Genomic DNA, 72,089 nt, shown 5'->3' on the forward strand with positions numbered 1-72,089 from the left:
CACTTAACGATTGCTACCCCTGCCCAGTGGGAGGGGGGTGATGTTCTGTCAACACCCCGCCAGCAGGTATGCTGCCCTGGTTCCTTGAGAGAAAGGTGAGGTTACACAGCCCGCTTAATGGGCGAGCAGCCCCTCCTCCAGTGGGCGAGGGGTGACGTTGTGTTAACAACCCGCTGGCAGGTATGCTGCCCCTGTTCCTTGAGGGAGGGGTGAAGTTACCAACCCACTTAATGGATGTGCGGCCCCTCCTCCAGCAGGGTAAGGTTATGTCAGCGATGTTGCTACCAACCTGCTTAACAGGCAGTGTTACCAACTGCTTTAATGGGTTTGCTGTCCCTGCTCCAGTGGGAGAGGTGGCATGTGCTGTCAACAACCTGCTAACAGGTATGCAGCCCCGATTCCGTTGTAGAGAGGGACGATGCCACCAACTCACTTAACAGGTGAGCGGTCCTGGCTCTGGTGAGGGAGGGGCGATGGTCTGATGACAACCTGCTTAGAAAGGGCAGGGGTTGTGGCAACTCTTTCCCCTTCTTCAGGATGCATCGAGAAGCCGGTTTGTGAACTGGTTGGTTGGTTGGTTGGCAACCTTCAGTCTCGAAAGACTATGGTATAAGCCTACAGCACCCAGTATTCCCAAGCAGTCTCCCATCCAAGTACTAACCAGGCCTGACCCTGCTTAGCTTCTGAGATCAGACGAGATCGGGCATGTGCAGGGTAACTGTCTGCGGCCATTCCATGGTAGTTTGGGCCTGCAAGTGGGCGGCTGCGACGCAATTTGGAATGCAGCTCGGGCTCAGCCCCACCATGCAAGTTGGCTGCCTGGCCAAGCAGGGGATGTGGTGGGGCTAGCTGTTGCCCACAATGGCAGAGTAATTGAAGGAGAACTTGTCGCCTGACGTACTGGTGATCCACCTGCGTGAAAATGATCTGTGTGGGATGTCCAGGCTGCCGCTCAGGCCCAGAGCAGGCAAGGAGCTCGCCACCCTTCAGAGTTGGCTGCCCGGTATCATGGTGGTCTGGTTGGACTTTCTACAGCAGCGGTTGTGGCGTGGTACCAGCCGCTGTGCTAAGGTGGAGAGGATGAGGAGGAAGGTTGCCAAAGAGATTGGCCAGTTTGTGGCACGGACCAGTGGATGGGTCATTGTGCATCCAGCCATTGCCTTCTCGATGCCTGCTCTCTACAGAGGAGATGGGGGCACTTGTCTGAGCAGGGAGCAGACATCTTTCTGAGAGACCTGCAGGGTGGCCTTAAGGTGCTTCTCCCCCTGTTTGGGAGGGGGGGTCAAGTGCTAGGCTGATCCCCCCCTTGTGGCAGGTGGTGCAGTAGAGGCGTGCTTGGGACTGTGGAGTGCACCATCAGACAACATAGGCAGGGCAGAATCCAATAGCAGTCCTCAGGGGCTCAGCGGCACGAGGACATTGACTGGGGCCCTGGCTGGGACCACGGGGGTCCTCCTCAGAGGCTCGAGACGGCACAGCCCGCGGTCCGGCTGCCTTCCCCTTATGGGACAGACCTGGATGAGCTGCGTCGCCCAAGAACGGGGCGCAGCTTGGAGTCGGGTGCGCATCCTGCCTGGGGGACAGAGTTGGTTGTGGGGCTGCCCAGTGGTCCTGCCTCCACACCACACAGGGGTTTTTGCTGCCCCTGCAACTGCAGGTCTCGGCCTCCTTTTCAGTATTAAAATGCTAATAAAGTGGCCCTTTCTCCCACGTGTGTTGTCTCGAGTGTTCATTGGACGGTGCCCAGACAATAGCCTAGTATTTGTTCCGATACTACTAGTTTTCTGCATGCAGGGATTTTGTTTTTTAACTCCACTTTCTTCACATGTATGTAAAAAATATTGTATCATGTATGAATCATTTAAGCTGCTTAAACATTTTTAAGAACCAAAGTGTAAAATCATTACCTCAACGTGTCACTTAAACTAAGATTTTCACAGATCCAGAATAGAAATCATTCCATTTAAAGTCATTGTAGATTATTGCTTTGACAAATATTGACTGAAAATTTAATAATTCTAGCCAAAGACTGAATTATTGAGATGGGCTGAAGCCGAAAAGCCCACTTACAGCCCAATCTGGAGCTGCCCGGCACCCAGAGGAGTAGCAGTGCCAAAATGGCTACCACTGCATCCTATGAGCTTTGGGAACCAGCCAGAGTTTGTCCCCTTTTCCCAGGGAGAGGCCCAAGCCCTGCATTAGGGCTACTTAAGTATGCACAGAGTTGAGAGGCCTGTGTTGAGCCAGGAGGCCTGACGTGGGGTTCTGGATCATGGCCATAGTGGCAATGAGATTGAGCTGTGAGTCAGGATCCCGGCAATTTGAATCTCTGCCATGGACTTACTAGGTGGCCTTAGGCAAGCCACTTCCTCTCAGTCTTTGCAATATGGGGATAATAATATTTACTTACTTGACAGGGACCATGATATGTAGGGTTAGAGTTTAATTTATGAACATCCTTTCCTCCTGACATAGGAAAGAGGCTGTTGGCAAATAGCTTCAGGGGGGAGCATTTCATTGGGATGACACCGTGGGGTGAAGCGCAGTATTAAATCAGATACTTGTTCAATAGGAAAAAATAACCTGGGACTAAAATAAATACACCAGATCATCTTCTGTAAATATCTGTTCATTTGCAAAATTTGAGGAATGTTTTTCCAGATAAACATCTGGAGCGCTTTCTCTGTGTGTCTAAAGTTTTGTTTGTATTTATTTCTAAATATTCCTTACTACTCGACCCAGAAAATCAATATGTGATGTACTGCAAAAAGCCAAGGTTGACTTGAGATCTCAGGGAGGACAGGTTGTTTATCAGAATTCTATTAACATCCTGTGGAAGAGAGGGAATGAATTGAGCTGCTGATTCCTGTGGGTGGCAGTTGTAACATTTTCCTATGCCAAGGCAAACCACGTTATTTTTCTGTGGGCCATATCTGAAATAAGACAATAACACCGCCTAATAGTCTGCTTCTGAAAGGCACTGGAAATGAGAGAAACAAACCTCCAATCCAAATCTGGCAATAACTGAAGAGCAAAAGTAAGAAATGGGAAAATTAGGGCTGTGCAACTTACAGCTCACCCAGTAGTTGATCAGCTCTGTGTTTTGGTTTGATAGGTGTTCAGCAATCCCCTGCTTTTGCAGTCCTAGGCAGACAGTGAAAACATGTCCATCACCAGAAGCTGAAAGTGGTGCTCTGTTACAGTTTCAAGATGACACTGAAACCAAACGTGATTGCTAACATGTTCTTTTCCTTGCTCTTTCCCTTTAGCAGATGTTAAAGGGCCAAATTACTGCAGCTGATCTCTAGGATTTCTATGACTGGCCATTTTTTAAATTTTTCAAAAGGTAGGTATGGTGTCCCTGCTTTTCATCAGAGCATGAAAGGTGGAGGAATTAAAGTGCTTTCTCAATATCCAGATCCGAAACTGCTGGGATCAGAAGAGGTGAAACCGAACCTGGGAGTATTGAGTGAGGGTAATGACAAAAAGGTTAGACCAGGGGCATCAAACATAAGGCCCGGGGGCCGGATGCGGCCCGCTGAAGCTTTTTATCCGGCCCTCAGGCTCTCAGCTGCTGAGCAGTGCTGAGAAGTTACTGCTAAAAAGACAGCCCACATGACAATTGGGCTCTCCCATAATTTGAAATATAATCAAGATTTGTGTATTTTCTCTTCTGTCATTTGCAGCTAATGAGTTCCTAAGTGAAAAAGTGCTTATTTTTGGTTATGATCTGATTAATGACATTTCCTGCCTAATGACATCACTTCTGGCCCTCAGCAGGCACCATGAATGCTGTTTGGCCCTTGGTATGAAACGTGTTTGACACCCCTGGGTTAGACTCCCGTTCCTGAAACTTGGCCCTAATCCAAACTGTGGATTCTGTGGATGCTTTTTGAAAAAGGAAAAAGACATTGGGAGCCCCAGTTATGGAACTAGTTTAACTAGTGTCCAGTTTGGCCCACATAAAATATCCAAGAGACCAGAATAAAATCAGTCATTGCAGACCAGTTAGGAGTTCAACATCTTGAAAAACTAAAATTGCCGATATATTAACTGAAGGAATATTTTGTGGACATTGGTCTTAAGGAGCCATAATAACAACTACTAAATTTTGAAAATAAACTCAAATTCCCTTATTAACAATGATTTACCACCCAGATGAACATAGCTTTCTCATCCTGTCTTTCATGAGGACATAGCACAGCATAGAAGAACAGGATGAAAAATTATGGAAGAACGTATGGAGGTTTGACAATAAGGAGAGCATTTCCTTGTGGTTGAGGAGAAAATACTAATAAAAGAGATGTTGGTATGATTTCCCATCTACCAGACTTCCTCTGGATATCCTGAACTTTAGATTTGTCTCAGAAGCCATTAAATAAACATCATTCTAGAGAGTACAGTGCTTCAGGGCCCAATTCTATGTAGTGCATGCTGGCTCACCACTGTCGCAAACATGTAAGGCACATTTGCAGCCCTCAGCACCGGTGGAGCGCCATTGCTAGCTCAGCATAGGCTGGCCACCTGCCCAACCCAGAGGCACTTAATTCTATAGCGACCCTTGGGTTGCCATAGAATCAAGTAGCCCCATTCCTGGGCTACTCGCCTTACCCAGGGAAAGGGGACAAAAGTCCCCTTCTCCCAAGAAGCTGGTGGCACTGAAAGTCCCCCTGCTACAGGATGCAGCACATGCCCTGTTGGCATGGCTGCACCACTGCCAGAAAATTGGATGGGATGGCCCTCGGTCAATTATTTTGTTGCAATAAGGCTCTGTAATAATTCTCACAGTCTTGTTTCAACTGTGTGTGTGTGTCCCTCACAGTGCCACTCAGGCTTGTTTGGCCTGGTCCTACAGACTTTTTTTTTTTTCCCTTTAGCAAAGTTCCAGGTTAGTCACCACTTCTGGAATTCAGAACCAAATGGTACATTACCCTAACCACGTGGCAACGTAGTTAAAAGCTTCCTTTTACTCATGTGTAACAGCCACATGGTGTCACAGTGCAAATAGCTACCACAGATGCAGATGATATTTAACCCTTTACCTCTGTGCTATTTCCTGTTGAAAATCGGGACCCCAAAGTGGGTGGTTAACTAAGTGCTATTTGGAGGGGTTCAAGTGGACACTGGAGTCCTAACTCTTCCATGCAGAGAGAAGTAATTACACAGTACAAGTACACAGAAGTACACAAGTACACAGTACAAGTACACAGGGTACAAGTACACAGAAGAGGATTTTTGTCAGGCAATCTTTTGTGAAGAGTAAGATTATTTCAAAAACAAAACAAAACCTCAATTACTTTTTCATCGTTTTTAATATATCTGTTATCTCAGAGCTTTCCACAACTATAATGTCTGGTAATTCTTCCTGAAAGATTTTAATTAAAACCGAGCTTCAAGTAAATTACGGATTCATTACTTCAAGTGTAATTACCTAGTCAAGAATTGGGGGGAAAATTTGTAATTCTATTGTCGATTATCAGTGTTCCAGAACAGTAAGAATTTCATTAGTAAAAGAGGAAATGTAGTTAAGGGTTCCTGCAGAGTATCACTTCACAGCATTTGTAAAGCCAGATTTCCTTCACTGGAAACACCCTCTCAGGCAGGAAGGATCTTAGCTAATGAAGGCATCTGGGAGATAGGACTTTAAAAAACTTGGCACATTTTTCCTTTTACCATACACAAATACTATGTTTGGGAGCAGGATGATTTAGTGAGTGAAATACTATGTCCATGCAATGCTTGGATATTTATCAAGGAAGCATTAGTTGTTCAGTTACATGCATATTTATCATGTGGTTTTCAAAATCTTTCATGGCTCCTCTGCAGTTTAAACAAAGAAGGAGGACTTTAAACACTGGACAAGATTTAGGTCTGGTTAATTTAAGTAGCTTCCTAAGGGCACAATCCTAATCAACTTTCCGGCACCAATGTAAGAACAAGGCAGCTCTGAGGTTAGGGAACAAAGATTCCCTTACCTTGAGAAGCCAACGAGACTGCCCCCCAACTGCAAGATGCAGCGCATGCCCCATTGGCACAGCTGTGTCAGTGCTGGAAAGTTGGTTAGGATTTGGGCCTTCCTTCAGCCATGACATAAGTACTGCTTCATTTTGGAGGTATATGCTGCATGAGGATCTGTAAACTAAAGTACAAAAAAACACACAAAAAACACCCCACCTCTGTACAATGGAATTATTCTGCGTAATTACAGACAGCTTGAAACATACTGTACCTGAGTGAATCATATCTAATGTAAGAAGACCTCACAAATGTTGGCTTCCTGTCCCAACAACATACAGTTGGTGACCTGACATATATTTATTTAGAACATTTATAACTCACTTTTGAATAGGATTCTTGAAGCAAGGAGCAAAGGAAAATAGTACAAGTAAGCAACCAATAAAAATGCAGTTGGAAAGGCAAATCAGGTCAAAGAGTGCTGCTTCCAGGCAGATTTGAGCTTCAGAGCCACTCATTTCAGAAATGAAGCATGCATTTTGTAAGGAATTAGTCCCTTCCCTCTGTTTGCATATCTGCAAAAGCATAGGAAAAGTGTGCATTTCACTTCATTTAACCATAACAGTCTGCAACTGTTAGAGATGTAGTTGGGGTGAAAATATGGGGTTGTTAATAATTTTCCTTGAAAAAAGACTCAAAGCCGCATCAGACATATTACTCTTTGTACATTAAAGCCACACATTAGATGTTGTCCCTTCATTTGTTGGCATTTATTTATAAAGAAACTGGAAACTCTGAACAGTTGCCTTACCAATAAAATATCTAGAATGAATCTGAAAGAAGAAGAAAAAAATCCATGTTTCCTAATGGTGGTGGCTGAATGGTTTCTTTAGCAAACTGAATAAAGACAATTTTAATTTGCTCATTTATTAAATAGAACTCACATATTTTAGATTTGTATCATATGCAAATAACAAAACCATGGAGATCCGGGTGCAACTTTGAATTTGGCTATCAGTCATGGCGGTCCAAGCAGGGATAGAAAGAGTTGTACCTATTCACTTACATTTAAAGGTTATCTGAGTAGTCTCCCCATGGTGCTATCCAGGGCAACTGGACTATAGATAGGCCTTGGTGCACATGAATTATAGGCTTCTTGTAATTAGGTTTGGAGTTGTGTTGTGGTTGTAGCATTTCACTTCTTGTAAATATCTTGCATAGAGATGAGTGAGCTGCGGAAAGTTCATTCCGGGTCAGCTTGAAATTTATCCAAGTTCTTCCCCATAAACAGTAGAATTAGCATAATTAACCAATCCAATCCAAGATTGCTTGGAAAAATTCTCCTTAACCCCTCTGCCAACCCTACCTTTTGTAGCAGTGGCAGCAACAAAGAAGTATCCATGTGAAAACATGGGGGGGGGGGTTCCTTCTCCATTTTCCCGCCCCTCCCATTGAATAGCACAGCAAGAAGAGCAAAGTGGCCACTGCACTGATGAAACTAAATGAAGAATTTGCTTGTGTTTCATTTTTTCCCTTTCCATGTTGTTGCTTATCTTCTGACCTAGAAAAGATAAGAAGGTGCAGGGAGAAAAGAATTTCATCTAGCTCTTGGTACTCAGAAGAGTTCTTAGAGATTGTGAAGTTTATCTCTCTTGTTTTGGTGTGTGTGGGGGGACACACATGCTTTACTGAGATCCAAGAGCGGCAAAATTCTCCATCTCTAGTAACAGTTTTCTTAAAGCAGATAGTGAACTAGAAAAATATAACTTTTTCCCTTTCTTTGGACCTTTTTTTGTCTATATTGTTGCTACCTCCTTGTTTGACTTCCTCCTCAACAGCCACATCTTTTCTCTTCAGTATATACAGAATGCTTCTGCTAAGTTCACCTTCCTGTAAATGGTGGTGTTTATATCACTGTTCTCCTTACATCTCTTGTTGCAAGGTGACCCTAGATGTTTCAGGGTATTCCCAGATGTTGCAAGAGATCCCAAATGTTGCAAGAGATCCCAAGATTCCAAAGCAAACTCAGAAGGCAGTGGTGATCAAATCCAAGCATTTATTGTAAATCCAAAGGTTCCAAAGATTGAAAGTCAGAAGTGAGAGTGAAGTCACACCCAGAGCGTCCTCCTGGGCTTGCTTTTATTACAATCTGGGGTTCTCTCCTTGAAACACATCATTGGTGGGTTACAAATCACCCATTGTTCCAGATTACGCAATTCCATACATAACATCATACAGATTTGAGCAGGCAGTAGGTGGTACTGCAACCCCTTTGTTCAAAAGCTGACCTCATCTCATCATGACGTTCTTACTTACCATGTAATGTACTTACTTACCATGGGGTTACTTACTTACCATGTAACTTACTTACATGGTAACTTACTTACCATGTAACTTACTTACCATGGGGTTTTGCGGGCTCTGCTAAAAACACAAAAACCGCTACCTCAGGCTTTTCTCTGAGAACCTGACCTTTGCAATGTGAACCGGAAATGACTATAATTTGTTGTTATGTCTTCATAGACCCTTACAATACAGTTAGACCACTACAACTCACTTAGGCTAATGTTAGTTACACTTGTTGAGGCACCAAACTGGTTTTAAAATGAAGCATAAGAACAATAAGAGAACTAAGCTTAAAGCAATGATCTTCTATAATATATCTGGGGGATCTGATGTCTAATACTGTTCCAGCGTGTGTGTGTGCAGCCTGTTGCTCCAAAAGTCTTCAAACTGAATTTTCAAAACACAACCCGTTTTTTTCCTCTTCTTCGAAAACAAAGGGTTATTCATTGTGCCTGCATAGTCTTATCTGTTGTGCCGAGAACATCTGTGGCACACGGCCAAGTCCAGCCAAATGCTTGACTTCTGAAGAAAACGAAACCATTTTAAAAACCGTTACTCTAGTTGAACATTAAGAGAGAGATGAACCATGTTTACGTTTCAGGTAAGCATATAGCATAACTACCAGGCTTACTGTGTATCACTCTGAACTGGCTTCTTGTCATTCTCTAAATCTGTTTTAATCTTTTTGTGTTTATATTTCAAGCTCTGCATTTCTGACTGTTAGATAAAGAAGAGATGTATGTTGCTTCGCTTAATTACTTAGAAAGTTCACAGTGTCTTTCTTCTTACTTTCTTTGGAACAAACAGTGTTGGGAACTCGAGTCAAGTCGTGAAAATGCATGGTTTGGGGTGATTCGGTGACTTATGAGTTGTGCGTGTGGAAGACTCTGAAAAACACTCAAGTCAGCACCCCCTGACTTGTGACTCGCATTTCAATCTGACGACTCGAGTCACGTGCCAACTGACATGGGTTGCAATGCCTCCCTCTTGCAAAGGAAAACCTCTTGGGTTCATTTGGGAAGCTGCTTTTGACGCATGCAAGCTCCAGCAGAAGCTGCAGTGTACGCTATGTAATCCAGAGATGGGCTGGGGGGTGGAGCGAAAGCATTAACTTTTTTTGTTTGCACTCCAAAAAATTGGCTGGGTCTTGTGATGCTGCACCTGCTGTGCTCTCTTTGAAATGTAACAATTTTACCTGGGTTTTGCACAAAACCAGACAGCGAGGCACCTCCACTGGTCCTTCTCTGCATCCATTGGTTGAAGAATGCTCCTTTGTCTGCTTGGGTGCATTTAGTTAGGAACTAAACTTAGGAAGAGAAGGGGTGGGATGGGCACATTCCACACTGTTCCCTGACAGGTGGGATGGAGAGGGGCACAGCTGGGGGGGGGTGACTTCCATCACCCACACGTTTGCCCAAGCCTCTCTGGGCAGAGTTTCCCTGTCATCCTGCTGGTGAATTTCCAGGTACATTTTTTTTTTGCAGAAGGGCTGAGTGCATTCCGCACTACTGCCTGGCAGATGAAGTGGGTGGGGGACAGTGGGGAAATGTTTAAAGGGAATGCCGAGACATGCTTACAGCCCAATGCAACCCAACTTCCCCCTGCCAAGCTGCAGTGGGCTTTTCCTCACTTGCTTGTTCACTTGGCTGGCACTGCCCCTGCCCTGCACCCTCCCATCTGGCCAAGCCGGGATGTACCCTCACCCTGCCATGCCTGTGGAGTGAGGGGGGATTTCCTTTGCTGTGGCCAGGGCAGGATTGCACAGGGGAAGGGAAGGGTGGGGAGTTGAAAGGGACCCTCAAAGCACATACCACCAGGCAGCAGCCCCATTTTTTTCCGCATGGCCATAGCGGGCCTGGGGGGAGGGGTGACTAGGCTCAAGTTCTATCGAGTTGTGAGGGGGTGATTTGGTGACTCAGAAAGTGCCCCTGTTATACTCGTTGTATAAGGCGATGTTGTGGAAGGCGCCTTGTGGAAGGCGGTGGAAGTTGTGGAAGGCGGTGTTGTGGAAGTTGTGGAAGGCAGTGGAAGGTGACTTGAGTCAAGCCCCAGTGGGTCTTCCCAACACTGGGAACAAATGTCTTCAGCTGAATTTTATCTTGCTGTCCATTGGGCATTTACTTAGGTTGTGACATCACTATGTCCCATATTTTCCCATTCTCTCTTGGTAGAACAAATGATGTGTAGATTCCGGGCAACCATAAAATACTATAATGTTGTGACACAAGGTAGGTTCTACTAGATGTTACAGGAGGATGTTGGATATAAACCCATAATAGCCTTTTCAGCAGCAGCTTCACAATCACTGGCCATTTTTCTGGCTTGCATTTGGTAGAATGAAAGCTCCAAATATAAATGAACTTCCTTACTGTACCACTTTTCTCCCATTTGTTAAGAGGCAAAACATATTACCAGAGCAGTCAAGTGGTACAGATTTGTGTTGACTATGCCAGGCTCCAAGTAAGGCAATGGCATGTTCAAAGTGTGCCTCCACACACATTAAAATAATATTTCCTGTACCATACAATCAAAGCTAGCAAGTCAAGAAGTTCTATGAGATGTTACAATATGATGTCAGAGGTAAACCCATGATAGCCATTGTCAGCAATAACTGAAATTTGGGAAGGATTCTGAGGCAAGGTTAGAACCCTTGTCTTTGGCAAAATAGTTCTGCATGTTCAGTAGGAAGTGTTTCTATGGTGGAGCACTCAGACACACCATTCTTTGTCTGAAATGGTACAGTCCAGCAAAAACTATACCATGAAACTACTCTGCTTTGCTCCTATGCTCCTGCTCAAAACCCACTTCTTCAGCAAAACCTTTCCTGATTCAATCTGTCTTCGTCTTCCCTAACGCAGCTCCATGGCCCTAAATCTTGAACGTTTATGGTTTGGAAGTTAACATGATGGATCTGCCAAGTTACATGAAAGCCTGGAACAACCATTTTACCAGATAGTTCTCCAAACCAATTAATGTCAACATCAAAGGTGCTGCTGTTAACATTTTGTAGTATGTGGTACTTGACCTCAGAGGGATGAAAGATTACAGTGGCACAAACAGGATGTTGTTAGGAAAAAAATCCAATGCTTTTATTTACAGTAGAGTTCTCAAAAAGTTAGGCCTTCCTGTTTGGCAGCACAAAAAAAATGTGACAATATAATTGACACAGTTGTCCTGGAACCTCTGTCTATTGAACCTTCTGAAAAAGGCAGTTATCTACTTACTTAAGGACTGATCTTGATGCCACTCATGACTACAGTAGCAACCTTAGCTTTAAATTCCAAATGTTCTTTTTTTGCCAATTTAAACCCATCAATATGGAAACAAAAAAAAAAAATCTGGGACTTATTTACAGTGGAAAAGGTAGCACATCAAATTCCCAGCACTATAGGCAACCCTGCTATTTCTTTTGTTTTGTTTTGTGGTTTGCAATAAAGGCTCCACTTATAGAATTTGCAAATGTTTATGATCCCCATACAAAACCTTCCAAAAATATGTTGCTGTTTATACTTATTAGCTACAGTTCAACTTAGAGTGAAATACACTTAAGGCCATTGAAAAGAATGGGGTTCGGTGGGATTTCCTCCCAAGCAAGTGTTCATTGAACTGTCCCTTGAGATGGCAAATGAAATTAATTCTTTGGGTATGAGATAGTTTGGCCAATGCTCAGCAAAACACTAAAATAATCTTAGCTCACATCTAATCAGGCATGAATACAAAACCAAGAACATCTGTGAAGGAACTCTGTCAAGGCCTTGCTGCCAATAGTCCAGTCCCCATCTGCTAAGTGATGGCAGAGATGAGGCCATGTGGCTAGTGGGAATATTTCCATTAGAAGCAGGTCTACATGGATTATTACTTTGGGCATATAGTACCCATCTTGAAGTATTAGCTCAAGCACATAACTCCATTTGCCAGTACAAACTAGATTTGGATGTTGATCAGTGAGAAATATAGGACATACATATAGGACATATATATTTCAAGTTCATAAGAACATAAGAACAGCCCCACTGGATCAGGCCATAGGCCCATCTAGTCCAGCTTCCTGTATCTCACAGCGGCCCACCAAATGTCCCAGGGAGCACACCAGATAACAAGAGACCTCATCCTGGTGCCCTCCCTTGCATCTGGCATTCTGACATAACCCATTTCTAAAATCAGGAGGTTGCGCATACACATCATGGCTTGTACCCCATAATGGATTTTTCCTCCAGAAACTTTTCCAATCCCCTTTTAAAGGCGTCTAGGTTAGACGCCATCACCACATCCTGTGGCAAGGAGTTCCACAGACCGACCACACGCTGAGTAAAGAAATATTTTCTTTTGTCTGTCCTAACCCGCCCAACACTCAATTTTAGTGGATGTCCCCTGGTTCTGGTATTATGTGAGAGTGTAAAGAGCATCTTCCTATCCACTCTGTCCATCCCCTGCATAATTTTGTATGTCTCAATCATGTCCCCCCTCAGGCGTCTCTTTTCTAGGCTGAAGAGGCCCAAACGCCGTAGCCTTTCCTCATAAGGAAGGTGCCCCAGCCCCGTAATCAACTTAGTCGCTCTCTTTTGCACCTTTTCCATTTCCACTATGTCTTTTTTGAGATGCGGCGACCAGAGCTGGACACAATACTCCAGATGTGGCCTTACCATCGATTTGTACAATGGCATTATAATACTAGCTGTTTTGTTCTCAATACCCTTCCTAATGATTCCAAGCATAGAATTGGCCTTCTTCACTGCCGCCGCACATTGGGTCGACACTTTCATCGACCTGTCCACCACCACCCCAAGATCTCTCTCCTGATCTGTCACAGACAGCTCAGAACCCATCAGCCTATATCTAAAGTTTTGGTTTTTTGCCCCAATGTGCATGACTTTACACTTACTGACACTGAAGCGCATCTGCCATTTTGCTGCCCATTCTGCCAGTCTGGAGAGATCCTTCTGGAGCTCCTCACAATCACTTCTGGTCTTCACCACTCAGAAAAGTTTGGCATCTTGCCTTATTTTATTATGCTACAGCACTATAGGCAGACAAAGTTGAGGCTTGTTCTACCATCCTCTTTATATATATCTGAAGCACCACAATCCATGAATTTTGAGGCACATTAAAACATCAGCACAAGAAAAAAACACCTGTTGTAATATACTTCACATTTATGTAGAATTTTGTGTAGCACAATGAGAATCAAACCAAGTTTTGATTTGCAGTTCTGCATTACACATAGTGATTTGCAATCACTGTGGTACACACCAACTGATATTCAAATAAGTTTCCAAGTTTGTTTTGCTCTAGCCATTAATATCAGTCTTCATGAACATCTTACAGTGCTTCCAAAAGATGCTTAGGTTTTGATGAAGTTATCTCAAGGGGCTTCCAGAGACATTATCACGATTCACAGATGGCGAGGAAAGTAATTGGTGATCTTAGAGGCTGCAATGGGATGCATAAAGGCCTTAGATTTGTAATGAGCTTTTTAGTAAGCATACAAAACTTAAAATATTAATATTAAGAATAATCATAGTATTTATATACCACTTTTCAACAAAAGTTCAAAAAGTGGTTTATACAGTAAAATAAATCATTAAATAGCTCCCTGCCCCCAAAGGACTCCCAATCAAAGGACTTGTAGAGACACCAGCAAGAGCTACTGGAAAAGATGCCATGCTGGAGTGAAAAGGAACAGTTCCTCTCCCCTTGATAAGAGGACATCACTTGAAAATAAGATTGAACTTCCTCTTCGCATCGCCACTCTAGGAGGTACAACAGATTCCCAAGGTAGGGATTAAAAGGATTTTGAATAATATCTTGTCCTGTCTTTGGAGATTGCCAGAACATTTCTTTACGTTCAATAGTAGTGTGGCTTCAAGGAGCAAGGTTCCCCACAAAGTATTATGTTTATGGTGTGGTGACCACAAGGCAATTTGAATCTCCAGTTCAACATCTCTGCACACTCTGAACAACTTCACACATTTGCAGTTAAAGCACTTAGATTATTATGCATCCAGATCATTAAGCTACTGTACCTGAGTAATTTCTAGATCAAAAGTGCATTCTGTGAGCATGCTGAGCTGCATGGCTACCATATTTAGAGCAGCTAAGTAATGTTCTCATCAAAGTTTTATGCCTCAGCAGATTCCTTGGGTGTAGCATCAGCAGGATGGTGCAGGCCTACCCACCAGTGCTGCTTACTCGTTGGGCATTGTGACATGCCTTACAGCTTGTTTGTGACATCTGCTGGTGCAGTAGCCGTTGCATTGGTGGACCGGCCAGTTAGGATTGTGCTTTCACTTTAGAGAATAGATGTGACATAGTGAACATAATTTACAAGCAGGTTGAAAGGCTTTGGTAGGGTTCTAATGTGATAGCTGGCTGGTTGGCTAACTAGCTGGATACAGGGATAGGCATTGCTCCCAAGCTGCACATCCGATCCTTATGGGAGAGTGCGACCCCATTAAGAACAGGTTGACACACCAACACTACCCCAGCAGATTCCCTAAATCAGGAGAATCTCTGTCTTGTCTGGATTTAATTTTAGCTTGTTTACCCTCATCTAGTCTTTCACTGATTCCAGTCACTGGTTCAAAACTTCTATGCTTCCTAACCGGGCATGATAAAGGGATGTATTTATTTATTTATACAGGTATTTATATACCGCCTTTCTTTGGTCGTCAGATTTTTCCTCAGACTTTTAATCAAAGGCTGTTTACATAGGCAGGCTGTTCTAAACCCTTGTAAGGATTTTTACAATTGAATAGTTCTAGTCTTTCATAGAACTCCTCGTTCCAGCTGGATTCTTTCCCGGTCTGGCCTCTCTCTGGCCCTTCGCCTCCCACACTCCACTTGCGGCAACTCCTCTCTGCCACCGAGGGTCAGCTCATCAGTATATCAGCATGTGGTCAGTTCTCAGGTACTTCCGGTTGTTTCAAACTGGCAGCCTCAGATCTTCAGGCATACAAGGCGGCAGCTCTACCAACTGAGCCAGACCTCCTGCCCTATAGCCCCTGTGTCATCGACAAACTGATGATATCCCACATTAAACCCCTGGATGACCTTCCATAGTTGTTTCATGGAGATGTTAAAAAGTATGGGGAATAAGATAGAACCCTGTAGGACACCATAAGCCAAAGTCCACAGTATTGAGGATTATCAGCACCAACTTCTGGGGCCCTCCAAAAAGGACTGGAGTCTCAGTCAAAAAGGACTGGTCAATTTGCCCAGAAGGTTAATATGGTTGATGGTGTTGAAAGCTGCTGAAACAAATAACAGAACCAGAAAGGGATGCACTTTCCCTGTTCAGTTTTCAGCACAGATAATTCACTAGCAAGTGCAATTCCCTCTCAAAACCCATCCAAAAGTCAACTTATTAATGTGATATTTTTCAAAGATTAATTGAAGTTTTGACAGCAAGGACAGTAAGGTATTGTAAAAAAAAAAAATAATGTTTATATGAAATAAACCTTGAAATGATGAAATGGGTCATAGATACAGACTTAAATGTACAGTAGGTAAAGCTATGCCAGATTTTCATCCTGTCAGAACCCAAACGTTGAGCTGAAGTTCTGAATCATTTTATTGAATATTTTCAATGCTGAATATTTTATTAGCTGACAGCCCAATCCAACTTTCCAGCACCAGTGCAACCCCGGGGTGAGGGAACAAATGTTCCCATACCTTAAAGAGGCCTCTGTGATTTCCTCCCCACCAAAGGATTCAGCTCACATCCCACTGACACCACTGCACCGGCCCTGGAAAATTGGATAGGATTGGGCCCTCAGTCATTTTATTGATTCAAGCATAATTACAATCTCTTTAATCCCTGAAATTTCTTTTAATTCATGAAAATGTTGACTATTCTGTAATCTGTAAGAATGGCAGTTAAAATTGATTTCTTGTGCATACTATGAAAAATACTGTGCAAATAAAAAAGGCAAGAGCTCCCTCTAGACAACATCGCAGGGAATTTTCAGGAACATTTTAGCAAAGGAATGCTGTCAGAGAAGGACCTACTTTATCTGTATTTGCTCATAAAGTATAACTGTAATGAAGAACAAGAAATGAGCTGTGCTATGCCACACCCAGGAACATGTTATGTAGGAACATGGATTTAAGTTGGCATGGAAATTTCACAATACCAGAAATTCAAAGTGAATTGTAGGGCTCTTGAGAATTTACACTGGAAGCCAAATGAGTTTTGCTAAGATGAGTGACACTTCTCAGAAGGCTTCTGAACATATCACAGACAATCTTATGACTAGGAGAACAATCCTGTCTTTTCCCCCACCATAGCAGTAAGGGACATTTGTGTACAAAAACAGCTTTCTTGCGCACAGAAAAACTTACAGCCCAATCCTATTATGGCCTTGTGCCTCCAGAATCCTCATTCTAGCAGCACAAGGCCTTTTACAGCTGCCACAAAAGGTGACAAGTCATTCAGTGTGGCCTCGCTGTTACTGCAAGCAGTGAGCAGCTAGCTCCACATGCCAGCAGACCAGGGACACCCACAAGTGCCAGTGGGTTCATGCAAGGGGTTGGAAGGAGGAGGGGAGAGGAGGCAGGGTAGGGAAGAGAGTGGATTGGGGCTTGAAAGGGGGCAGCTTTGAGGGCAGCAACATACACCAATGTCCTAACCCTCTTCAAGGCCTTGATCCCATGACATCGGTTCACACACACTTGCGCCAGTATAGAGCTGCTGAAGAACCAAGTAGACCCAGTGGGCCAAAATGGGCTTATCCTGGCGCAAGGGAACAGATGGCGCAAGGAGGCCCCCTAAACTCCCTCACATGATTCAGATGGTGCCATGGCGCAGCTGCATAGTGTGTGGGGAGTTACGTAGGATTGGGCCGTCCACGTATTTCGTCCTGTGTTCCCAGAAGAGCACTATGCAGTGCCTGTGTATAGAATACTTGGTAACTGACTCCCAGCCCCCCAAACAGTCCCCATTGTTGTCATCTGTACCGATCATCCATCTGGCAGGGTAGAAAGCAGGGATTATCTTCTGTATAGCACTGGCATTAAGCCCACTGTTGTTTGCAATGATATTTGGACCATAATCTGTAGAATGCTTTATTTCAAAACATTATTTTTAATTACCTAGACAACTTTCTTTCTTTGCCAAGACAATTGAACACCTGAATGAATCTATGTTTGTATAAGCAAATGAGTAACTATAGTAGCAAAGTGTTAGAATGGAGGCATGTTACATAAATGAATGAATGAACAAACAAACGAATATACACAAACCTTTGCCTCTCATTATGTGTCCAAATGTAACTTTCCAAGGTTTCAATGGTGCCTTTACAGAAATTAAATGAGGCCACACACTTTGATCCTGTTTCACTTCCATGTGTTTATTATCTGTGGTATATTTTTCCTTGCAACTTTTCTAACATTAAATTGCAACCCGTGTGGTATTTTCATTTCCCTTTGAAAGGCTGGAAAAGTTTTAACTCCTCTTTATTTTTCTATACGTTTAAAATACCTCTTCCTTCCTTAGGATTTCTAAAAGAAACAGAGAACATCAGCAGCAGTAGTATACCTTTGACTGTCAGCTGCAACTGACATTTGATTGTCAGTTGCGGGGGAGCAATGGCAAGAGAGAAGTCTGCCTCCTTGCTTTGGAATTGGAAAAGGTTCAGGGAGTAATCAAAATGATTACTGGACTGGGGCACCTCCCTTATGAAGAAAGCCCACAGCATTTGGGCTCTTCAGTCTAGAAAAGAGGCGCCTGAGGGGGGGCATGATTGAGACATACAAAATTATGCAGGGGATCTATAGAATGGATAGAGAGAGATACACTCTTTTTCCTCTCATATAACACCAGAACCAGGAGACATCCACTCAAATTGAGTGTTGGGAGAGTTAGGACAGACAAAGGAAAATACTTCTTTACTTAGTCTTGCACAAAATGTGGTGGTGGCATCTGGTCAAGATGCCTTTAAAAGGGAATTGGATAGATTTATGAAGTAAAAGTTCATCACAGGTTACAAGCCATGATGGGTATGTGCAACCTCCTGGTTTTAGATTTAGGCTACCTCAGAAAGCCAGATACAAGGGAGTAGCACCAGGATGCTGGTTTCTTGTTGTCTTGTGTGTTCCCTGGGGCATTTGGTGGTGTGATCCAGGAAGCTGAACTAGATAGGCTTTTGGCCTGATCCAGCGGGGTTCTTCTTATGCCTTTCTCTCCTGCTTGTTGGCTTCCCAGAGGCAGTTGGTGGGCCATAGTGCAAAACAGGGTGCCAGATAGGCCTTTTCTTAAGTTCATAACATTGAAGGAAACCTGTGGAAGTGTCACACCTGTGATACTACATGCGTAATCCTCCATTCCAAAAGGGGACAATGGATGAGTAGAATACCAGAATGTTGGATCACTTCAGAAGTATTTATATATCTCATTAAACCAAACTCTTAGATGTATGACTCATATTAATTTAACCAACTTCCAGATCATAAACACAGTATTTGGAAGTAAATTCTACTGGAATTCTTTTCTATACAGGTCTATAACACTGGATACAATGACGAAAAAAAAAATGAAAGTGTGGAGAGGATTAATGGTGATGGTGATAGTATTCGTGGCGGTGATGGAAACAATGCAAGTTTTCATAAAGTCCGTCCAGTGATACTGTTACTACTGTGGTAGCTTTGTTAGAGCAAATCATGTGTCTCACTTACAGGAATCACTGCAATTAGGTTGCTCTAGGCAAATAATTCATTATTCTAGACTTTAATTGAAAGCATTGCATCACTTGTTCATACAAGTAGTGAAAGGAAGTTGAGGTTTTGGCTTGAGAGTGACTGAAACCAGAGATGAGTCATGAACTACTTCATTAACAAATCTTCGTCAATACAAAGAGTAACATTTCCACTTCATGTGCATGATGCAGCCAATTTTTTTTTAATGCGCTCTTATTCTAGTGGGACAGATTTAAGCACATGCTTACTTCTCACATTTAAATTGATGGGACTTATGCTGAACTTTACTTGGATAGTGTCCTGTATATTTTGGAAGTGCTGTTGTTTAGATGGGCTAAGAGCAAACTCAGGTGTCTGACTGCCTATCATTTTGGAGGCAAATCATAACCACCCAAAAATAAAGTAGAGATCTGGAGGACTTCCTAGAGCAGCAAAAGTATATTGTAAATTATAATACACTGTAAATTAAAAGAAAAACTCTTTTAACAAATTAAAACAGCCCTATGAGCTTTCAGAACCATCAGTTCCAGAAAGACGTGGCATGTTGCAGGCACATAGATAAGAAAATACTAGAATAACTCATTGTCAGAGTGCTGCACTTTCAGCCCCTGCATTGCTGGTCGCTCTGCTTACCTCTGCCAGTGGCCAGGGGCTCAGATGCTGTGCTGGTGAGATGGCGCAGGGATTGTCGCAAATATGCCTTATGACATACTTGCAACACTCTGTCGCAGAAGCCTCTGCAGGAAGACTTTGTTAGGCTTGTGCTATGTGTTTCATTGCTGATTGAGGATTTCAGCCAATGTCATGAAGCTAAGTTCATCACTGTTGTCAGTATAGAAGAGCACATGTAGAGCTCTACTGGATCAAGCCAATCTAATCTAGCATCTTGCTTCTTACAATGGCCTACCAGAGATGAAGGCATATTCCTCTTCCATCATTGCTACAACATTTCTAGTGTTGGGGGAGAGAGAAGGGGAAAGTGTCTCTATCCACTGTCTCCACACCAAGCAATACGTATGCCACACTGGCTTGCTACACCAATCCTCTGTTATCCACATCCAGTATCCAACCATTCCCTAGCCAATTTCAAGCAACAATCATGGCACCTGTATTGGGCTCAGAATTTCATCTTTACTTTTAGTTACTCAGAAAGTTTCTTTCTTTCTTTCTTTCTTTCTTTCTTTCTTTCTTTCTTTCTTTCTTTCTTTCTTTCTTTCTTTCTTTCTTTCTTTCTTTCTTTCTTTCTTTCTTTCTTTTAATAAAAAACATTAAAACATTAATACAAATCCCAAATGTCTGAGAGCATTGCAAAAATCAAATGGTTCATAGTTTAATGAAATATTTGTTGTTGCTATTTGGTCAGCGCCAGCTGTGGTTGTAAATATCTACCAACAAGTTATTTAAATATGGTCAGGAAGGCTATATTTCTCACTAATCTGGTCTGATTTGACAATTTATGGTGGAAACCTACCCTGTTTACACAAAAACCATATGCACAGGTGCAAAATTACTTTTTGGCAGCACAGTCAGCTTGGAGAGAGAGAGACAGAAAACAGAACATTTCTGCAATAATCTGGCCATATCCCTGAGTGTATGAACACATGTAATTCAAGAGTGATACAAGGTGCCACTTGCAACATTGTTTCTCAGAGCCCAGGCTGTTACTGGCAGTGCTTTTAAAACACATGTACCATGTGCATACAGGGGGGAAAAGATTTGTGTGCAAGGATGCAGTGTTTTGGCCAATGGCACATCCTGTCATTTGCTGAGGAAAGGGAAATGGAGATGGAGTGAAGGTGGTGTGCAGCAGTGCACTAGAAGCGCTCAAAGAACCAGAGCAGGGGTTTGAACTGAAACTGTCTGAACTGACTCATTCACTTTTAACCCTAAACAGGAATTAACATAAATAGTCAAAACAACTGAGCCTTAAGGAAATCTGTTAGAAGTAGGGAAGAAAAAGAGGGGGGAGGAGAGCAGGACTCCTTAGAAGGAGAAGGGACAGAGCAAAGTAGAAACATGTGGGGGGGAGGGAAGGGTGAAAAGGGATGTAGCTAGATTCCTTCCCAGAGGAATCCAGGAGAAGAAAGGGGAGATTGGGGTCTAGGGCAGCCATTTTCAACCACTGTGCCATGGCGCACAGGTGTGCCACAAGTGGTCCCCAGGTGCGCAGCGGGAATTTGGAAGAGGGTCCTTTATTAGTAGGATCATTGGAGGATGTGAACTCCCCATTGACAGCACAGTGTGCCTTGTCAATTGTCAACAAACCGATGGTGTGCCTTGAACATTTTACGGCTTTGCCAGTGTGCTGTGAGATGGAAAAGGGTGAAATATCAGTGGTCTAGGGTGCTTGGACTGAAATTTTGAGGACTGGAAGACTCCATTCATATTTAAGAAGTAATCAGCTCTCCATTCAAATTTCAAGAATTGAACTCCATGAATCACGTTAGGATAAATTACATGACTTTTGAATTGAAAGTCTGACCTTCCAAGGAATCTGTGGCCTTATATCATCATTCCTTGAAATAACCACATGACTGGTGCTGCTCTTTGCTCTCCAGACAGGAACCCAGCTTCAAATATGTGTTTAGATATGTGACTCTTGCAAACCTTGAATTAAAACAAACATTCCAAACTAAAATACTAACCACATACAACGGCCGGAAATCCTAATTTTATCCCAAACCAGATAAAACGGCACTCCTGGAGTACAAGATAATATACTACCATATACTACATTCCATCTATGACAGTTCTGAAAATGATTAAAGACAAAGTTCAATGCTTTGTTTCCAGAAAAGGCTTCAGCTGTTGCAAAATGGCTGCCGACGGAGTGCACAGTGCTCAGTTGGTGGCTGTTTTGGAAGTGCTGCTGCACAACGTAGCAGCACTTGCTTTCTGTCACTGGTTCCTGCCATGCCTGCCAGACCATGTAAGGTAACAGCAGGGGTAGGGGGCAGGGAGGTGGTGAAACTGGGTGGGGAGGAGGAGGAACAGGAGTAGGGAAGCTGCAGGATTGAGTAGATCTGGCGGTGATGGTGTGTGCCAGATCCTATCCCCTCTTGTAGCAGCCTTCCCGCCCCTTTCTTGGACTAGCTACAGAGCTGGTGCAGGTCTGAGGAGACCCATTGCGGAGCACAAAGCTTATGGCCACTGCTATGATCTTCAGCAGTAGCACTAGAGAGAGAGGAGTTAAGCCATGCCATACTCAAATCTCCAAGGAAAGTGCATGAGAACAGGGGCAGCAGCTGGGTGGAACAATAAGGCAGGTGTTGGGTCAGAGAACATGGCAAGCATGACATCCCTCCAACCTGATGCATTCCCCAGCCTGCTACACAAAGCATTGTTTCACCCAGGCATGTGGGTGGACCACCTGTGACTGAGCTGTCAGATTGTCCACTGCCATCCTTTCTCCCACCAGTACACCACGCCTGACACAATAGCGGTAAGACCTTCAAAATGAAATGTTCAAGCAGCTCTGAGATTTCTAGTCCTTTGGACCTTATTTTGAAGCAAACAGCCCAATCCTAACTAAATCCCTGCGCAGTGATGCAGCAGCACCTATTCAGGCTGCACTGCATCCTACGGGGCGTTTTTGGCTGCTGAAGGTCTCCTCAAGGTAAGGAGACATTTGTCCCCTTGCTCTTGGGCAAGCTGCAGCAGCCATAAAGAGTTAATTTGGCCTGCACCAGTGATATCACTGGCTCAAGTCTGTGTTGATCCATATTGGGGGAAGGGAGTTAGGATTTGGCTTATCCTGGTGCTACCAATCCCACCCACTCCTGGGCCTGATCTGCCCACTTTGCCCCATTGCCACCTTCCCCCACCCATCCAATCCCCTCCACCCTTTCCCTGTCCCTGAGCTGGACTGACCTGGTCCAGTGGCCATCACTGCAACCTCCGGCTTCAGTGGGAAGGTTCTGGCCTTCCTGCCAGCATGCCTGGCCTTTGCGCGATCGCAAACACTTTACAATTTAGTGTGGAGTGGGTCACAGTAGTGTGGGTTAGTGTGGATTGGGCCATAAGTTAAACAAAGTTATATTTTCATTTACTTAAAAAACAACACTGAATTGAATTTAAAGCTAATTTCAACTATATTATAGTAACTTATGACATCAAAAGCAGATATTCTGGGGAGTGCCTTACAGGAAACACATATAAAAACAAGAAATACAATGCTGGGAATACTGTGTTTTTCTTGAACTATGTGAACAGTCCAAAAGTAAAATCAAAGTATCTGGAATTGCTATTATGCTGCGTATTGTGGATATAATATATATTTGCCCTTCAAAATAAAAAGATCTTCTTACTCCTAAAGAAAATGTTATTTCATGGTTCTGAAGTGTCAGCTGGGCCTCCCTCAAGAAATATGTGTAGTGACTAGAAGACGTAGTCAATTGCTCCAGGCCTTGTATCTTTCTTTAACATGCATGTGCAGCTAATTAAGGAGTATATCTTCCTGTTGGTGTCTACTATCCATTTTTAATGACCTTTAGGACTGCAGCCTTCGCTTGCTCTCCTTTCTGGGTTCCATGACAATAAGTTTGCCATATTATGCGTCACGTGTAGCACCACTTTAGTGGTCACATTTGTGGCAGCTTATACCAATTAAGGGTTTTATTCTCCATTAAAAAACCCTATTTTTGCTCCACGTCGATTTAGCAGCATTGTACTCACACCAGAGGACCAGCAAATGAAATGTGAAACTGTGTGAACATTACACTTCACAGACATGTGCACTTGACACCTCACCTTTGTTAAGGGCTGGAAAAATCTCACCTTCATTCTCCTTCCCATGCTGATTCATATTCTGCTGAATAGCCATGCCTATTATTAAGCATGGGTCATTATATTGCAGTTATCCTTTTTCCAGGATGAGTAAGAGAGCCAGTACAGGATGCTTGTGCTTGGTAGTCAGTTAATTCATTCCTGGGATATATAATTAAACTGGTAGACTGTGTGGGATATGGCACGATAGGCATTGGACAGAAACTCCTATGCTAACGAGAACAATAGTTGGAAGACATTCTGTTCATGCCAGGAAACCCTCAGGGTGTTCTTGTCAGATGGACATGGCACATTGGAGAGTTTCTGCAGAACACAGGAGAGTCACTAACAAGAGCTGGTGTTTTATAGGGGTTTAGAACACGATCCTAGGCTTATCTACCCAGAAGTATGTTCCACTGAGTACAGTGGGACTGACTCCCAGGTAAGCGTGTATAGGATTGCAGCCTTAAGGCGCAATCCTAACCAACTTTCCAGCACTGACCTAGATGCAATGCAACCCCAAGGTGAGGTAACAAACATGCCCTTATCTTTAGGAGACCTCCTTGACTTCCTCCCCACTGCAGGGTGCAGTACATGCCACATTGGCACAGCTATGTCAGTGCTGGAAAGTTGGTTAGGATTGCGCCCTTAGAGACACAGAGCCCAATTCTTCCCTGCTGCCCTCCTCCGGCAGCTGCACCAGAAATGGGCACGTTGTATCCAGCAGGGGGTTGAGCAGATCAGGAGGCCTCTGAGGCAAAAAGGTAATTTAAATCCCCTTACGCTCTGTAAGCCTCTTGCTCCGCAATGGGTGTCCTTGGACCTGCACTAGAGTTTTTGAGGAGAGTCTGAGGAGACAAAGGGGCAAGATTGGCTGAAGGAAAGAGGGATAGGATCCGGTGCACGCCATCGCCGCTGTGTACCTCCCCTCTCACAGCCTCCCTGCCCCCATTACTTCTTGAAGTAGAAGTTTTCTTCTTCAGCCCTTTATTGGTCCTTCACTTTTGAAACTGTTCAGCTCTGTAAGATGACTGCCTCTTACCTAAGTAACCTCACAGCTCCTGCATCAACCCAAGCCTCAGCAAAAAACCATCCCAGCCAAAATGGATGGATAACCTTGGATACTAGCCCAACTCACCAGTGGCCTTGCTATTGTATTTTCTGTGTCTTGGGTGCAGTCATATTGACAACACACATCAGGCCCAATCCTGGCTCCTGTTTATGGCAGCAGGTCTTGCGAATGGCTGTCATAAAGTCATTTACTATGGCACAAAGGGGCAGCAACATCAGGTGCTCTGGAGCCACTGGTGCAAATGGCCAAAGGTTCTGCATACCAGCCACTGCAGAGTCCAGCCTGTGCCAATCCAGGTAAGTTGGCAGAGGGAGTGGGTCATGCAGTCATACTGACAACACACATAAGGCCCAAAACTGTCTCCCATTATGGCAGCAGGTCTTGCAGCTGGAACGCTTGATTCTTTCAAGTTTCTCTCCCTTCCTTTCCCAGCTTCCTCCCCCTCATCACCTGCTCCCCAAAACACACAAACTCTGATTTTCTATTATCCTGTCCCTTCTGGGTAAGATTCCCCTGGACACCAATGTCTTCCCATAAGTATCCTATTCCCTTCTCCTTTTCCTTCTCCTTCTCCTTCTTCATTTTGAATACATATGCATCTTTTCTCTTTCCAGGAATTTCCCTTTTCTTGCATTGCCTAGCAACTGCTACTATTTAAGGCATAGCTCTGTGTGTGAGCATATTGTGTTGCATATTTTCTGATTCCCTCCTCCCTTATTGTATATTTTGTTTCCGCACTGTCCAATGAACACTCGAGACAACAGATATGGGAGAAAGGGCAACTTTATTTCATGTTACCAAGAGAAGCAGAGGCTGAGACCTGCAGCATCTGAGGCAGCGAAAGCCCCTGTGGTGCGGGGAGGGACCTCTGGGCGGTACCAGAAACCTCTGCCCCCAGGCAGGCATGCACCCGACTCCGAGTCGCGCCCCGCTGCTGGGACGGCGCGTCTCATCCATGCCTATCCCTTAAGGGGAAGGCAGCCGGACCGCAGACTGCGCCACCTCGAGCTGCTGAGCCTCTGAGGTGTGCCCCGCGGTCCCGGCCAGGGCACCGTCCACGTCCTCGTGCCGCCAAGCCCCTGAGGACTGAAATAGGGTTCTGCCCTGCCTATGCCGCCTGAAGGTGCATGCCAAAGTCCCATTCACGCTTCCTAACCCGCACCACCAGCCCTCTTAAAGTGACCAATGGCAGCTTGCAAACAGGGGGGGTGTAAGCCCCAGGCCCATAACAGTCTGGGGTAGGCGAAAAAACTGCCTGCCCCTCGGCCAGTCTTGGCAGGCAGCAAAAAATTCCTACCCGGCCCCAAACAGTGACCAGTTAAACTCAAACTGCCTCTAGGGCGGGCGGGCAGGTATTCCCATGGTGCCCACGTGCACAAGGAGGAAGAGGGCTGGGTCTCGTCCCCTTTTAAAAGGTCTGCCGTGGCTGCTAGACCCAGCCCCCTTCACCTCCCCCTTGGGGAGGGGCTGGACTCTCAGAGTGTCCTGGCCAGGGCCAAACAAACTCCGACCACCTCTTTAATTGGGTGATCGGGATACTTCCCCCAATAAATGGCATTGCATGACTTTGGGCGCAATCCTATCCTGCACTGGAACAGGCAAGCCAAGAGGCTTGCACTGTATCCAGCACACGATAGGAGCCTAAAGTGGCTCAGCCAGAAGTAAGGGGAAACTTTTCCCCTTACCTCTGGGAAAGGCACCCTGGCCCCAATGGGTCTCCTCAGACTTGCGTCACCTCCTCAGGTGGCACAAGGTCCGAGGAGAGTGGAGTGGCTTGAAGCTGCTCCAAACACCCTGGGAACGGGGGTTGGGATCCAGCATAACTGCCAGGTCCCAGCCCCACCTCCAACTCCCCACCTGCCCACCCCCAAGGCTGTCCACTGCTCACCCTGCTCCTGCCCCAGAACACCTCCCTCCCACCTCCTCCCCGCTTCCTCCCCACCCAGCCCAGAGTCTTGCATTCGCTGAGCTTGGCTGATGCATGACTCGGTGCCTCTGTTGGCATAGAGGTTTGTGCCAGTCTCCACAGGCCGGTACGCCTCCACACACCGGCCTTGCTGACTCACGAGGAGGTGCAAACGTGTCTTATGGCATGTTTGCGACCCTCTTAGGCCAGCACAAGGGACTTGCACCAGCCCAAGTACTTCTCTGGATTGTGCCCTTTGTCTTGCTCAGCTCAGTTATTAAATGCAGTTCATTTGAGGCGTATAATGAGCCACTAGACCTAGGTCCCTGCACATGTCCAAACCCCCATGTGCGCATGTTATGCATGTCTTGGAGCATGCCTAGTGACTGAAGCTTGTCCCTTCATCTTGCATCAGCTAATTCTTTTTAGCAGTACTCAAGATGGTTTAATGAAAGCATCCCTGGTTGTGACCACCACCTGAAGATGCAAATATAGAGATTGTTGATATAATTACTTCAGTCTACAATAGTTTGTAGTTGACCTTAGCTGGTGGACCCATATCCACATGGAATGGAGAAGTAGATTGGAATTCAATTAATATTCTGATGCTGTTGAACTCTCCAGATGATTATGCTGAAATCCAATCTGCATATTTATCACATGATGGTGCAATTTTATTTCTCTTTTATTCTAGTACAGGGGTGCCCGAACCCCGGCCTGGGGGTCACTTGTGGCCCTTGAGGACTCCCAAACCGGCCTGCAGGGAGCCCCCAGTCTCCAATGAGTCTCTGGCCCTTCAAAGACTTGCTGGAGCCCATGCTGGCCCAACGCAACTGCTCTCAGCCTTTTCAAAGAATTATAAAAGGTTTGTGAGGCAAGACTTACCCTTACAGAAGCCATGCTGATTCTCCCTCAGCAAGGCTTGTTCGTCTATGTGTTTTGAGATTCTATCTTTGATGAGGCATTCCACCATCTTACCCAGTATAGATGTTAGGCTGTCTGGCCTATAGTTTCCCGGGTTCCCCCTCTTTCCTTTTTAAAGATTGGTATGACATTTGCTATCCTCCAATCCTCTGGCACCGTGGCCATTTTCAGGGACAAGTTGCATATTTTAGTCAAGAGATCAGCAACTTCATTCTTCAATTCTTCATTCTTCCAGCAGTGAAGGAAACACCGGCCTTGCTTTGTGCAAGGTGTTTTATAGGCTTTGAGCTATTGCAAGACCTTCATTCATTAATCTAAGTTCCATCTCTAATATATTCATTTATGCAAATTTATTCAAATTTTATTCCTGGCCCCCGCTACAGTGTCAGAGAGATGATGTGGCCCTCCTGCCAAAAAGTTTGTACTAGCCCTGTTCTAGTATAACTGCATAGGACTCTGTCTTGGATCAGGTCAATGATGCAGAGGTAGACAGTATTTACTGCTGCACTGATTTTGTGTTGGAAAATTACATCTTTGAAGCATCAAATTCGCCATTAAAGTGGTAACTGTTATATGTAGTTCACATTTTACTTCGAATAGAATGGATTGGAAGAGACCAAAAAAGCTGTAACCTGCCAATCATGGGACCATTCCAAAAAAAGTTCATGAACTCTTACCACAGCTTCTAGCTGGGTCACCAACACCTCATGATCAATTGTGTCAAACTGTATTCATACTGTACATTGTCTGTCTGCAGGTGGGACCTCATATGGTCTTCCAAATGCTGAAATGTCTTGGGACATTAGAGATTAGATGTCAAGGAGAAGGTTTCCAGCTTAGCTGTTTCCATGGCATCCTAGTTTTCTAATGGCCCAGTCCTATCCGAACCTTATGCTGGTGGATCTCATGACCTGCCCCTGTAAGACCCGAGGTACTGGCGTGACAGGCAGTCTGCTGTCTGCAGGCTGTTGTTGCCACACCAAATCTCAGATGCCATATATGGGTGACACCAGCCAGCAGAATCTCCCCTGCCATTGATTAGTCAGTGGGGGCAGTGTGGGGGGGGGGGTGGAAGGGATATTAGGGTGGATCAGGCTAGGTAATGGGTCAGGCTGGCAGAAGGAGTGGGAGGATGTTGGCAGCTACCGTGCAAGCTGCATCCTATACCCTGCAAAGACCTGCTACCTGAGTCCTCCCAGACTTACACCAGCTAAACACCTGGCATAGGTCTGAGGAGACTCATTGGAGGCCAGGCAGCCAATAGGGAGGCAAGTAAAAATGTACTTTACTTACCTCTTCTAGGCTGTCTGGTCTGTCAGTGCCAGCAGCGCTGTTCCTCTGGGCCTGCAGGAGATAGGATTGGGCTGTTTGTGTAGGAATATTTTTGGATGACATTCTGTTATTTGACATTCTGTTATGTCACTTTCCTTCTTAAGTGGTACAGTCCAGACACAAGTTTACAACTTATTTACATTATTTTGTGAAAACTATTCTATGTCTTCTACAGCTCTTCTGGAGAAGATCATCCAGCAAGGCCACATATACACATCCTGCTAAAACAAGATTTCAGGAAACCAACAATGATATTCTATGCTATCATTCCTCTTTACTGTACACATTTTGCAATGGAGCTTGCTAGGCTCTTGGGCTGCCCATACGTCTACTAGATAGCTAACCAAAAATCCAACCAGCCTATTCTATCCAGCTAATTGTATCACCTACATATATGTTATCTTGAAAAATTATCTGTCAAGTATTTAGTTACAAAATATATTTCATGAAATATCAGTTATGTAGTTTCCTTTCCCCAATGAACTGATTTAAAGACAGGATAGAAAAAACAAGTTTGCATATGTACTGTCTCTGTCTCTGTGTGTCTCTCTCTCACACACACACATAAAACAATGAATAGTTTCAGTACCTTGTCTAACTCCTAAAAGCGCAGTTTGTTTTTCTTGTACTAAGAGAAAAGCCAGTGTTTTCACTGTTTTAAGCATAGTATGAAAGCGACAGAGCAGATGTAAAAATAGATGTTTCAACAGACATGGCATACATGGTTTCCTGTTTAATACGATGAATTACGATGTAGTAGGGAAAATGGATAATAAATCTCTCAAAGCTTGTTTTCCTTGATATGTATATTTGAATGTTTGGCAAAAACATCTGTCATAATGATTAAAGTATCTTATTCTGCATTTTGTTTTCTTTCATGGGTCTGTTATAACACTGTTGCAAAACTAGCCACTGGTGTCAACGTGGCTTTTACTATGTGGATTAAGTGTACTCTGCTTCATTTACTGGTGTGGTATTTGATTTGCTTCTATTGCTCATTTCCAACCATCATGCATAGTAGATGCAAATGTTGCTTCTAATGTCAACATCTTTCAGAAATAACATTTGAATGGTTTTTAATTCCTACAGCCACAAAAGGCCACTCTGTAATGTGCAAACGGGAACAGAAGCCGGCCTCAGTACTCATTAAAATGCCCAAAGTCATGACTTCCCAAAAACACTTCCTTGGGCATATTATTAACCAGAAAGGGAGACTCCACCAGCACCAGCTCTCCCCGCCCCCCCCCCCCCGCTTCCTCCTTTATATATTTAACATCAAACTTGATGGGGAATTCTATGACATTGGTGTTAGTGGAATTGGTGTTGGTTTCAGATGTAAGGAACTATTGAGCAGGACAAATAGCTCTCTCTCTCTCTCTCTCTCTCTCTCTCTCTCTCTCTCAGATTCATTTCCTTATAAAGCTGGGCAAGTATAGAAGCTTCAGGAGAATGGCAAATTCAATTCAGAGCCATTTCTCCTATTCATACTTTCCAAACAGTGATCTGTTGAGCATATTTAAGAAAGTGTCAAAGCATGTAATGAAACAATGAGAACATAAAAAAGCTTTGCAGGATCAGTCCAAAAGCCCATCTAGTTCAGCATCCTGCTTTCCTCCGTGGCCCACCAGCTGCCTCTGGGAGCCTCATGAGCAGGAGAGAAGCCCAATCCTAATCAGCACTGATGCAGCAGGGCCACTTGACCCACTGTATCCAGTGCTGGCAAGCAGCAGGCTGGAGGTCTCTCAAGATAAGGTAGCATTGATCCTCCTGCCCTGGGGAAAGCCCCAGCCTGTGCGACAGATATATTGGGACCTGTGCCTGCTAATTCACTGGCACAAGTCCAAGCAGCCTCAGGTTGGCAGAAAAGGTTTGAAAGAGGAATGGGATACGGTGTGTGCCAGTGCCATCAATCCCACCCCCTCCCAGGCCTGATCCACTCACCTCTCGCCTGCCCCACCCTCTTACACCCTTCCCCTCCTCTCCCCCGTTTCATCCTCTCCCCACCCCTCCACCGCCCAGTGGGAGCTTACCTGCTCCATCACATGTTCCACAAATGGCACACTCTCGCAGAGTGCTTATCCAATAGCTGGCGCCAGTGCAGCAGTCACAGCACTAGTAAAGAATAAGATGGTGCTCTAAATATTTTACTCATTGCCTGTCCCTTATGAACATGTGCAGTCATTCATGATCTTATATGATTCCCTTGCTTGACAGCGTAGACAGCAAGAATCAACATTCTGCCTAAACACAAGGGCTTCACATGATGTTGCTTTGCATCCTGACTAATAACACAACCAAGTCTAATCTTTCTTTTGCTAATGACTAAACTGTCTAAGGCTGGTGACACTATGAGCTGCTGCAGGCAGTGGGTTTGATCTGGTGAGTGTGATCAGGCACCAGTACATATATGAGGCTACAGTCTCAGGGAAGACTTCATGGCATAACCAATTCATAGATTAGGGCAGACTTTGGTCTGTGTGTGCATTTTGCATAGCTATCTTCCAATGGTGTCTGTGATACCTCTGTCAGAAGACACACTTCTACAATAGTAGGTCCTCATTGTGCTGTATGTGGAGATACTCCCATAAATCTTGAGGGTAGGATTGGGCCCCTAGTGTATTAAGCCTAGTGGCTACCTAGAGCAAAACATATCAGTTACCTGACAGGAGAGCAACACAGGTAAAATGAAATCCATTTCAAACTCTGCACATGCTGGATTTCAGAAGACAACTACTTGCATGGGATTCTCCAGAGATGCCAGAACCAAAGACAGACCACCCATAGAGCACAGTAGCAGGTAATGAGTTTGTTACAAGAGTGGACATGAATATCTGTGGCTAATCAAATGCCTCCATTCTTACTGAACTCAGTTCCCTTTTAGAGTCCAACCATGACACCACTAGCCAAGCAGGGCACTGCATAGCAGTTTTCCTTGAACCTGTCCTCCAGAAACAAAATGACCTTAGTCTTCCTGCTGTACTCTTTCCAGTAGTGCTGCTATGGCCAGAAGGGCTGTTTGATAGTAGTTGGCATGGAGCAGCAGGCACACAAAGGGCACACTATTCCTGGCTGGGCTTTGTTGTAACTGTTGAAATCAGTGCAATGGCACCCGGCCACGGAATAAAAGACCCAACCAGGAGTTGCTGAAAGTTCAAACTGCTCAAACCTAGAAAGACTTCTAAAAAACTTCAAGCCAGGAGAGTCAGGTAGTATCTGGAACCCATATAAGTGTTGTCGGCAACCTTCAGTCTCGAAAGACTATGGTATCGCGCTCTGAATGGTGGTTCTGGCACAGCATCTAGTGTGGCTTAAAAGGGCAATTCGGGAGTGACAATCCCTCCCACATTGGGAGCAGTGTCCCTGGTCCGTGGTCTGTCTCCCTGGCTATGGGCCTTCCTTCTTTGCCTCTTAGCCTCAGACTGTTGGCCAAGTGTCTCTTCAGACTGGGAAAGGCCATGCTGCACAGCCTGCCTCCAAGCAGAACGCTCAGAGGTGAGGGTTTCCCATCTGTTGAGGTTCATTCCTAAGGCTTTCAGATCCCTCTTGCAGATATCCTTGTAGCGCAGTCGTGGTCTACCTGTAGGGCGCTTTCCCTGCACAAGTTCTCCATAGAGGAGATCCTTTGGGATCCGACCATTGCCCATTCTCATGACATGACCAAGCCAATGCAGGCGTCTCTGTTTCAGCAGTGTATACATGCTGGGGATTCCAGCTTGTTCCAGGACTGTGTTGTTTGGAACTTTGTCCTGCCAGGTGATACCGAGGATGCGTCGGAGGCAGTGCATGTGGAAAGCATCAGCTTCTTCTCCTGTTGTGAGTGAAGAGTCCATGACTCGCTGCAGTACAGAAGTGTACTCAAGACACAAGCTCTGTAGACCTGGATCTTGGTATGTTCCGTCAGCTTCTTGTTGGACCAGACTCTCTTCGTGAGTCTGGGAAACGTGGTAGCTGCTTTACCGATGCGTTTGCTTAGCTCGGTATCAAGAGAAAGAGTGTCGGAGATCATTGAGCCAAGGTACACAAAGTCATGGACAACCTCCAGTTCGTGTGCAGAGATTGTAATGCAGGGAGGTGAGTCCACATCCTGAACCATGACCTGTGTTTTCTTCAGGTTGATTGTCAGTCCAAAGCAGGGGTGTCCAAAGTTTTTGGCAGGAGGGCCATATCATCTCTCTGACACTGTATCGGGGGCCAGGGGAAAAAAAGAATTAATTTACATTTAAAATTTGAATACATTAACATTACATACATGAATATATTAAAGATGAACTTATATGAATGAATGAAGGTCTTGCAATAGCTCAAGGCCTATAAAAGGCCTTGTACAAAGCAAGGCTGGCCTTTCCTTTGCTGCTGCTACTGCATCATAGATGTGAAACAGCAAGCAGTGGAGGAAGCCCTCATCCCACAGCTCACGCAAGAGGTCAAACAGTCGCCCTCACATTGGAGTAGTTGCGTCGGGCCAATGCGGGCTCCAACAAATCTCTGGAGGACCAGAGGCTCATTGGAGACTGGGGTCTCCCTGAGGGCCACATTGAGAGGCCTCGAGGGCCACAAGTGGCCCCAGGGCCGGGGTTTGGGCACCCCTGGTCAAAAGTCTTGGCAGGCCTTGCTAAAACAGTTTGTGAGCTGCTGGAGATCTTTGGTAGAATGGGTAGTGACAGCTGCATTGTCACCAAAGAGGAAGTCACACACACATTTCAGCTGGACTTTGGACTTTGCTCTCAGTCTGGAGATGTTGAAGAGCTTTCCATCTCATCTGGTCTGGAGATAGATGCCTTCTGTTGCAGTTCCAAAGGCCTGCTTCAGCAGGACAGCGAAGAAAATCCCAAACAAGGTTGGCACAAGAACACAGCCCTGCTTCACTCTGCTTCAGATGTCAAAGGAGTCTGATGTTGAGCCATCAAAGACTACAGTGCCCTTCATGTCCTCGCGGAAAGACCTGATGATGCTGAGGAGCCTGGGTGGACATCCAATCTTGGGGAGAATCTTCAAGAGGCCGTCCCTGCTGACCAGGTCGAAAGCTTTCGTGAGATCTATGAAGGCTATAAAGAGTGGCTGTCATTGTTCTCTGCATTTCTCCTGCAGCTGTCTAAGAGAGAATACCATATTGGTGGTGGACCTGTTGGCTCAGAATCTGCACTGCGATTCTGGATAGACGCTCTCTGCAAGTACCTGGAGCCTCTTCAGTGCAACTTGGGCAAACAGCTTTCCTTCAACGCTAAGGAGAGAGATGCCGTGGTAGTTATTGCAGTCACCCCTGTCACCTTTGTTCTTGTACAGCATGATGATGTTTGCATCCCTCGTGTCCTGAGGTACTCCACCTTCTCTCCAGCAGAGGCAGAGGATTTCATGCAGCTCAGTGGCGCTGATCTCTTTGCAGCACTTTAGGACTTCAACAAGGATGCTGTCTTTCCCAGGTGCCTTGCCAAAGGCCAGAGAGTCCAGGGCCACATGAAGTTCTGCTAGGGTTGGTTCACTGTTAAGCTCCTCCAACAGAGGCAGGCACTCAATGTTGTTCAGTGCTTCCTTGGTTACTGCATTTTCTTGGGAATACAGCTCAGAGAAGTGCTGCACCCAGCGTTCCATCTGCTGCGCCCGGTCCTGGATCACCTCGCCTGTGGCAGACTTCAGAGGGGCAGTTTTCTTCTGTGTTGGACCTAGGGTCAGCTTGATACCATCATACATCCCCTTGATGTTGCCCGTGTCAGTTGCTATCTGTATCTGGGAACAGAGTTGGAGCCAGTAGTTGTTAGCATATCTCCTGGCAGTCTGCTGGACTTTGCTGCGAGCAGTTCGGAGGACCTGCAGGTTGCGCTCACTGGGACAGGCTTTGTATGCTGCTAGAGCTTTCCTCTTTTCCTTAATGACTGGTGTCAGCTCCTCAGAGCGGGCTTCAAACCAGTCTGCCGTCTTGTTGGTCTTCTTGCCGAATATGGACAAGGCGGTGTTGTAAATGGCATTCTTGAAATGTTCCCATCTGTTGGATGCATCTGCATCAGCTGAGCCTGGAAGAGATTCCTCAAGCACTCATGCAAATTCCTCCACTTTTCCCTCGTCCCGGGTCTTGCTGGTGTCAATGCAAGGTCTTCTTTCCTTTTTCGTGTGATACAGTCGCTTTGTTTGCAGTTTCACTCTGCTGCACACCAGGGAGTGGTCAGTGTCGCAGGCAGCACCCTGATAACTGCGTGTGATCTTGATGCTGGGAAGGCTGGAGCGTCTGGTGAGAATCAGGTGGAGCTGGTGCCAGTGCTTTGATCTTGGGTGTCTCCAAGAGACTCTATGTTGGGGTTTCATGTTGAAGAATGTGTTGCTGATGCAGAGACTGTGATGACAGCAAAGCTCTAGCAGGCATTGGCCATTTTTGTTCATCCTCCCAGTGCCAAACCCATATATAACTGAAATATTTAGGGGCGGAGGAATCTGGAGCAGTATCTACACAGTATCCTGTGGAGCTAGATAGTTCAGAGATGTCATGGTGGATCAAGACTTATGATGATATCAGAACCCATGAAAATATGTAGACTCAGTGTAAAGCCCCTTTTTCCTGTGTTTGGTTGTGCTTGGCTCCGAACATCTCCTTATAAGTATTTTATCTGGAACACAACAGTAGTGACGAAGATGTCCAGGATTCCCAGAAAGGGTATTCCTTGTATTACTATTATGGAAAAGGAATACATAGAACTCGTATTTGTAACTGAGAATCCAGAATTAAGAAACTGATGGGAATTTCCATGTGTGAAATGCACAGTGGAAAGGGAGTGTCATGTCTTGAGGATAGAAGATAGTTTCCTCTAACGCTAATTATATAGTTATTTTTACTTGCAGGATGAATCATTTGAAAATGATTTTTTTAAAATTCTTTTTTCACTTTTCCTTTCTGTTCCCATTATTTTGTGATCTATTTACATATTTTATATTCTAGTTTTCGAAATGGATACATAAGTGGCATAACTGATGCTGATCCATTGGGGGTTTTCTAATTGTTTTTACTGTTTTAATTATTGTTTACTGTTTTATTGTTGTTTTAAATAGTTGTAGGCCACCTTGATTGCCCTTACTGGGAGAAAGGTGGAGCAAAAAGGTGGAGTAAAAGAAAGAAATTTTACTGAGGTGAATCAACTCTGAAAGCTAGACTTACTGTGCACTCCTAAGCACGTCTACTCAGAAGTGGAGCCCAATCCAGAGTCCTGTGCGCTGGCTCACTGCCAGCACACGCTGTCACAAATGTGTCATAACACATGTTTGCAAGCCCTTACCACAGGCCCAGCATGGGAGCTAGCCCAGTGAGAGCCTGCACTGGGCCTGCTCTGGCACTGGGCCTATATTTCGCCACCCGGCAGTTGCCTGAACCGTTGGGCGTCAGAGAGGTGAGCAGGGGTGTGGCGAGGCAGGGAGGAGGTGTTCTGGGGCGGGGGGAGTGGGGAGAGGACAGGGAGGAGGTGTGGCAGGGGAAGGAGCAGGGAGGGAGAGGGCAGGACCGGTTGAGCTTTGCTACACCGGATCCTGAGCCCCCTGCTGGATCGCGCAGTCCGACATGGGACTCTGATTCTGTGGCAGCTCCAGAGCAGCTGCAGAATGGAGTAGCTCCATTACAGAGCTACTTCCCTTAGCTGGGGGAAGGGGATGAAAGTCCCCTTACCCTGAGGAGCCAGCGGCGGCTACCTGATTGCGTGCTGGATTCTGTGGCAGCCCCTGTGCTGGGCAGCTCAGGATTGGGCTGCCCATCTCCTTGTGCTCAGTGGGGTTTTCTCCCAGGAAAGCATTGTATAGAATTTTCATCTTTAAGTATACACACTTACCTGAGAATAAGTCCCATTGAACCCAATGGGGTTTAATTCTAAGAATATATAGGATCACACTGTTAGAAGTTTTATCCTGTTGCAATGGAACAGTTACTTTTCTTTTTCCATCCAAACTTCTAAAGATCCTTTAAATTTTGGTATTTTCATGCGTGTATTTCAAAGGCCTTCAACACATTTGGGGTCAATGCATGCTCTCATCTTTGGTATGTTTTCAGATTTAACTCGGGAAACTCAATCGTTTTTGAAGAAATCATCTCTCTTATAATTATGATCACAACATTAACGTCTGCAGTACGGATATGGTTTATAGACAATTTGCATGATATCATCAGTTGTTCACAGACCTACAGTCATGCGAAGGATGAACCAGGTACTTACATAGATTGAGCTTCAGCAATCTGGCAGTTATTTCAGCAATCAGCACATATTCAAGCTATCACAGTAATGGCAAATACCAGGACCTCAGAGGAATTTTATCAGGGAGTACCAAGTTTCTTTTGGACCCCTTCGTAAAGAGGGAGGGGGTGAAACAGAGTGGGGGTTGGCAATGAGGGTGGGCAAAATGGGGTCAAAACTGGCAGGGGGAAAGTAGCAACAGCTGGAATAGTCTTTGGAGCCCAGGTCTACCAGTCTTCCCAATGCAGAGCACACATTTGCCTGTCTGCCTGGCGTTGGCAGCTGGATATGGAAAACCCAACACACTCCTAAGGCTGCAATCCTATGCACACTTTCCTGGGAGTAAGCCCCATTGAACACAATGGAATTTACTTCTGAGTAGACACACATAGGCTTGTACTATCAGTCTCTCTAAAATCTTTCAGATATAGAAAATCATTACAGGAGATTAATCTCATCGTATTTAGGCTCACACTAGAATGGAAGGTGTCCTGTGTACACCAAAACTGACTTTTGTAGTAGCTGCAATCCTGCAGCTGTTTCCCTGAGCTCCTCCACACTCCTTCATGGTTAGTGGATCCACAAGCCAAAGAGCTACTGTAGCAGGTCCGTTTACTCCCAGTTGTGACACTGTTAAGGAATGTATGCGTTCCTGGGTTTGGTGCGTATGGCTCGTGGCAGCAGTCGCTGCTGTGTGCCCACGGTAATGCCCACAGTATCACACATGGGCAGTGAGTCTGGGTCAGATTGTAAAATGTAAGATCCCAGGAAATTTCTGGGTCTCCTCCTTTGGCTCTTGGGCCCCCTTTCTGACCCTGGGCCCGGATACAAATTATCGCATTTACCCCCCTCTCCTAGGCCCTGGCAAATACTACTAGGTCACAGCAATTGAATCTGCTAGTAGGGTGGGTTATAGCATTATGTCGTCTGTGCAAATTTTTATATATCTGCAAACACTTGGACAAATCACATTAAAAAATTTTGTCAGAATGGAAGTCCTAAAAGCTGGTTCAGTGTTAAGAGTAATCAGATGTCTGGATTACTGATTACTGGGCAGGAGGTCTGGTCTAGAGGGTTGAGCCTCCATTTGCCTGAAGATAACATCCGAAGGTCGCCAGTTCAAGGCCACCGGCACCGTGCAACCTTGAAGCAGCTGACAAGCTGAGCTGAGCTATTCCATCTGCTCTGAGCGTAGGAGGATGGAGGCCAGAATGTGCGACCAGATCAAGAAAGAAGCACCTGAATGTTGTGGTTTCTTGAAAGATAGAAACCTTCTTTCAAATTGTAAAAATCCCTACGGGGATTTAAAAATTGTCTGCCTATGTAAAGTGCCTTGAATAAAGTCTAAGGAGAAATCTGAGGACCAAGAAAGGCGGTATAGAAATACCTGTATTATTATTATTATTAATATGAATATTCATATTCATATTAATAATAATAATACAGGTATTTCTATACTGCCTTTCTTGGAATAATAATAATAATAATAATAATAATAATAATAATAATAATAATAATAATAATAATAATAATAATATGTGTGAGTCATTTTGGCAGTTCTGCTTTCTGTGTTTTTTGTACTATGGGGATGGTTTCTAAGAGTGAGTTTGCAAATTCAATTTAGTAATTGGAAGTCTATGACAGCTTTACCACTCTAAAGCTTGTTGCCCATTGTTAGAGAATTGCTTTGCATGGTAAGAGCCAGTGATCTCTGATAAGCAATGCTTGTTGAAAATTTTACACCAAGTTGTCAAACTACAATTATCACATGGGAAGTGTCACGTGTTGCCTCAATCACTGCCACCACTGCAGGACAAAACTGAGCAGAGAAGATGTGCTTTGATTAAGGAATAATCAAAGCATAGGAATATCCATGGTGGGAAAGTGAGGTCGATGCCACTGTGATAGGTAGCGCCCACAAGGTGAAACTCTAACAGCGCGATCCAAAACAAGTGCTCTGCCAGCACAAGTCCCTTGTGCCAACCTGGGAGGGTCACAAACATGCCATAAAGCATGTTTGCGCCACCTCAGACGTCAGATGGGGTGGCACATGGATGTGCGCCTGCCCATGGAGGTAGAATCCAGCCTCCGCTCCCATGGAGACAGGCGAGTCTGTGCTGGCCAAGTTCAGCTGGTGTGGGGGTCTGAGGTGGCATGGGGAGGATAGGGCGGGTGGGCAGCAATGGGCCCTTGGGTGGGCAGGCAGGGAGCGGGGGTGGGGCTAGGATCTGGCACTTGTGCTGAATCGTATGCCTGTTCCCAGGCAGCCCGGGACAGTCCCAGTCTGCTTGAATCTGCGCCACCTCTTGAGGTGGCGCAGATCCAGGTAACCCCATTGGCTTTACTTGGAGTAAGGGGAATTACTTCCCCTTGCCTCAGGCCAGGCCACAACCAGTCCGAAACCCATGCTAGATAGAGCGCAGGCAAGCTGGCCTACCTGTTCCAGAGCAAGTTAGGATTGTGCTGCCCCAGGCTTTGTAGAACAAATGCCATTGGAGAGACAAAAGAATGAGATTGTTTGGTGAACAAAGGCAGTTCACACATTGCACTGTATCCAGGTACAGGACGTCTGTGTACATCTGTTTGTACCTGGGTACACATTTCTGGATGGCCGACTGCATATGGATTCATTTTTGCAAATTCACAATTCATATATATTGTACATAGATTGTACCTGCATTGAATAGAACATGTGAATAATTATACTTAGGAACACAGATGAACCTGGGGACAGTTTAATATGTGAACAAGCCTAATGCTAGCCATAGAAGCAGTGCTGAAGAAGACATAATGGAGGTGTGCTAAAGAAGGGGGCACTAAGGAAGGAAATACTGCAGCTGGCTTAGTACTGATGAATTTGTAGGAACAGAGAAGACAGGACTGAACCATATGCAATGCCTGTCTATGTTTAGTTTCACCTGTCCTGCTTCAGAAGATGAAATTATAAAATCTAGAGCAGGGGTCGGCAACCTTTTCAGGCAAAGGGGCTGGATGTTTGCAATGATGTTGCGATGTCACCACTGAACTTCTGGGTTGCTGAGCTCCTGGAAGTGGCTCAACAGAGCTTGGCTTGGGAGGCAAACCTCCTGCCCAATCTGCCACAGCGGCACAGGGACTCTGCAAGCTTGGGCGGGTGGCTCTGTCATTTCCTCTCTGGCACAGGCAAATTGGGTGGGAGGCTTTGCACACCAAGCCGAGCTACATACAGGCTGGATGACTTTGGGTGATGGGACAGATATAGCCCATATGCTGTAGGTTGCTAACTCCTGATCTAAAGCAGAGCTCTCCATACCATGTCCTGTGGGCCAGATCCAGTGCACAGATGAGTGGAATGCTCCATTCTGCTGGGGAACTTTCCTCCCGTGCCACTGATCTCCCCCAAACTGCACACCAGCTAGCCTCTTCCAGAGTCAGTCACCCCAGCAGGCTTTGCGTCTGGATTTTCAGGCAAATGGGGCTGACCTGCATGCAGTTTGGGGGAGGTTGGTCACATGGTAAGGAGGCACCCCAGCGGAACAGAGCATTCTATTCACACCAGGGAAACTTTTTCTGGAACGCAGTGGTCTCCAAACTGAAGACCACTGATCTATAGGATGATCTCTGGTGACAAAATCCTCAGATTCATAAGGATTTTACTTAGTTCTCTAAAGATCCATTGGATGAAATGTTCTGTACCAGTCCTTGTATGGTCTGGGACACCTTCAGTTAACTTCTTTACAGTGGTTGTCAAGGCCCAATCTGTTAAAATCCTAGAAACTATGATAGGGATCTAGAATATGTAAAAAGTATATTCAGAAATATGGGTGTTCTCTGAGTCATGGGAAAGGTGACGATTTAATTGTTAAATAGTGTGAATGGTGACGATATAATTGTTAAATAGTGTTGCGTTAAAGTTTGTGGGAAGTGATTCAAGTACAAGTGGAATTTTACAATATATATTCTAGTTTTCACATGTCAAATGGAAATCTAACTCACAGTTTACTTCAGGCTGTTGGGGTGATTCAAACACAAAGACATGCTGTTCTCATTCACTACAATAGAAACTTGCTTTGATTTTAAAAAATGCACGTTGACTAAGGCAATTGAAATTAGGGAACATGTTTTAGGAACATTGGCATTCTCCACTTACATTTTTCCACATATCTTTGGTTGAATGCCTAGATATGCCTTGCTGTTAATATTCTTATTTGTTAATCAACAAAGCAGAAAAATTTCATGATATGATTGAGAAACAAATTTTTCCACCAGATTGTAGGCAAAATTGGATATTATAAGCCATGAAATTAGTTCTAGAAAGTAAACCTCTTACTGTCTTTATTATAAAATATAAATATCTTCTTCATCTTTTTACTAGTGTGGCACCCATGACCTCTGTCTTACTTTACAGCACATATATAGGTCATTACTTGGCTTATTATCTGACCACGTGGATGAACAGACAGATGGGCTGATATCTAGATATCAGCTGCTGTAAATGTTATCTAGAATAGAAAGGAAAATAAGGCCTTCTAAATAAAAATGTTTTACATTGTATACGACTTTTATGTATTGAAATGGTCATAGTTCAGTGGAGAAGTACATATTCAGCATGTAGAAAGTTCCGGGTTCAATCCCAGTTAATAGTTCTTAGGTACTGACTGGCAAGGACTTTTTCTAAAAGCCTCTACTGGTCACAATACTAGAACAGCAATTTTCAACCTTTTTTTTTTTAATTTCACAGTACACTGACAAGGTGCTAAAATTGTCAAGGCACACCATCAGTTTTTTGACAGCTGAAAAGGCACACCACACTGCTGGTTGGAGGTTCACATTCCCCAAGGGACCTACTAACAAATTATCTTCCCCCAAGCACCTGTGGCACACCTGCAGATCGTTCATGGCACACCGATGTGCCATGGGAAACTTGCATTTTGTTTTGGACCACAAAATTTAAACTGTGTTCCATGTTGAAGAAATAATTGCTGTATGGCACAAATTTCCTACCAAGGATGGGCAAATCCAGCATGGTGTGACTCGAGTCACAAGTCACTGCCCCCTGCAACTCAACTAGAAAATGAGACATAACAGGAGTACTTTCCGAATTGCTAAGTTGCCCTTTCATGACTGTAAAGGGCTCCAGTTGAGTTGCCCCCTTTAAAAAGCCAGCCGTGGGGAAAAAAGGGGCTGCTGTTGGGGCCCATAAATTTTTGTCACCCCATATGACTTAATTAATTAATTATTAATTAATAATTAATAATTAATTATATTTAATTAATTCACTTTTTATACCACCCTTCCTCTAAGCAGCTCAGGGTGGTGTACATGGTTCCTCCCCTTAAATGAGACTGTGTGGCTTACTTTCGCTTTCCATAGGGCTCAATACATTCGTCTGCTTGGAGGGAGGGTCTTCTTCTTGGTTGTTTTTTTGGGGACTGCTTTCATTGGATAGGAACCATTCTGGTGTCATTGGATTCCTCTCAGCCTGCCCTTTCAAAGGAACTATGGCAAGTTCACCTACTCATGGCTCAGTTTCACTTTCCATAGGGCTCCATGCATTTTTTTGTTTCCATTTTTTTGGCCGTAACTTTTGATTGAAAGGAGATATTTCAATCCTGTTTTTTGCATTGCAATCCACTGGAAATTCTCCATCCAATAGTATATAGCATGATGGAGTTACTCCTAACCTTCACAATGTTAGTGATGTTGGGGCTTTTGTGGTGTTACACCACCCCAAGGTTGGTACCCGGGGTGGGCCACCCCCACCCTCTGCCCGCTACACCACTGGGATGACTCAATCCTTTGCAGCTCTATTCAGAAGTAGTCAGTCCCACTTCAGCCGGTCATTCAATGAGACTCCCTCTTCCCAAGTAACAAAGGAGCTTACAGCAGCCATACCAAGCGATTGACAAGCATGATAACTACAAATCACCTCTGTCCCCCTCTCTGGGCTTCCCTCCTATCATAGAACCCACTCCTGCCTCCCTGGGCTTCTCCAGTCAATCGTAAGGCAAGAACCCTTTGGGCTCCTCCTTCTGCCCTACCTCGACCAAAGAAAATATCAGAATGCCCATCCTTTTTCCAATAATCATCAGTACCTTCCTTTCTATCAGAGATGGGCAAGAGACCCTGCTTCTGACTTCCTTCCCTGGGCTTCTCCAGTAAATTGTAAGGCAAGAACTCCCTTGGGCTCCTCCTCCTGCGTTCCGTCAGCCAAAGAAAATATCAAACCTCCCGTACTTCGTCCAATGATCATTGAAGGAAAAGAGAGCCTGCTCTTGCCTCTCCCCCTCCTGCTTCGATGCAAAAGCAAACATTAACCCTTCCCTGCCTCCCGGATGGAACTTCCCTGCTGCTCACCCAGTCTGAATAATGGCCCCATGAAATTTTTCATGCCACAAAAAGAGTAAGCAAGCACAGCCAGACACAGATAGACTTAATGTCTTTTTATTTATTTATTTATTTATTTATTTATTTATTTATTTATTTTTCACAGTTTTTGGTGGAAAAAATGTTTTTTGTTTTGCCGAATCTTCCTTGCGCATGACTTGAGTGTACATGAATCAGCGAAAAATGCTGATTTTCGCAACTCTGAGTCAAGTCACTTGACTTGAGTTCCCATCTCTGGTTCCTACAATTCCAAATTCCAGGAAAACAAACAAATAAACAAAGAAGAAGACAAAGTATTGAAATGTAAATGTATTCATTAATTAATAAAAGGATCTATCAAGGAGAAAATTGTTGCATTAATCTGATCTAAAGTGGACAATAGACATACAAGTTGATCCTCATGTCATTTTGTTGCTCCTGTACAGGTGTTCCCTTTTTGGTTCATCTCTCAGAGCTGGGATTGATAGAAACGTCTCTCCTCCCTGGTATTCTCAAAGAAAGCTATTGAAGAGGCCTAGTTCATTTTTCTGCTTCCAGCCCTGGCCTGTAGATGTCAAATTCAACTTGATTTCATAGCCAGTCTCAAATTGCTACTGCTACAGTGCTGTACTACACTTCCATCAAAAGACTAGCATCGCTTTGGACTAGCCTGCCCTTGAAATGGCATTTACCAGAAATACTGCCAAATGAAACTATTTTCCAAAGCAAGGAAACAGCAAAAATGCATTCTAAATTAACATGGGCTCTGTTTTGAGAGCATCAGCTCTAATCACTATAAATAATACAGAAGGATAATTAATGTTAGCATGATGCAAAACTAGTTCAATAACTGTTGATGTGGACACAATTTCTCATTGTCTGACACCTCAAACTGTACATTAATTCAACTAAGCATAAATGAGAAACTACAAATTTTACTGCTCAATCCTAAGTACAGTATGTTTACTCAGAAGGAAGCTCCATTATTACCTCATCAGTGTGTCTAGGATTGCAACAGTTATTACCTTTCATAATTAAAAATGAGGAGATGGACAGAAAACAAGCCTGTTAATATTTCTGTGATCCAAGGTTGCCACCTGGTGGCTAAAACACAGTCAGCTCAACTATTGCCATTTCCTAAAATCTTTCAGAACTAAATGAGGCAAATCCAGGCAATACATTGTCCAAACAGCAATTGTTGCCAGGTGATAGTAACATACAAATATACTCTTGAACTCTAGAACCGAACAGCTGAAAGAAAAACACATTTTATTAATGTTTAGGGCACTGCGAACAAGTTATTGCCCACCCACCCCCATAAGACCCAAGACAATTAACAAGGCACAATTGTTTACCCTGCCTTGTAGAACCCTGCACTCATCCCTTATACATTCTGGGTGTCATTCACAGGCTCTTTCTGAGTACTTATTTTATTTCAAGAGCGATACTCTAATATGCATACACAGGGCCCAATGCTAGAACTTTCCAGTGCCACTGCAGTTATGCCAATGGAGCGCACGCTGCATCCGATGGTGGTGGTAGGGCAGTCACAAAATCTTCATCAAGGGAAGGAATCAGTTGTCTCCTTACCTCGAGGCTGCATTGTGGCTGCATCGGTGCTGGAAAGTTGGGTGAATTAAGGTGAGAATGATGGATGAATGAAGGTGAGACTGAAATTCCAGCAACCAACATTCCATCCCAGTCCTGCTTGCTTGAATTCTGCTGTGAGAGAAATACCAGGCCCTGTTAGACCTTGAAACAACTGCCTTTCAGTCTTTTCTTGCCATCTGGGTATCTTGGGCTATGTGTATAACCAAAACCAAATTTCAGGTATTGGGGTGTTGTGGATATAGCTTTACTATTTTGGATTATTATTATTATTAATTATTAACAGTATTTATATACCGCTTTTCAACTAAAAGTTCACAAAGCGGTTTACAGAGAAAAATCAAATAACTAAATGGCTCCCTGTCCCAAAAGGGCTCACAATCTAAAAAGATGCAAATGAATACTAGCAGACAGCCACTAGAACAGACACTGCTGGGGTGAGGTGGGCCAGTTACTCTCCCGCTGCTAAAAAAAGGAGCACCCACTTGAAAAAGTGCCTCTTACCCAATTAGCAGGGGCTATTAGCAGGATTACACTTTGTTTACCCTGCCTTGTAAAGTAGAGCTGTAGAAATAAACCATTTTCAGAAAATAACTTGGACTACACACATAGCAGATAAAATCTTGTAGAACTTTAGGTACACAGAATCCTACTAACAAACTAAACTACTTTTCTTGGCAGAGGAAAAAGCCTGAGCCGGCACAGAAATGAATTAACTGTACTTTACAGTAATACTTTTAATAGGTTTTCTCATGGCCACTTATTTCAACCCAGGTCAGCTAGATGTGGGGATCTCAATCCTTAGTGCTGTCTCACTGTGTTAGTCTGTTGTTTTTCGTGGTGGTGTCCAACGTGGGCATGTTTCTGATCAGCAGAAGACGACAGTGACATGGAGCCTGTTTCCATGATCCCACAGCCTTTCCTGCCATTTGGAACTGCTGTGAGGAGGAAATGGCAGGAGCCAGGAGCTGTGCAGTGGAGAAGTCCTCCCTCCCTGTAGCTGTCATCGTGACCATTTTCCAGAGGGGACCATTTGCACTGGAGCCGGTGCTCTAAGCCAGCAGCTGGAGCCAGAACACCTAGGTTGATGTGTGAACTGTGCCATTCCGTCCCCACAACCCTTCCTGCCAGCTGGAGTGTGGTGGAGAAGAAGAGGCGGCAGCCAGGGTCTGTATTTAGCTCTGTGGCCCAGTGGAGGAGGAGCTCTCCCCTCCCACTCTCCCTATATGTGTCATCAACGGCAATATTTTGCTGGCAGTCATTTCAGAGGAGGTGCTAATGAGGGTGAAGGAGAATGCCAGATGAAACTTGTTATTTCAAAGTGACTTCAGTGAGGAGGATTCATTAACGCCACTCTTTTAGTAATTTGTGGAAGACAAATTTGTTGAAGACCCATATGGGTGAAAAGGCAGGACAAAAATGCTTCAGATAAATGAACAAACAGTGCTGGGATTACATAGCCCGCTAGCCAACCTTCTGATATTTATGTGGGGCCCATTTGCACAACAACGTAAGAAGGAATCTCTTCCTGTATCATGATCATGTGTGTGTAATCATGTTTGCACAAGCTGGTTTGGGCAGTCACTCAACTGGCCCCCTGTTAAAAGACATGGGTGCTCATGATACCACTTCACTTCCTTGCAGGTGATTTGGGGTTACTTTCTGTAACTGCAAGAGGAAACTAGCATGGGAAATTGCAGTTTCATTAAAATGCACTTCACTTGAAGTGTCCTCTATATATGATTAGGAAACTAGTCCTGATGGACCTAAACTTGAGGGTAGGGCTAAAATATATACAAACTAAATGAGCATGCATATTTTTTAAACACCCCTCTAAACCTATGTAGTTTGTGCACATGGTGTGGTTTGTTTGAACTCTGTCCTCCATGCAATTCATGAAATGAGCTCCAACTAACCTGGACTAAGCCACTGCCACTGAACCTGCCCACTTCTTGGGCCCAATCCATCCTCTTCCCCGCTCTTGTCGCCTCTCCATTCTGTTCACCCCCTACCCCATTCCACCCCTCCAAGTCTGTCTCCCAAGCCCTACTTAGAAGTGGTGGCAGGAGACTGTGCCCTGTTGCCATGCGAACCCGGGTACTCACCACTTGCGGAGGTGGCCAGGCCATGCTCACTGGCATTGTAACATTTGTGACCGCCATAAGACTGTTTATGCCACTGGAATGCTTGTTCTGGTGACATAAATGGCTCTTAGAACTGGGCTGTTAAATGCTGTAGTCCATCACGCATGCTCTTCCAGCTGTCCCTCTCCTCCCTCCATGACTCCCGTATCTAGGATTTCTGTCACTACTGCAGAGGGTGCACTGACTGGATCATCACTGAGCACTTGGGCTATCCCCAAGCAGCTCCTGTTGCCTCTCACTGCTAAGGAGAGCACTGATGGGACCTGGACAGGGCCAATCAGGTAAGGAGTACCACTGGACAAGAAGTATCATCTGAACTGGTCCAATGTATAATTTTCCTACTATAATGCAACAGTAAGTGTGACAATCTCCCTGTGACAATCTATCAGGGAAGCTGCTAGTCATGTGTAAAGCTCTTTGATTGATTGTGGGGGAGCCGGGGGGGGGGGAGTGGATCTCCAAGACTTCTCTTACATTAAGAGAAGTGACATCTTCAGCAGGAGTGCTCAAGTGCTGACTTGCAAAATCTGTCAAAGGACCTGATTTGTGAAGCACCAGGCTCAGCCAGAGGCAAACTGAAAAAAATCGCTTGGGGCAAAATCACCTCTAGGCCATCATGTTTCCAAAGGAGTGAGACATACAAAATTATGCAGGGGATGGACAGAGTGGATAGAGAGATGCTCTTTTCACTCTCACATAACATCAGAACCAGGGGACAACCACTAAAATTGAGTGTTGGGAAAGTTAGAACCGACAAAAGAAAATATTACTTGACTCAGCATGTGGTTGGTCTGTGGAACTCCTTGCCACAGGATATGGTGATGGCGTCTGGCCTGGACGCCTGTAAAAGGGGATTGGACGAGTTTCTGGAGGAAAAAATCCATTACAGGTTACAAGCCATGATGTGTATGTGCAACCTCCTGATTTTAGAAATGGGCTATGTCAGATGCAAGGGAGAGCAGCAGGATGAGGTCTCTTGTTATCTGGTGTGCTCCCTGGGGCATTTGGTGGGCCGCTGTGAGATACAGGAAGCTGGATTAGATGGGCCTATGGACTGATCCAGTGGGGCTGTTCTTATGTTCTTATGAGTGCATGAGAGACCATATGTAGCTCACATTACATTAAGGCTACAATTCTACTTTCCCTGAGAGTAAGTCCTACTGAACACATAGCTCTGGGGGTCTGGCTATTGGGAATATAATGACAAGCTCCTGCACTTGAAAATTTATTACTACACTATTGAATATGAGCCAAAAGCCCCTACTTCTCATCTTGCCTCTGCCATTTCTCATGGGTGTCTGACAAGTTACTCTCTTTCCATTTTAGCCTCCATCTGCAGATATACAAATAGTACTGACCTACCATATGTTTGTTGCAAATATTCTCTTCCCTGGGAGGTCTATGCTGACTCCTGACCTTTAGGTATATCTGTTCCACCATGCCTTTGATACTGAATGAGATCAGTTGCCTTTCAGACTGTTCTAATGCTGTGGACACATTAGTTTGAAGCTTTATTTTCATGTTATTTCTCTGTCCTAGTTTGTTCTGTTATCTGTGTTGTGATCACTTTAATGAAAACTGGGATATAAACTTGTATAATAAACATTATTGAGATAATGTGTATATATACCATTGGAGATGACCCAGTGGGAAAGAAGGATAATCTAGGCCAGTGTTTCTCAAACTATGGGTCGGGACCCATCTGGTGGGTAGCAAGCCATTTTCAGGTGGGTCCCCATTCATTTCAATATTTTATTTTTAATATATTAGACTTGATGCTACCATGGCATGTGACTGCAGCTGGGAAATGTTACAGATCTGTACTTTTAACAGGTTACTATGTATATGCTTTTAAACATAAGAACATAAGAACATAAGAACAGCCCCACTGGATCAGGCCATAGGCCCATCTAGTCCAGCTTCCTGTATCTCACAGCGGCCCACCAAGTGCCCCAGGGAGCACACCAGATAACAAGAGACCTCATCCTGGTGCCCTCCCCTACATCTGGCATTCTGACTTAACCCATTCCTAAAATCAGGAGGTTGCGCATACACATCATGGCTTGTACCCCATAATGGATTTTTCCTCCAGAAACTCGTCCAATCCCCTTTTAAAGGCGTCTAGGCTAGACGCCAGCACCACATCCTGTGGCAAGGAGTTCCACAGACCAACCACACTCTGAGTAAAGAAATATTTTCTTTTGTCTGTCCTAACCCGCCCCAAACTCAATTTTAGTGGATGTCCCCTGGTTCTGGTATTGTGTGAGAGTGTAAAGAGCATCTCCCTATCCACTCTGTCCATCCCCTGCATAATTTTGTATGTCTCAATCATGTCCCCCCTGAGGCGTCTCTTTTCTAGGCTGAAGAGGCCCAAACGCCGTAGCCTTTCCTCATAAGGAAGGTGCCCCAGCCCCGTAATCATCTTAGTCGCTCTCTTTTGCACCTTTTCCATTTCCACTATGTCTTTTTTGAGATGCGGCGACCAGAACTGGACACAATACTCCAGGTGTGGCCTTACCATCAATTTGTACAACGGCATTATAATATTAGCCGTTTTGTTCTCAATACCCTTCCTAATGATCCCAAGCATAGAATTGGCCTTCTTCACTGCCGCCGCACATTGGGTCGACACTTTCATCGACCTGTCCACCACCACCCCAAGATCTCTCTCCTGATCTGTCACAGACAGCTCAGAACCCATCAGCCTATATCTAAAGCTTTGATTTTTTGCCCCAATGTGCATGACTTTACACTTACTGACATTGAAGCGCATCTGCCATTTTGCTGCCCATTCTGCCAGTCTGGAGAGATCCTTCTGGAGCTCCTCACAATCACTTCTGGTCTTTACCACTCGGAAAAGTTTGGTGTCGTCTGCAAACTTAGCCACTTCACTGCTCAACCCTGTCTCCAGGTCATTTATGAAGAGGTTGAAAAGCACCGGTCCCAGGACAGATCCTTGGGGACAGATCCTTGGACAGATCCCAGGACAGATCCTTTCTCTCCATTGTGAAAATTGCCCATTGACACCCACTCTCTGCTTCCTGGCCTCCAACCAGTTCTCAATCCAGGAGAGGACCTGTCCTCTAATTCCCTGACTGTGGAGTTTTTTCAGTAGCCTTTGGTGAGGGACCGTGTCAAACGCCTTCTGAAAGTCCAGATATATAATGTCCACGGGTTCTCCCGCATCCACATGCCTGTTGACCTTTTCAAAGAATTCTATAAGGTTTGTGAGGCAAGACTTACCCTTACAGAAGCCATGCTGACTCTCCCTCAGCAAGGCCTGTTCGTCTATGTGTTTTGAGATCCTATCTTTGATGAGGCATTCCACCATCTTACCCGGTATGGATGTTAGGCTGACCGGCCTATAGTTTCCCGGGTCCCCCCTCTTTCCCTTTTTAAAAATAGGCGTGACATTTGCTATCCTCCAATCTTCTGGCACCATGGCCGTTTTGAAGGACAAGTTGCATACCTTAGTCAAGAGATCTGCAACTTCATTCTTCAATTCCTTAATAACCCTTGGGTGGATGCCATCAGGGCCCGGTGACTTATTGATCTTTAATTTATCAATGAGGTCTGAAACATCTTCTCTTTTAACCTCTATCTGACTTAACTCCTCGGTCATGAGGGGCCGTTCGGGCAGCGGTATCTGCCCGAGGTCTTCTGCCGTGAAGACAGATGCAAAGAACTCATTTAATTTCTCTGCCATCTCTAAGTCTCCTTTTATCTCCCCTTTCCCTCCCTCACCATCCAGAGGGCCAACCGCTTCTCTGGCGGGTTTCCTGCTTCTAACATATTTGAAGAAGCTTTTATTGTTCCCCTTAATGTTGCTGGCCATGCGTTCCTCATAGTCTCGCTTGGCCTCCCATATCACCTTCTTACATTTCTTTTGCCACAGTTTATGTTACTTTTTATTCTCCTCATTAGGGCAAGACTTCCATTTACGGAAGGAAGCTTCCTTGCCCTTCACAGCCTCTCTAACTTGGCTGGTTAGCCATGCGGGCACCCTCCTGGATTTAGTGGAACCCTTCTTTCGTTGCGGTATACACCTCTGCTGGGCCTCTATTACTGTTGTTTTAAGCAGCCTCCATGCACTCTGGAGAGATTGGACTCTTTTTACCCTCCCTTTCAACCTCCTTCTAACCAGCCTCCTCATTTGAGGGAAGTCCGCCCGTCGGAAGTCAAGGGTTTTTGTTAGAGATTTGCCTGGTATTCTTCCCCCAACGTGCACGTCAAAATGGATCGCAGCATGATCACTGTTCCCCAATGGCTCAGTAACGTTTACATCTCTAACCAGGTCCTGCGTACCGCACAAAATTAAATCCAGAGTCACCTGTCCTCTGGTGGGCTCCGTGACTAGCTGATCTAAGCCACAGTCATTTAGCACGTCAAGAAATCCGGTTTCCTTATCGTGACCAGAACACAAATTGACCCAGTCAATATGAGGATAATTGAAGTCCCCCATGATTACAACCCTGTCCCTCCTTGTCACCTCCCTGATCTGTTTCCTCATTTCAAGGTCCCCATCAGATTTCTGGTCTGGAGGACGATAGCACGCCCCCAGTATTACATCGCTGCACAAGCCTGGTAATTTAACCCACAGAGATTCTACAGTGGAGTCGGACCCACCTTCAATCTCTACTTTGCTGGATTCTATCCCTTCCTTAACATAAACGGCCACCCCACCTCCAACACGCCCCTGCCTGTCCCTCCTGTAGAGTTTATAGCCCGGGATTGCGGTATCCCACTGATTCTCCGCATTCCACCAGGTTTCCGTTATGTCCACTATGTCAATATTTTCCCTTGTCACCAGACATTCCAGTTCTCCCACCTTTGCTCGTAGACTTCAGGCATTCGCATAAAAGCATTTATACATGGAATGCCCCAGGATGGGCTGCTTATTCGCTTCTTTGTCCCCGCATCCTCTCATTGTGCCAAACCGTCTATCACATCCCATCACCCTACCTTTCCCAATTTCTTCTCCTACCCTGCCTTTGTCTTGTTGTTCTCTAACCTCCCCATCCTCATCCCATAGGGATGAGGAGTCCCGAACCAGATGCCCCTCGGCTCCTGTCGGCCTTCCCCCAGGGATCAGTTTAAAAGCTGCTCTGCCACCTTTTTAATGTTATGCGCCAGCAGTCTGGTTCCATTCTGGTTCAAATGGAGCCCGTCCCTCTTGTACAGGCCCCGCTTGTCCCAAAACGTTCCCCAGTGCCTAACGAATCTAAACCCCTCCTCCCTACACCACCGTCTTATCCACGCATTGAGACCCCTGATCTCCGCCTGCCTAGCTGGCCCTGCGCGTGGAACAGGTTGCACTTCAGAGAACGCTACCTTTTAGGTCCTGGCTTTCAGCTTCCTGCCTAAAAGCCTAAATTTGGCCTCCAGGACCTCCCAGCTACACTTGCCCACGTCGTTGGTGCCGACATGCACCACAGCTGCTACCTCTCCCCCAGCACTGTCTACTAGCCTGTCCAGATGAGAAGTGATGTCCGCAACCTTCGCACCAGGCAGGCAAGTCACCATGCGGTCCTCACATCCGTCGCAAACCCCCCTGTCTATGTTTCTAATAATCAAATCCCTCACTACAAGAAGCCCCCGACCCCCCTCCCGCCGAGGAGTATCCCGAGTGCGCTCGGATACGGGCCCATCCCCTGGAGAAGGAATCCCCCCTAGGGGATTGTTTCCCTCCTCTCCAGGATGACGTCCTCCAGTCCCGAGACTTCCCACCCGGGCAGCCGAGGAGCTGCACGCCTGAGGTTGGGACGAAGCCTGATCGTCCCCGAAAGTCTCCCTACGGTCCTCCTCTGGCTGCCTGTGCTTCTCCAGGTCGGCCACCAAGGCTTCAAGGGAGCGGACGCGTTCCCTGAGACCCTGGAGCTCCTTGCACCGAGGACACACCCATGACTTATGCCCCAGAGGCATATAATCATACATGTGGCACTCGATGCAGAACACTGGATAGCCCCCACCCTGCTGCTGGCTGTCTGACTGCATAGCTTTTTTGTTGTTGTTGTTGTTTTATTTAGGAGTCCTTTTAAAAACCGTACAATGGATAGCAGCCCTTTTCTCTAGGGAAGAGGAAGGGCAGTGTATGGGGCCCTGGCCTCCTCGCCCTGCTGCTGAACTCGCCCAGATGCTAAACTCTTGTGCCTTACCTGGCACTTAGTTCCCGAGGCACTGGGTTCCCAGAGGCCACACGCGTCTGCAGAGAGCCTCACTCGATGGCCCGCCTAGCTTTATACTCCTGGCTGGCTCCTCCTCCCTCCTTCCTTCCTGATTGAAAAGGAACTATTAACATAATAGTTAATAGGTAGTCCTGGGTAAGTGTGGGTAGGATTACAGCCTAGGATTGTTAAAAAATTTTCCTGCTCGATGATGTCACTTCCAGTCATAACATCACTTCCAGTGGGTCCTGACAAATTTTTATTCTAAAAACGTGGGTCCCAGGGCTAAATATCTGAGAACCACTGATTTAGGCAGTGGCAGTCCACTTCTTCCAGCATCACTGAGGAACGAAAAGGAAGATATGCTACCTCTGCCTCCTCCTCTCACACTAACCAGCCAGGGTGGGCAAGGATGGCAATCCAGAGTCCACCCCCTTGCTGTAATTCAGGTGCCACTTTTCTACTCACTATCTGTTTGAAATAAACAGGATGAGCAGAGCATGCCGGGTTTTAGGGGGGGCGGAATTTGTGTACCGTTTCACACATTACTTTGGTTCAGATTGGGCCTGCAGGTGGCTGAATCACTTTCTTTCTGAGGAAAGGCTATAATGTTTAGGGCTTTTTCCTTGAACACAATAAATCAACATGCAGCATGCCACTAGAGAGTATCTGTAGCTCATTGGTAGAGCACTTGTGCTGAATGCACATGGTTCTGGGTTCACAGTGGCGGACCTCCCCAGCCTCGCACTCTGGAGCAAAGGACGGAGATGGCACCACCTTGTGGGATGCTGCAGACCCCTGGACGCAAATTTGCCCCCATGTTTTGTAACCCAGTTTGTCAAATCCTGCCGACTATGCCAATTTGTCCTGTCCAAATATTCCAACTCCCTTTGCCCGCTTTTTGGCTAATTAACACCCCATCTTATCTCTAGAAACAACAGCTGGGATGTGCAAAGGAATGAACACAGAACTCCTTATCTACAGCAATTAACCAAACTTATTGCTATAAACACAGACACTCCCTGCAAGTCCTCTTGTCCAGAGGTTTTCCCTCCCCAAAAGTCCACTTAACTCAGTGAGTAAAAGTCCAAAGCCTCCAGTCCAAGTCCACGGTCTGATCTCCAAAGCACAGTCCGGTCTTCCCAATCCAGTCTTCTGCATCAGAGTCCCTCCTCTGTGTTCTCTCCAGCAGAGTGCCTCCATCAGCAGGGTCCTGGCAGTCCTCTCTTCTGTGTCCTCCAGCAAAGTCCCGTAGGTCTGGGATCCTGTAGGTCTGGGTCATGGTAGCTCTGGGCTCCTTCTGAAGATGCCTTTTATCCTTGGATGTCCCATTATCCAAAATACAGCTCAGCTGTGAGCTACCTTGTTAACTCCTTGTTAAGTCCAAATTAGGCTCAGGTGAGCCATCTCTTCAGTTCATGTCCATTCAAAGTCCCATCAAGGTCAAATGAAGCTCAGGTGTCCATCCAGGTCTCCCATGGCCTTGATTGATTACAGCTGTGGAGCCAGCCCTGCCCTTCCCAGAACTGTCAACCAGCTGCCAAAACATGGGAATCGCTGTCAACACCAAATCATCCACCTGATGATCTTCTGATATTTCATTACATCCCACCACTCACCTGAGGCTCGCATGACTTCAGGCTGCATCAGGGAAGCTACTTGAGGCTTTCCAGAGGCTTTAAACTGTACTTCCATTTTTATGGAAGCACAGTTTCTGACCCCGTCAGGAGCTTCAGAGAGGCTTCTACAAGGTCCTAAAGGCTTGCGCCTGGGGCATTTGCCCTATCGTCCATAATGGGAAGTCTGCCACTGCAGGTTCAATCCCTGGCATCTCCAAATAAGGCTAGGAAAGACTCTTGTCTGAAACCCTGGAGGATGCTTTTAGGCAGTAGTGACCCAGATGATCCCACAGCCGGACTCAGTAGAAGATCGCTTTCTATGTTCAGATCTGAAAAATTCAGATTGACTTCAATGTCTCCATTGAAAGTGGCCTATTCCTTTCTTTGTGCAAATGTTTGTTTCCCATGCTGTAATCATATGCTTTTCTCTTATCATTGGCAATGTTTCCTTCCAGACAAGAAAACACATTCTCATGCCTTCAGGCAGAACTGTCACAAAATGATGGTTTAGACCTGAAACACTAGAATTATGTCAGGTTTTTGTGGTTGGGAGGCCTGTTTGCCAGAGCAGCACATACTTTTTATGCACTTTCATTTTTCCCCCTAATGTAGACCTTACTTTTTACAGTTTCTTCACTACAGAACGTAATTCAATATGCAGACAGCTGGAGAGAAAGTCCAGGATCAAGTATCTTAATTTCTTTATTATAATGAAGTATGAGCTTCAAAGATTTTAAACACAGATTGCACATCACAATGTGGTAGCATATTGAACCATAAAGATCTCCATTAATATAACTAATGGAATTAATTTAGCTAATGGAAAACCACAGGCAAAATGGCTGCGACCACATGTGGAGATTTCATTCTATGGCAATGTTAGAGCAGAAACTTCTAACAATTGATCTATGTAACGTACTATGCTAAGCCTGCTACTTCAGGTTCCAAACAATCTATGACTAAATTCCATGAAGGACCAACTGTACTTGCCTGGAACTGTAGTTTAACAGTCTTTTGTTTGTTTGTGTTGGATGTTTTGGTGGATATTTTTGGTGGGTTGCGAACCTGACAAGCTGATAGCTGACAAAGAAAATGTATTGAGCCCTATGGAAAGTGACGCACAGCAGTATATGTGAGTTTACATGTGAGTAGACAAACATGCCTCAGTTCCCTTTGAAGCACAGGCCAAGGGAACACCATGCCACCAGAATAGTCCTGATCTGATGAACACAGGCCCCAACAAACTCTTGAGAAGGAATTCCCTCCCCCCCCCCGTCCCGCCTCCAAGCTGACAAGAAGAATGCATTGAGCCCAATGGAAAGTGAAACTGAGCCACATGTGTGTGTTTACTAATGAGTAGGTCATTGTGCTTCAGCTCTTATCAAAGGCCAGGTGCAGGAGAATGCAAGGCGTCCACCCCACTACAGTAAAAAAGTTAAAGTGACTTGAACGGCTGGTAAAGTGAAACTTTTTTTTTCTTAGTCTCGTAAAGTTCGGTGGGTCTCGATAGAGTGTCGTTTTAAAAAGTGGGTCCTGGTACTAAAAAGTTTGGGAACCACTGGTCTACATGCATATAATCTTTTGTGTACAGTCCAAATTGCATGCCCATTGGTGTGCATAAAATCTGATAATAGAGAGTCCTCTTGCTATGCAAATATTGTGTCTGCTGCCACTGTGGGCTGCTTGCTTGCCTGAACTCCTGTGGGTGAGAATAGCCACTACCAATACACAGATTGGGTATGTATGCTTTCGTTTGTGTGTAGCACCAGCAGGATGGGGCAGATTGGAGAGCAGCAGACTGGCCAGGGGTGCCCCACACATACCAAACACCTGCCTGCACTGTCTGGTGGCCACAACTGGCCTGCCCTCACAGCTGAGTACTCATCCCATTTTCCTCAGCTGGGTCTGGCTGAGAGAATATACATGGCAGAGCATAACCAATAGCCACTATGAGCTGGGCATTCACCTATTCTGGGCAGTCAGACCAGCCTGGCTGAGAAGAAAGACAAGACTGAGACTCCGGCAGCAGCAACTGCTGCTATTTCACATCTTCTTTCTCCTTCTTGCTTATGGAGGAGGGATAAGATGGTGGCCTAGCATCTCCAAGAAGGCACTCCAGGCCACTGCCTCACCTCTCTACCATAAAGTTCCTGGAAAAGAGAAAAGGAAGGAAAGGCTGCTACTGGTGGGTCATTACCATACCCAGGCCACTTGCTTTGGCCTTATCTTCACAGGGACTAGCCCCACTGAGAGTGCAGACAATTAAGTGAGCAGTTGGAGGTGGCAATGGCAGCAGGTTGCTGCTGTGGGGCTGCTTGCTGGCTCTGTTTCTCAGACAGGCAAGCAAGTAGCCCACAGTGGCAGCAGCTGGGCAGAGATGGTCTGGGTATGGTAATGACCCACCAGTAGCAGCCTTTCCTTCCTTTTCTCTTTTCCAGGAACTTTATGGTAGAGAGGTGAGACAGTGGCCTGGAGTGCCTTCTTGGAGATGCTAGGCCACCATCTTATCCCTCCTCCATAAGCAAGAAGGAGAAAGAAGATGTGAAATAGCAGCAGTGGCTTTGAAATACAAACATTCTGGTTGGACTCATAGCCAACCAAATTAAATTCATTTGGTTTATCTTGAAGCTGAAGCCCAGAACTGCCCTCTTTTGTCCATGTTGTGACACATTTAATTCAAATGGCTGAGGAGCCCCAAAGAGTGTAATTTGTGTCAAAAAATTAAGAACTCATATTTATATTTTCGTATATCATAAAGTCCATCTTTCCGTTTTAAGGGCTTGGATGAAAATTTTGAATATTTCAGACTTGCCATTCCAAAGTGTGTGTTCACTGAAGCCAACGCAGCCTCTGTTATGACACATCTTATCCACTACCCAAGTGCCACTGTTCAGCCAATTAATGCAAATGATGGTCTTTGGATGCGATTAATAGTGCAATCCTATGCACATCTACTCAGAAGTAAGTCCCATTTTGTTCAATGGGGTTTACTTCCAGGAAAGTAGTATTTTAGCCCATGAATCCCACACAACTCAAATATTTCCAATGTTTTTGTTTTTACCACTGTTTCTCCTGTCCCCAGCTGGACCATACACTCAAGGGACAATTTAAAAGAAATCTTAAGTCTCTGTAACAACATATATTGTGGTGGATAACACAAATGAATACTTTTAGGTTTTTGAAAATGTTTTCACTGGGTCACAACCACTATGGTCAAGCAGCATGCACAATTGAGCAGATGCCGTTTACCTCACAACACTTTGCCAGGGTCCATATTTCTTGTTTCCATGCTAGGAGGAAAGCAAGGAAATGCTCGTGCAAGGAAAGCGCCCTACAGGTAGACCACAGCGGCGATACAAGGACATCTACAAGAGGGATCTGAAGGCCTTAGGAGTGGACCTCAACAAGTGGGAAACCCTGGCCTCTGAGCGGCCCGCTTGGAGGCAGGCTGTGCAGCATGGCCTTTCCCAGTTTGAAGAGACACTTGGCCAACAGTCTGAGGCTAAGAGGCAAAGAAGGAAGGCCCATAGCCAGGGAGACAGACCAGGGACAGACTACACTTGCTCCCAGTGTGGAAGGGATTGTCACCCCCGAATTGGCCTTTTCAGCCACACTAGACGCTGTTCCAGAACCACCTTTCAGAGCGCGATACCATAGTCTTTCGAGACTGAAGGTTGCCAAAGACGTACGCTAGGAGGAAGGGCTATGGCTCAGTGGTACAGCACATGCTTTACATACAGAAGGTCCCAGAGTCAATCCTTAACATCTATAACAACCTGCTAATTGGGTAAGAGGCACTTTTTCAAGTGGGTGCTCCTTTTTTTAGCAGGGGGAGAGTAACTGGCCCACCTCACCCCAGCACTGTCTGTTCTAGTGGCTGTCTGCTGGTATTCATTTGCATTTTTTTAGATTGTGAGCCCTTTTGGGACAGGGAGCCATTTAGTTATTTGATTTTTCTCTGTAAACCGCTTTAACTTTTAGTTGAAAAGTGGTATATAAATACTGTAAATAATAACAACAAGGTAGTTCAACTTTTACTGTTAAGGGGGCCGCATAACTCTGGAGTCACCCACAAGTGGAAATGTGGAAGCAATTGACGATGATGTGATGACATCAACCATCAATTGGCAGACCTCGATGACAGGAGGCGACAGTGAGTGCAGTGGGGCTTTTATTTTTTTTTTTATTTTTTTTTAATCTCCTTGCTGTGCCTTTTGGCTTCTTTTTCAAAGGAGAAACTGGAACAGTGTGGCAGAGAGGTTGAAAAGCCATTGGAGCAGCAGCGGTAGGGGATGATGGTACAGCAGGGTTCTCCAGGACCACCAAAAGAGGCCTCATGGGCCACATGCAGCCTGCGGCCCACGTGCTGAACCACCCTGATCTACAAGAAAAACAGAGAAAGATTCTTGCCTAAAACCCTGCAGAGCCACTGCCAATCTGTGTTGAGAATACTGACATAGATGGACCAGTTGTGTGATTTGTTATATAGCAGCTTCCTATGATAAATATAAGCATTTAGTGCTTATTTCACCTTTGTTTCGGCCTGTTAACTAGAGTAGTTCAATGGAACCTCTCCCAAAAAGGTAGGATTGCAGCTCCAGCTATTTTAATAGTGGCTTATTAAAGAGCCATTACATAGATATAGTCCTCATACTATGGTCACTTTCAAATGTAGTGAATGTTGCAATACTGAAGTGGGGAGACAGAAAAGACATTCTCCAAAATGTCGACTCAAGAATTGGGCAATGAGAAGCAGAAAGTGGCTGGAATGAGAAACATTTGATTAGAACAGCAAAAGTATTCAATGAAATCTTGGTTTCAACAGAGAAATAACAATAAAAATTATGTCCGGCACTTAAGAGATCTCCTTAAAGCTGATGCAGCAAACAAATATGCTGATCAGTCATTTCAGTAACTTGTCTGGAATTTGGTATCAAGAACAAATTAAATACTTTTCCCAGCAACACTGAGTAGGTGGTGGAGGGATCATTGTTCTAACAAAAACATTAGAAATAGGGGGTTGCATTTCTTTGTTTAATTTCACATATTTGCTCAGTCAGATCACGCAACTGTTTGGAAGCATGCTTTGGAAGCACATTATAAGTTAAATAAAGAGAAAGTGTATTTTCTTTTTTATGGAAATCTGAAATCACAGAAAGCAATACAAGCATGATAATTTTTGTCAATACAATTCCATCTGGTTGAATTAACTATTTACAGTGTGTAATTCTATTCGTCCAATGGTTTTTAAAAAAAACACAAAAAAACACAACCTGATCAGAATTCTCCTTCCCCTTGGGAACACAAAGCACATCCCAACTGATTCTTCTGGTGGCTTTTTTCTTTCTCTGCTCAGGCACCCACAATGACTAAGACGTAGTTGTCCTAGTTGGCAACCTTCAGTCTCGAAAGACTATGGTATCGCGCTCTGAAAGGTGGTTCTGGAACAGCGTCTAGTGTGGCTGAAAAGGCCGATTCGGGAGTGACAATCCCTTCCACACTGGGAGCAAGTGCAGTCTGTCCCTGGCCTGTCTCCCTGGCTATGGGCCTTCCTTCTTTGCCTCTTAGCCTCAGACTGTTGGCCAAGTGTCTCTTCAAACTGGGAAAGGCCATGTTGCACAGCCTGCCTCCAAGCGGGCCGCTCGGAGGCCAGGGTTTCCCACTTGTTGAGGTCCACTCCTAAGGCCTTCAGATCCCTCTTGCAGATGTCCTTGTATCGCAGCTGTGGTCTACCTGTAGGGCGCTTTCCTTGCACGAGTTCTCCATAGAGGAGATCCTTTGGGATCCGGCCATCATCCATTCTCACGACATGACCGAACCAACGCAGGCGTCTCTGTTTCAGTAGTGCATACATGCTAGGGATTCCAGCACGTTCCAGGACTGTGTTGTTAGGAACTTTGTCCTGCCAGGTGATGCCGAGAATACGTCGGAGACAGCGCATGTGGAAAGCATTCAGTTTCCTCTCCTGTTGTGAGTGAGGAGTCCATGATTCGCTGCAGTACAGAAGTGTACTCAGGACGCAAGCTCTGTAGACCTGGATCTTGGTATGATCTTGGTATCTATGACTAAGACCACCCCCCTTGATTTTTCCCATCTGCCAGCCAGGGGCTTTTTTCTTCCTTCCTTTACCCTGAAGCTTTCCACCTTCTGCCAGGGATGCAAAGTGTGCCCAACTGGACCACCAGGAAGCATTTTTCTCTTCTCTCAGACATGAGAAATGTGCCCAGACTCGGTCCTTTTTTCCCCTCTCCTCTTGACCCACCCCACTGTTTTTCCCTCCCTCCCTCTGGGCATTTCTGACCTCATTGGTGACAGTCTTCTGAAGATCCTATTACTGTATCAAAAGAGAACATTTAAGATACATGAGAGCATGTTCTCAATAGCATCATCCTTGTTATTGAACTCAGCTTGGCTTACATTGGCTCTAATACAGAGATAATGAAAAAGGATGTTTACTTGCAGTTTGTTTTGTTATGCTTTCAGTGATTAAAGATACAGAGAATAGTTAATTTTCTTGCTTCTAGTTAGTAAGTTGTGTTCTGGTTTTTTGTACATTGCCTGAGTTGTTAGATAAGATGGTACGAAAGTCCAATTAATAAATCTAATTAAATAATTTATGGCTACAGCACAATCATGCATGTATGCACTGAGCCAACATTTATAAAATCTTGTTCTTGTATATGCTTGCATCCATACTTCTCTGGTACTTTCTGTTAAACGGGCCACCAGTCCCAACTAGTGCATCTCAGTGGGGCTGGTCAGCCTCCGCTATATTCAGCACTCATTGGGAGCAAATTGGAGGTCTCCTGGGGGTAAGAGGATATTTGCCTTCCCAATCCATCTACCTGGATCTGTGTCAACTAATTCACTGGCACAAGTCCAATCAGTCCTGTATAGGGCATTCAGGGCTAGGAGCGAAGATAGGCGGAGGTCTCCTTTGCTAATCCTGCTCCCCTCCCTGGCCTGATCCGCCCTGTTCTGCCTTCCCCCTGCCCCAAAACACCCTTCCCCACCTCCATTCTACCCTCCCCCCACTCCTCCACTACCCAGTGCTTCACTCATCTCTTCTGGATGCAGTGTTAGCGGGGTGGGCAGGACTGTCCACCAGTATTGCTTTCTCTCCGGGCGTTGCAACATGCTTTATGGCACTTTTATGGCACCTTCAGCCAGTGCAGTGCAGTGCAGACTTAATGCCAGGTTTGAATTGCACTGTAAATATCTTATGTATTTGGTCGCTTTATTACCTGATGATCATATCAAATATCAAACAGGTCAGAGAGCAATACAAGTATCTTCTGTTGTACAGAGTGTGATATTTAACATTAATTTCTGTTTCCATTAGCAAAGGCCCAATCCTAAGGGCCATTTAGTCCAGCACAAGTCCCCTGAGCTGGCCTGGAGGTCACTGGGAGAGTTGTAAGGCCCCCAGATGCCAAATCCAGTCTCCACAGCACTGACACAGGATAGATTTATGCCGGCCTGCTTCAGCTGGCGTGGAGGTTCAGGGAGGCTGCGGGGAGGGCAGTCTGGGGTGGGGGAGGACAGGCAGCCAGCAGGCCAGTGGAAGGACCGGGCCTGATGGGGTGGTGCTAGGATCTGGCACTTAGGCAAGATCTTAACCCCCTTCCTGGATGGCCTGGCCTAATGCCCAGCTGCTCGCATCTGCACCACCTATTTAGGTGGCGCAGATCCAAGTAGCCCCATTCAGCCAGCTACCACTTTCCTTGTGGAATTATTTCCCCTTACCTGAGTTGCACCGCAGTCAGCCCCAACCCTGCTCTGGATGCAGTGCAATCCAGCCTGCCTGCCTGCCTGCCTGCTCCAGGACAGGTTAGGATCAGGCTGTCCCTGACATATTTACTTTTTAACATGCATGCCCAGCTCTGTGCTTTCAAAAAGCATAGGATGAGAAGGAAGTAACCATTTTTAAAATGGTGAAGACAAAAATAAATACATTGTCTTCTATTTCCAGACTCTTCTGTTGTATTTGTGAAAATGTGCATTTACTCAATGCATTTCCTTAAAAATGAGGAAAAAAACCAAAGGAACAGTTATTTTTTAGGTCAACCTCAGAGTAAATGGGTGATATTTAAGCTGAAAGTTCTGCTCATTCTTTCCAGGCAATATATTAAGAAGCATGCTGCTGTGTACATGATAAACACATACATTTATCACATTCAGTATAGGTCTATCAAGCTTTGGCGCAATGCATATATGTAGTGGGAAATTCTTGTGCCATAATGGACATGGGAAAAGGTTAGTTAAATTGCTTGTCTAGCTGGCAGACCATAAGAACATAAGAACAGCCCCACTGGATCAGGCCATAGGCCCATCTAGTCCAGCTTCCTGTATCTCACAGCGGCCCACCAAATGCCCCAGGGAGCACACCAGATAACAAGAGACCTCATCCTGGTGCCCTCCACTACATCTGGCATTCTGACTTAACCCATTCCTAAAATCAGGAGGTTGCGCATACACATCATGGCTTGTACCCCATAATGGATTTTTCCTCCAGAAACTTGTCCAATCCCCATTTAAAGGCATCTAGGCTAGACACCAGCACCACATCCTGTGGCAAGGAGTTCCACAAACTGACCACACGCTGAGTAAAGAAATATTTTCTTTTGTCTGTCCTAACCCGCCCAACACTCAATTTTAATGGATGTCCCCTGGTTCTGGTATTATGTGAGAGTGTAAAGAGCATCTCCCTATCCATTCTGTCAATCCCCTGCATAATTTTGTATGTCTCAATCATGTCCCCCCCTCAGGCGTCTCTTTTCTAGGCTGAAGAGGCCCAAACACCGTAGCCTTTCCTCATAAGGAAGGTGCCCCAGCCCCGTAATCATCTTAGTCGCTCTCTTTTGCACCTTTTCCATTTCCACTATGTCTTTTTTGAGATGCGGCGACCAGAACTGGACACAATACTCCAGGTGTGGCCTTACCATAGATTTGTACAATGGCATTATAATACTAGCCGTTTTGTTCTCAATACCCTTCCTAATGATCCCAAGAGAATTGGCCTTCTTCACTGCCGCCGCACATTGGGTCGACACTTTCATCGACCTGTCCACCACCACCCCAAGATCTCTCTCCTGATCTGTCACAGATAGCTCAGAACCCATCAGCCTATATGTGAAGTTTTGATTTTTTGTCCCAATGTGCATGACTTTACACTTACTGACATTGAAGCACATCTGCCATTTTGCTGCCCATTCTGCCAGTCTGGAGAGATCCTTCTGGAGCTCCTCACAATCACTTCTGGTCTTCACCACTCAGAAAAGTTTGGTGTCGTCTGCAAACTTAGCCACTTCACTGCTCAACCCTGTCTCCAGGTCATTTATGAAGAGGTTGAAAAGCACCGGTCCCAGGACAGATCCTTGGGGGCACACCGCTTTTCACCTCTCTCCATTGTGAAAATTGCCCATTGACACCCACTCTCTGCTTCCTGGCCTCCAACCAGTTCTCAATCCATGAGAGGACCTGTCCTCTAATTCCCTGACTGTGGAGTTTGTTCAGTAGCCTTTGGTGAGGGACCGTGTCAAACGCCTTCTGAAAGTCCAGATATATAATGTCCACGGGTTCTCCCAAATCCACATGCCTATTGACCTTTTCAAAGAATTCTATAAGGTTCGTGAGGCAAGACTTACAGAAGCCATGCTGACTCTCCCTCAGCAAGGCCTGTTCATCTATGTGTTTTGAGATCCTATCTTTGATGAGGCATTCCACCATCTTGCCCGGTATGGATGTTAGGCTGACCGGCCTATAGTTTCCCGGGTCCCCCCTCTTTCCCTTTTTAAAAATAGGCGTGACATTTGCTATCCGCCAATCTTCTGGCACCGTGGCCGTTTTGAGGGACAAGTTGCATACCTTAGTCAAGAGATCTGCAACTTCATTCTTCAATTCCTTAATAACTCTTGGGTGGATGCCATCAGGGCCCGGTGACTTATTGATCTTTAATTTATCAATGAGGTCTGAAACATCTTCTCTTTTAACCTCTATCTGACTTAACTCCTCAGTCAGAAGGGGCCGTTCGGGCAGTGATATCTGCCCGAGGTCTTCTGCCGTGAAGACAGATGCAAAGAACTCATTTAATTTCTTTCCCTTTCACATGATGGAGAAGCAGGCATATGCCTCTCCCTCCACCACATTCCTAAAGAAATAAGTGACATATACTCTCTATGCAGAGCCCTCTAACTGTGACTATAAGAATTCTGTTTACATGGTTCTCCAGTCAGAGAAGAAAGATCACATCAGGCCCTCATATGTACTGATCTCAAGTGTTGAATTTCCACATCATGTAACCCTGTAGGCACGTAATGGAGGGAAGGTTTGGTGTGTACCCTTCTGATTCACCATCTGAAAGAATGCCTGGGTAAGTGAATATCTGAACCAGGGCTGCATTGTCAGCTAGCCAATTGGTGAAGCAATCCTATGATCATTAATTCACTCTTGACTTAAATTATCATAAGTGTGCTTAATTCGTATCATCCTCAACATGCTATTGAAGTAGTGTCAATTTTTCCCAGTTGTTTGAATGCTGGGAAAGGGTCCAATGAGTCTCCCTTACAAACAGATAGCTCCAACTCTATCTGACAGTATATAAGACAGCTTTAAATGTATGTAATGCATGATTCAATATACAGGGGGACCCCATATCTGTGGATCTTGTATCTGCAGTTTCAATTAACTGTGAATCACGTCCATGGGGCCCTCGCATGCCGCCTCCAGAAGTGAGGGCAGCTGGGCTCCCCTCACCTCTGGAGGGTTTTATGAGCCCAGTAGAGACCACACATGTCCATATGATGTCTCTGTCAGGCTAAGAATGACATGTTTTTTAACTTGAAACAGTCATGATAATTTAAGTCAAGAGTGAACTGATGATCATAGGATTGCTTCACCAAATCGCTAACTGACAATACAGCCCTAGTTTGAACATTCACTTACACAGGCACCCTTTCAGATGGTGAATCAGAAGGGTACCCACCAACCAGTCAGGTTTTTTAACTTGAAACAAACTTCTGGTTTTTCGTCAAAACTGGATGTGACATTTGTAATGCCTTATAAGGCATAGGGAGGCCCTGTGAAACAGGGCATAGGGGCATCTTGTGTCACTTTTAAGGTTGTGAGCTCCTTTGGCAGGGAATCATCTTTTTTTCTCTCCTAGGTATGTGGTTTGACAGATTTTTATTTTAAAACCAGGATAGAAACATAAATAATTCTTATTCACATTTTTTGGTGGGGGAGGGCGTTTTCAGTGTTCTATACCTAATGTAGTCAATAGTACCTGGTTCTAGCTTTTGCTTTTAAAGCTGACAACTTAATTTCCCCTACATACTATCACTTACAATATTTATACTGGCATAAATACTCCATGACAATAGACAACCATGTGTGTGTGAAAGAGGGAGAGATAGTGTTGGTAAAACTTAATAATCAGGTTGTTAAGAGTTGCCCGGACCAGAAATGTGAGAAATGTGCTTTGATAATTACTGAACAACAAGAAGTTTCATAAGATGGGGCCCTGTGCATATTTTGAATATTTTCTATTGATACAAGCTCTGTGAGATTTTGATTGGCTTTTATGAGTAGAAGGGAAGGTTGTATTTCAAAGATAAATGTCAACTTATCTCATCTGTAGTACATTATTTTTCTCCATTAATTTTATGGGAGTGAGTTTAGATATCCATTCAGCAGAGGTTGGAGGTGCATTTAATTTTCAAAGTCTTGAAATAACTTCCTTGGCTATGGAAACACACAGTCTTCCACAGGCTGGGCATTCCATGATGATGGGAAAAATGCTTTGAACTACAAAGAAAAGAAACTGAAATAAGGTTTAGAAAAATTAGACAAAGTTAATGTAGGCCCAATGCATATTTGGAAATATCAGAAAATAATCTGAAAGCATGCATACTTTTTTCCCTTTTGAAAGAAGATGCAATATAAGGATAAACACATAGAAGCAAAAAAGTGGTCAAGAATGATAAAATACTTGGCATAACTGATACATATGGGTTTTACTCTAAATTTAGGCATGACTAACAGTGTGATTGTATGCATATTTCTTCAGAATTAACTCCCACCTGCATTCACTGGGACTGTGTTTGATGAGTAATTGCACAGGATTGCAGCCTAAGAAAGTCAGTCATGTGCAGTTAGTCATGACTAAACTTGGGACGCAACCTACAGGTTGCATCCAAAGGTCATGCCAGTGAAAGGTTACTGGGGGCCACAGGTCAAAGCCCTGCAGTGTCCCCTGCATGGTGCCTTTAATTGCCTATTGGGTGTACTATAGCCATCAGTGTTGAAGATTCAGGGCAGGTGGGCTTTCTGATGAAGATGGGTCCTTGCCTAGTACTTGGCCTGGCTGACTTCTGACATCACCCCATCTGAAAGTGCCTCATGCTCTTCTACTAGTCCTTTCTACACCTGGAAGGGTTATTCTGACCATGAAAGAAGGTTGCATAAGAACAGTGACTGCAAACTTAGAGAAATTCTTCCATCTGTGCAAGGTTCAACACCTTTTCATGGTCCACTAGAATGGCTATGATCCTATACACAATTTCTTGGAAGTAAGTCTCAGAGAACACAATGGGACTTACTTCTGAGTAAATTATGGATAGGATTGTGCCCTATGTTACATCCATAGCTTTCCATTCACCATGGATCTCACTTTTTAGTAGACAACTGTCAATTGTGGGCCTGCACTACAAGAAGTTTTTTGTTAGCAGTTGCAAAGTGTTCACATAACAGTACTCTTTATACCAAAACATGTTCTCCTTTTGGCTCTTTGGATCCAAGGCATTGTCTCAATAATACTGTATTTTGATTATTATTCATGATTTTAATGAAGATTACACTTTCCAAGAGGTAAGGGCCACAATCCAACCAACTGTCTACAATTAGCAAAATAATCTATTGTATGAATAATTTAGAACCTAGTAATTCAATGCAGCTGCTGTATGGGAGTCCCTGGAAATTTTCTCTGTATGCTAATTTTTCTATTCAGGGACTCATTTTATATATGCATATATGTGCGCTTTACATATTAGCATGTCCCACATGGTTTCCTTCCATAATTACATCAAATGTCCCTCACACAATGGAGTAACCACATACTGTGACTGATCTGTGCGATAAACAATGAACCCAAAATGTCTCATCAAACAGTCCACCTACTGTTTGAGAATCTGTTTCAAGCAGACTTGATATGATGGCTTTGTCATGTGAATCTATTGTTCAAAATTAATAAGAATTCCATTTTGGTTCAGCCAATTCAAGATAGTCCATTAAGTAGCTGTGACAATGGATGGAGGTTGAGAAACAGGAAATGAACTTTTGCTGCCCCCTTTTCCTCACATTAGTCTCCTGTGCCCTCCTAAAACTCTTTCCTGAGGGTTAAATGATTCTTGGGAATGGGATGTGGTGTGTGGGGATGCAGGACTGAAACTGGCACCTTGTGCGAGTAGAGCTCCACCCATGCAAGGAGCCTCCATTGGGTTTGGGCAATTCCCTCCTTCCCTTGCAGACCTCCATGCCCCAACCCATCTCATTCCTGAGGATCTCTCAACCCTCAGGAGAGACTTTGGGGGTGGGGCAAGGGGCTGCTATGGAGTAGAAAGTAGAGGAAGTTTTTTCAAGACAACTCATGCAGGGAAAGTGCCCTACAGGTAGACCACAGCTGCGATACAAGGATAGCTGCAATAGGGATATGAAGGCCTTAGGAATGGACCTCAACAGGTGGGAAACCCTGGCCTCTGAGTGGCCCACTTGGAGGCAGGCTATGCAGCATGGCCTCTCCCAGTTTGAAGAGACACTTGCCCAACAGACTGAGGCAAAGAGGCAAAGAAGGAAGGCCCGTAGCCAGGGAGACAGACCAGGGACAGACTGCACTTGCTCCCAGTGTGGAAGGGATTGTCACTCCCGAATTGGCCTTTTCAGCCACACTAGATGCTGTTCCAGAACCACTTTTCAGAGCGCGATACCATAGTCTTCCAAGACTGAAGGATGCCAATGATGATTTTGCAGCAAGTACTAAGTATATAAGATACAACCCATTGTGAACATACATCCAGGAGCCATGGTGAATTTCAGTTCTCTGGCATATGTCTACTTATGTCTACAGATGTTTATCTTCCCTTCAAACATTAATCTACACATGTAGTGACATAAACTGCACATGCTTGGGAAGGGACTTCATGTCATAAGTAGTGTGAAATTATCCTTAGAAGTTGCTTTCTGTAGGTTTTGAACATATGGAGATATCTGACATTTGATTTCATTGTATTCTCTAGTATAACCATTATTAGGACCTTGTATGGGCTTGACAAGTAATGTAGTGACAGGTAGACCCTCCAACTGTGCCTTTTCTTTTGGCTAAACTACGCCTGCCACTTTGATCTTGCTACTGCTATTGTTTACAGGGGACTCATGCTGCTGTAGCCTGACTCCTTGTTCAGTCTAAATTCCATTCTTGCACAGTCTGTGGCCCTTTGTTTAATGCCAGCTTCACAAAAAACGTTGGCAAACAATTCCGTAGTCCTAAATTGTGATCCTTTACTGACGCAGGAAGGTATGTGGGAAAGCCTCTTTTTTTCTTAATGACAATGTGAGCAGAGGAAGCCCTGCAAAGCAAATTACTCAGTGTTTTTTTTGTTTTAAAAAGAAAAATGGCAACATATGTTCTTGTGATGTACTCTTAGTCTTAGTCCCCTTGTACACAAAAGGCCAAACTAGATATGAGGCTAAATATAACATTGTCTAGGTTGAGGCTTACTTTAAAGAAAAAAAAAAGATTTATAATCTGGACTGGGACTGTGTCACACAGGTAGGGGATGTTGACTCCTTTACCTTCATGCTGTTTTTGTTATACCTCTCAAGGAGAAGCATAGCAGGCTAAATGAGTGCTTTCCAAATTCTTTAGCTTCATGACCCAATTTTTAAAACAGCAGTCTATTGCAACCCACATAGCTTTGCTAGACCAAAAAAAGATGAGAAAGAAGAAAAACCAGCTTCTCATTTATTATTCAATATATATAATATGATAAATAAGAAAAAAACCAATAATGTGAATGCTACCACCATGTGGTTCCAATTGGAGACGCTGCAAAGTAGGCAAAAAACAGACATTGTATGAGTGGGTGGGATAAATTCTGGAAGGCACATACTCACAGGTGTCCAATATTTGGCACTATCTGAGCTTTGCTATGAAGTGCACTTTTTTTTTTTTAAGTTGGGTATTTTTATTAGCTTTTATCCCATTTTTTTTCTTTTTTTCATGCAAAAATCACATTTCAAAAATTTGTGGCGACCCACCAAAAAGTAGTCCACCACCCACTGGTGGGTCACAACCCACAGTCTGAGAAACACTGTGCTAAAGCCAAGCCATTTGGCAACTTTATTTAATACAAAGCTTAAGGGAAACCTGTGGAGGAACTATTTGCAGGCAACACTGAACCAAAATGTCAAAACTGAAAGGACGCTATCCTACTGCTGGGGTCCAGACAGTTCTTGGTACAGTGAGCAAGGAGGGCCAATATACTAAAACTTCTCTCCTGAAAATCTCCGCCCTCACGCACATTCACATTGGTGTCACTGAAACAAACCACAGTTTCAGGAGCCCATAGCAACTTGGGGGAGATTTTCATCAGAAAAACAGTACACAAACCAAAGGTGAAACTGCTTCTGCTTCTGCATTACAGTCCATGCAGCTTGGGTACCGCACAGCTGCTTTTTCTCATCTTAAAGTAAATCCCAAACTAAATGATGGCACACTGAATGTCTCAAGCACTCACACCTGAAGGGACTTTTGCCAAGGGTCAGGCAGCCTTATAAGGAAGAAGATAGATCCATGTGGATGACACAAGAAGTTCTGCTCACGTCCATCTGCTATTTCATCATGAGCTCCATAGCTTTAGAAGTTTGCTGAGCATTTTAAATGTAACCACTCTCAAATACTTCTCAAAGCTGCCCACCAACACAATAGCTTATCTTGGCTTAGAGCACCCTTTTCAAAATTACTCATAATTTGGTGGTTGTTTTCTCCGTGTCTGAGGTTGTTTCACAACACTGCAATTTCCCCAATCCCGACTGATAGAAGCCTAGTGACTTCTAGTGATAGAAGCTTCATGACTTTACAGGTTGTTAATTTGTAAGAGGATAAGTTCTGGACTCTTGTCTGCCTCGGATTGTCCAGTCAGACTCTGAAAATGCTTCTTTTTGCCTCTCAAAGACATATGGATCTGACATTTCATTGGAAGGAAAAAAATATTCTGCACTTGCTGAGAAACTCATAGAACGCTCCATTTCTCCATATGTCTCCCTTCATTGTGCAGTTGTTCTGACTGCACAGCTTCTGCCTTCCAAGCTTTCACAGGCAACCACAAATCAAGCCTCAAACAGGTTCTCAAAATGTTATCCACTGCTTTCCAGCTGACACCTCCACAGTCCACATCCCTCCACATAGCTCTGTTGGCACCATCAGCTCCACGAGTGGCATTCCAGTTGCCCATCCAAAGCAAATCCAAGGTTGACCCCACTTAGGGCCAAATCCTGTCCAACTTTCCAGAATCAATGCAGTCTCAGTGCAGCAGGGGGTAAGGGAACAAATGTTCCCTTACCTTGAGGAGACCTCTGTGACTGACCTCCTATTGCAGGATGAAGTGCATTCCCCATTGGCATGGCTGCATCAGCGCTGATATTTTGGATAGGATTGGGCCCTTAAGTTTCTTCAGACAAGGTGGCAGTACAACCTCCAGACCACAACTCCTGCCCTTATTTCATGTTTGCATTATTATAATAGTAACACAGGTTTTATTTTTCCCACATCCAGTAGGTTCTGCAACTAACCAAGACTATTGTCAATGTGGGGGGAAAATGCAGAAATTTTCCTAAAGCGAAGGTGAGATGTGAGTGTGAGAACATGAGAATCTGAACTTTCAGTTTACAATGTTAATTACAGAAGGAGAAGGATCTGATTGACCACATGACTACAGAATACCCAAATATTTCCAGAAATATT

General features: G+C 44.8%; 1 long non-coding RNA gene across 1 annotated transcript; it reads left to right on the forward strand.

Moving 5' to 3' along the window:
- Nucleotides 1–8,856: 8,856 nt before the first annotated feature.
- On the forward strand, nucleotides 8,857–29,596 carry LOC136646045 (uncharacterized). The gene is made up of 3 exons (XR_010794192.1): nucleotides 8,857–8,902; nucleotides 27,430–27,600; nucleotides 29,167–29,596. It is a non-coding gene; the product is annotated as an uncharacterized lncRNA (long non-coding RNA).
- Nucleotides 29,597–72,089: the final 42,493 nt, after the last annotated feature.

This window comes from Tiliqua scincoides, chromosome 3 (assembly GCF_035046505.1).
Source record: "Tiliqua scincoides isolate rTilSci1 chromosome 3, rTilSci1.hap2, whole genome shotgun sequence".
Taxonomy (NCBI): Eukaryota; Metazoa; Chordata; class Lepidosauria; order Squamata; family Scincidae; genus Tiliqua; species Tiliqua scincoides.